Genomic DNA, 60948 nt, shown 5'->3' with positions numbered 1-60948 from the left:
CACCTGTGCTGGCACCATTGGCTTGCACATGGTTACACCGGCCGGGAATCTAGCCCAAAGCCACCTGCTTGCCCCACTCCTGGAAGTGCACAGTACCAAACCGTTGGTCCTGCTCCCTTCCTGCCAGATAGAGCAGCCTCTGGGCTCCTTACCCAGGATTACATTAACCACAATTTAAGGCAATTCAGGCCTTGGAACAAGAAGAGTCCTGGATTTATTTAAACAGGAAATGACCGCGGACCCTGGAGTTTTCCTCCAAGCACAAGCCCAAAACAATGGCCTGGGGCAGAGGGTAAGGAGCCCCTCGTCCCCGCAGCATCACTGCTGCACAGAGCACTCGGGAAGCATTTGAAACTTGCATGATTTATTATCCACTTTGTGATGTGCCCCAAACACCTGACCGCCGAGGGGAGAGCTGGTTCTGAGCGCCCTTCTGCAGCCGGGGCCAGGAGCCTGTCTCTTCTGGGGGAATTCCCACGCAGGAGCAGCTGGGTGTTGTGTACAGCAGGTTGGACTCTGCCCAAATCCGCCTGCCCAATAGTAGTGCAGTAAGGCAAGCGTTTGTCGTTTTCTTACAAAAAGCCATTTGAACTGCCTGACAAGACAGAAAAAGTAGGAGAAAGGGCACCACGTCCAGCAGAGTGACTCCGTAAAAGGGTCTGGGCAAGGGTGTGCATGACCGCATCTCAATCATTCTCTGCTTAACGTGCTCGGTGTAAAAGCAAAATGATGAAAAGGAGTTTCGAATTAGCAGCCCTTCACACCCCCTTGGGATCTGAGAGTTGAGCTGGGTTTTCTCTGGCTTGTGTTGCTGGCACCAGTGCCAAGGACCCTGGCTAGGATCCTGCTTGGTTTCTTGGAGCTGTGTCAGGTCTGAAGAGTTAATAGCAGCAGCAACACTTATCTTGGTCCGTAAAGTGGATGGCTCTGGCACACAGGGACCAGAGCTGGGGAGTAAGATGCCATTTTTGCATAGTCACTTTTCTGAGCGTAGCCCCATTTTAATGCTGCTCTAGGTGCGCAGGAATAACACTTTGGTTAAATGTCTCTCCTTGCTAAGTGGCTGTGGCCCATTTGAGCCCAGGCACCCCAAAGTACTGAGAGGCTCCTTCTGGTTTGGATTTGTATTTCTAGAGAGAGGAATTCTCCCTCCTGGCCTGTATCCCAAAATCCCAGAGTGGGACAGCTCAAGAATCTAAACACAAGCCCCAAATAATAAAAGAGGGGGTAGGGTGAGTTGGAGGGCCTTTCCTAGGAAGCACTGGGCTGACACTCTGTATTCCACATGCAGCCACGCTCTGCATGGATTCAATAAGTGATGTTATTTCTATTATTTTGTCCCTTCCCCTGAAACGTCCCAATGCTGCTGTCCAGCTTCCGAAGGGATGGTCTCTCTTTTCCCTTAAAGGGAAACCCCCAGACTATTCCCAATCCTCCCTCTCCCTGCACTCATTTCCCTTCCCCCTCTTCCTGGTGGTTTGTGTTTCAGTTTGGTGATTTTACTGTACATCCCTCCCAGATGGTTCATGCTGTCGCTTGCCCTTGCTATGGAAAGCCAATAGGTTGTCCCCTGGATCATCTATTCACTGCAGGAGCTGTCCAGTGTTTAAGAGACAAGATTTCCATATGCAACAGCAGAATGAAGAAACAAGTGTCTAAGTCAGTCAAAGCCAAGTCCCCAGAGCTTGCTGCATGCCAAGCAGGAGCAATACTGAGGAAAGCAATGAAGGAGGAGGAACAAAAGCAGTCTACGAAGAGATTTCCAGGGGCATTCAGTTCCAGAAAGAGAAACATACATCTCCAGTGGTTTTCCCCACAAGTGATGATAATAAATTAAAGGGTTTAGGGCCTTAACTCTCTGGGCCTGAGATGCAGCCCTGACGTCTGTCCAGCCACCCGTTGGGACTGCCCAGGACTGATGGTTGGTGTTGTAGCAGAAAGCACAGCTGAAGGAGGAAGTGAGGTGCTTCGACAGAGGCCACGTGGCCCTAGCAGCTGTAGTTTTTGGCCAGTTCTTATGGTCTTGGCTCTGAACTCAATGTCACTGCCAAAGAGGATAATCCCATCCAAACCTCAGCCCTTTCTTCCTCCGCAGTAGGTAACATCCCACCAGTCAGACCAGTCTCAGGGAACCCTTCCCACCCACCCCAAGCTTTGCGTGTTTCGTATAGAAGTCCATTCCCCAAGTCATGCAGGGCAGAGTGATTATTTTAGAACCAGCATGGCCTCTGTCCCGTCTTTCCTTGTCAAGTACAGTCCGTGAGTGAGGTAGTACTCTCGCCGGAGGAAGGCGTAGAAATAATCAGAGATGAGCAGGATCTGCAGAAGTGAAATGTACAGGGTGTAAGTGACACTTCAGACCAAAGACTACCTAGTTTTACAGACCACTGATGCAAAGCTCTCTTTCCCATATCATTCCCAACCTCGTCTCTCATTCAGGAGAGCAGTGACAACCCAATCCGACCTCTCCCAACTCAGAACCCCATGCTGATTACTTCTAATGGTCTTCAGTTTAAAGTCTGATCACTTCTGTTTTATTCAGAGAGGACAAGAGCCTAGGAAGGACTAGAAGAAAATCCACAAACGCTCGGGGTCTAATACCAAAGGAAATGAGATAGAGGCTTTTGGAACTTCAATGTTACCAATACACACTGTACTGACAGGTAAATCACAGGAAGACTTAAGCCCAGCTTTTAAAAGGTATTTAGGTGTTGCATACTGAGTGGAGCAATGCCTATACACCTTTCAAAATTTGGGCCTAAGTGACTTGCCCAGGTTAGTATAGCAAGTCAGTGGCAGAATGGGAAAGAGACCACAGGAGTCCTGGGCACTAACCACTATGCTACCCTCCCTCTCAAATGAATCTATATTTTGCAGTGAGGCCCCATTGTGCTGTGTCCTGTACAAGTGTACTGTACAAGGCACCGTTGTTTGTGAAAACTCAAAAGCTGATTCAATGAACAGTTCCATGGGGAAGGCCGGAACTCCAACATTTAGGAAGGGCTTGTTTTTTGTAACTGCCAACCCAGGCAGCTCCCACAACAGGGACTGGTTTTCGGTGAGTGCCAAAGTTTGATCATTCTTAAAACACTATTTGTTATTTACCCACTTGCCATTCATCTACTGATACCATTGTCCCCATATCTGCCCATCAGCACTTGGATTCAGTCCGCCTAGGAACAAAGCAGTCACATTCACCAGTGACCCTGACCCATTCTGGAGCTGGAGGCCTTTATAGCACTGTACAGGGGTAGCAATCACTATAACAACCAAACAACAGTGTGTCACAGCTGCAAAGCACTTCCCGAGCATTCATTATGCTACTCAGTGGATTCATTCAAGATGGAATCTCACCTGACAGCCCTTCTGGGTGCTGACTGGATCAAGGGAATGGGGTGATGGGCCGGGTGTGAGAGGTACGAAAGGGCTGCACTGTCAGCAGGAGGCACCTTGGTGGTGGGGCAGTCATGCGGCTGCAGATGGGAGGGCAGGGGTAGGTCTGATGGAGTGGGAAGTGCAGGGGATTGTGGAAGTTTGGGTGGTCAGTGAGACTGGCGGAGACAGAAGGGGAAAGCACAAGACAGCAGAGAGCTGGGGCAAGGCTGGGAGAGAAGGAGCTGGGAGGCAATGCCTGAAGTGGGGTGTGGAAGAAGGATAGAGAAGGCTGGCTGTGCCCAAGGAGAAAAGAAAGCAGCAGCCAGGTGCAGCTGCTGACAGTAGCTGTGCTCCTGTTGGCACTGCAGCCCCTTTGATCCGAGGCCCTCAGCAGCATATCTCTGCAAAGACATGTTGCAATCATGGACTTAACATTCCCCACACACCTATGGGAGGTGCATACTTCACAGATGGCTGTATTTGAGGCATAGATGGCTTGTGCGTCTTGCCTATAGCCACAGACAGAAGCTGTGTCAGAGCTGTGTCCAGGAGTCTGTCAACACCATACACCCATCGCCATGGTATTTGAGCACAAGTTCCTGGCTTCCAGTCACAGGCTCCGATCTCCCGCAGTGCTCACTTCACAAAGATGAGTCAACACTTCCACGGAAGGCTGTAAAAGCCTTTTGATCTGGAAAACAATTCTGCTTCCAGATCCTACATCTTCTGCATCCCCTTCCCCACCCTGACTCTCTATTACTGAAGAAATCTGCACTTAAGGAGCTCATCTCTAAAACCCTGCAGCAACACAACTGCTTGCTCTGAAAAGGATGATGCTGTTCCCAGTCGAGGCCGATTGCTTCAAGCAGAGGCTATGGCACATCTTGTTTGGACGTGCCGCTCTCACTAATGGCACAGCAACACAGGAGGTGTCAATAGCCTCAAGCAAAAGAGGTTCTAAGTCCCATGCAAGGCAGTGGCAAAGACACCTGTAGTTAGTGTTCTCTGCTTCCAGGGGAAATCAGTGTTACCTTGCATGAAAGATGCTGGCAACAGGTGATCCCCCATGGCTGCAAGGAAGGTAATCTACTCATTAGCTGCACCAGCACTACGCTTCCACTAATCTTCCCTTGGACTGACAGCCTTGCTTATGCATGGACATGCTGAGACACAAGCCTGGACCTTATGTGTAGTAAATATACACCCTCTTTCCAGGGGGTTTCTTTCTGGAATATTTATTTTCTCTAGCACAGATGGGGAAATAATTCCCATCCATTCTCACCACAAACATCTCCAGCTGTATGGAACTTTTAGGAGTCCCATGTAGCTAAGGCCTGACATGAGTAATTAACTCGTGGAAGGAGGCCTCATTTCTTGGAGGACAGAATTAAGGAGGTAAACAGATCATTAGGTTGAAACACACACTATGTCTGAGCCAGCTAAGATAAGAGGGAGAATACCCAGGGAACCATTTAATAACAATGGACAAGATTAGTTATGGATGTAAAGATGAGGTAAGGAGTAGGTCGAATGTGGACATGCATGGACAGACCATGCTGCACAGGGACTGGTTCCTGCAAAGTAGCCACGCCAGTCCAAAAATGTGTGATGCAATATATAGTAAATTCAATGAGATGTGTAAATGTATATGAAGGGAAAGGATTTCTGTGTAACTCTGGATGTGTGGTACACCCTATACCCATTGATGGATACGTCCATCAATGGCTATTAGCCAGGATGGGCAGGGATGGTGTCCCTAGCCCCTGTTGCCAGAAGCTGGGAATGGATGACCGGGGATGGATTGCTTAATGATGACCTGTTCTGTTCATTCCCTCTGAAGCACCTGGCATTGGCCACTGTCAGAAGACAGGATACTGGGCTAGATGGACAATTGGTCTAACGTAGCATGGCCATTCTTATGTACTCCCTATGCTTGAGTCTGATCAACTCAGAGCAGTTTTGCTGTATGCCAAATAAAGACACCCGAGTGATGAAATCTGGAGTCAAACTGAATTTTTTTGGATCCCAGAGAACTGGATGAAGTTTTCTCCTGGAACCGGACAAGGTGTCTGAATAAGCTGAAAAAGATCTCAGAGGGAATCCCAACACCCCAGACTCGCTGCACTGGAAGAAGCTAATGCTCTGTCTCATGTGGCATCCCATCTCTAATATTAGCCAAAGCTGGATGCTTCAGAAGGAAGTGTAAAACCCAAAATAATACCCTTCGCTCTGCAATGTCTTATGGGGGGGGGGGAGTTTCTGTCAAACTCCACTTGTTTAAGCCTTGAGAGCTGGCGATTTTCAATTGGTTAAAGTCCTGAGCAGGGAAGCCACACGTGTTTATATTTAGGCCATTTCCCTCTCCTAGCATCTTGCTAAGAAATACCTGGGCAGAGGAAGGAAGAAAAGTGACTCAGGAAGGGTTTGCAGTCGTATTGGTCACAAGGGTGACCTATCAGACATTGCAATATTCTAGTAAGAGAGAGATGCACAGGACAACTTGTCCCACTCTCTCCAGAGCTGCCAGTAACAGCCACCTCAGGTTTTCCTCACAGGGTAATTTCAGTGATGACAGGAATGCCTAGCACTAACATGATAGTCTTCTTTTGCAGGGTGCTGTACAGACATTAATGAAGCCTCAGAACAGTCCCTTTTCACAGTTGGGGAAACAGAAGTTAAGTGACTTTCTCCAGACCCCACACCAAGCCAGTGGCAGTGCCAGGACTAGAACTCAGAACCTAGGCAAGACACAGCCCCTTCGTTCCCCAGATTCTCCATATGAGGTTAATCACCTCAGCCATGTGATTGTGAGGCTCAACTCATTAACATCTGGAAAATGCTTCAACAGCCTCATACAGAGGCACCACAGAAATGTAAAATATTGTCTATAAATCTGCCTTGTCCTGAACCACCAGGTTAGTCCACAAATCATTCACAATCACTCATTTGCTGCAAGACTTGTTTTGGCCCATGACTGAAATATTCACATCTTCCAACTGTTAAAAGCACGAGCACTCCTGTGAACACACAGCTCTGCTGCAGCCAAACAACTCTGAGAGCGGCATCATATATGCAATGAGAAAACATCTCCGTGCTAGAGAGCTGAGAGTCCCTGGATGGCATTTCTACCTCTCAGCTATCCTTGGAAGTGTAACATGGCGCTCTATCGGGGAATACACCTCTCTGCCTGCAGCATCCACTTGCTATTAATGACAGGGCAGACCGACTGTAAGGGCCAATCTACACACTGCGAAACAGAACGGAGACAATTGTGTTGTAACTGGTTTCCACCACAGGTTGTATGTGTAGTTTTGCTGGCGCCCTAAGGAGCCCCAGAGGTGCGGCAGAATTGTTGGTGAGGGAGGCAGTGTTGCCTAGAGGCCAGAACTCTGGACTGGGACTTGGGAGGCCTAGGAGGATCTATTCCTGCCTCTGCCAAAGGGCAGTTCGGTGACCTTGGGCAAGTCATTTCACTGCTCCGTGCCTCAGTTTCCCCATCTGCAAAATAGGAATAACGAAACTGACCTCATTTGTAAAATGCTTTGTGATCTACTAACGAAAAGCGATACATCAGAGCTAGGTACTATTACTAGTGACAGTGCCTTTTAATGTGCACCAACCAGGCTGTCTGCTGAAATAAATACACAAAAATGAGTTGGTGCTCTGATGAGCACACATTAAGTTCAAGGTCAGATTGTTCTGGGGCTGAATCTCCCATGTGTGACAGCACAGCAAAAAAGCTGCCAGCCCCAAGGAGGGACTGGCACTGCGAAGCTCAGATGGAGAGGTGGGGGGAGGGGGGCACATGGCCACAGGGTGGGTAATCTTTCACTCTAATAGCACAGTCCCCTATCACACAGGCACTTCTCACCTGCTTCCCTTCAGATTCCCACTCCCCCCATGGAACATGCCGTGATACTTCCCACAGGAACAGGAACAGCACAGCTATATTAAAAGCCCTAGAGTCACCACTATTTAGAATATAAATTTTATACAGTGGCCATCTTAGAAAGTCGATAATCAGTTACCACACAGCAGTATACTTAGAACAGGAGGCAAGCGATCTTGTATCTTAGGCACCATGGTATGGGATCTCTTGGGAAGTGCTGATTTTAATGGAATCATTTTAATGCACAGAAGGGGTCTGAGTTATGACTGCTGCAGGGAACATAACTTTGATGTCTTGATTTCTGTGCCTTTATAATTTAAGCCACAGTGTTGTATTACTACAGCTTTTTGCATGCAACAATAGAGCCAATCTGGTGTTGATTAGCATGTGTGTAACGGTTAAAACCACAATATTGCTGCCCTGACAGAAAGACAGAACAGATAGAGACCCAGGGTGGGCCAGCTCCCTGCAGCCCTCAACCCCAAGAAGGGGGGAGGGCTTCTCCCTGGAAAAGGCAGGCCCAAGAGGAGACTGAAGTTCACAAAATGATGGTAAAAGTAATCCAAGACCAGTTGCTCAGTAACAGACCCATGGCCCTGTCCATGGCCAAGGCGCTGTCGGAATATCAGCCCTCACCATTCTCCAGTGAGGTGGGTGAGTGTTGTTATCCAGCGTCTACAGATGAAGACTCTAAGGCACAAAGAGATGAAGTGATTTGGCTACAGTAACTCCTCAGTACACTATGACTGTACAGTGCCCTCACTGGAGCCGTTACATGTTGCTCTCACATAAATTCTTAAAAACGCCCGTGACAGAGCCAAGGCTAGATCTTGGGGCTTTTGCTCCTTTGCCATTCGCCTTTCTGAGAAGCGAGGCCAGTCACTTCAGATAACCAGCTCTGGCCAAGTCAAGCTGCAGATGCCCTGGCTTCCCTGCCAGCGTGAATGACGACATCACAAATGCCAAAAACAAAGGCACAAGAAACAACCCTTTGGGAATCTCTATTTTCATTCCTTTCCTTTACAGTCCTCAGTGACATGTCACTCTCACAGACAGTAACCAAAGCGCTAGTCACAGCTCCTTTTTGGGAAGGCTCCCAAAGAAGTCAGCCTGTGACATTACAGCAACAGGTTCCTTGTTAAACAGCCAAGAGTTATGGGATCTTACAAAGAGGTGGTTTATTTCCCACACCCTTTAAACTTTGTGCTGATACAGTGCAGCTTGTGAAAAACTGCTGCACCCACCTTACGCTAAAAGTCCACGGGTTAAAAGAGGACAGCAACTTCTAATGTATCTTGAGCAGGACAGCAAAAGCTTTAAACTGCTTCCAATGTTTTGTTTGAATTTTGCCTTAGGGTTTTTGCTTAGAGATTACTGGATTGTATTCATTTTCTAAAGGAAGAACAAGAGCAGAGGTTTTAGGAGCCCATATGATTCCGAGACACACAGCAAGCAACCATTGTTCCTTCAGCTAGACAGAGTGTGAGAGGCTGCTACTTGTGGGGAAGGTTCCAATCTCTTCCCCTCCCCTCAACTTTAGCCTAAAACTTGCTCCAGATATAAATTAAAACAAAAAAATCCGTCATCTTTTCTGGCTTCTCCTCAAAACTGAAATCTCCCAGCAATCTGCAGAGTTTGGATTAAAGTGGTCTAACCCTTACTGTATTTCACTTTAAGGCATAAAATGCATTCAACTGATTGAAGAACAGTTAAAGAAATACAAACATAACAAAACAAAAGTTGTGCAACTCTTGTCTTTACACAATCTTGCCGCTGTTGACACAAGAGCCTTCTCCTGTGCAGCCCCTGGAGTCCTGTACCTCAACGTCTCATCTACTTATACTCTAACATAACTCACAACTCCTCCACTTCCATAACCTACCTGAAAATGGATCTTTTCTCCTTGCTTAATATATCTGATTTATCTCTGTCTTTACTTGTTATTTACACTCTGAAAAGCATTTTAAGACACAGAGGAAAAAATCTTCACAAAACAAAGATTTACTTTGTATTCTATTTTGTGTTAAAATGCATTTGATCAATGGGTTTAATGCAATATAAACTGAAGATCCTCCTTTGTTAAGGAACTAACTTTGTAAGATAGATGATTCTCATATGACGAACACATACTTCCTGGGTGATGAGATGACTAAGGAAAACATTTTCAAAAGTGCCCAAGTCCTGTTGATTTTCTCTGAGACTCTGGTTCTTAAGTAACTTAGGTGCTTTTGAAATTGTACTTAAGTCTCATAAGGCCTGTACAAAAGTCTCATAATGGCCCTTTTGCCATTGACCTCAATGGATGTAGATATGTAGTATTTATAACTTTATGACCACCCTAGTATTATTCTTTATGTAACTGCTATTATTCTTGGTAATGCATCTTGCTGAGGAGGGGGAAGTTTCCAAACTGGCCGGCTGCATTTGTAAGTCTATATGAAAACAACTCAAGATAACTATTAAATGACAGAAAACCACTGCTCCTTCCAGACCATATCAGTGGGCAAATAATTAGTTGCCTTCAGTTCAAGGTTTGCTGGCTTGCTGTATCACTGGCTAGGAAATCTGTGCACGAGGATCTCAAGAAAGGTTTACACAGCAACACTCTGGAGGGGTAAAAGGGTTTTTGGCAGTTCAGCAAACAAAGGTCACACACAGACAATTCATGCTCTTGCATTACTATCACAGTACTTTTCATCCTGTTGGCTCCTCAGGCATGCTGCAAACGGAAATGGAGATGGAGACTATATACAAGGGATAACTCCATCCACTAGTGAAGTGGTGGTAAGATGCAGGGTGAAACAAGGAAGCTGTTTAACAACATGCAGCAAAGCTATATAACCGGTTAGCAAGTGAAGAAGAATTCTTTGTCTTGCTGAAACTGCAAGGGAATTAAAGAGTGCAAAACATAATTACCCATGCTGGAATATGGCCAAGTCGCTTTTACGACCGTTCCCTCTCCAAAGATTTCCATGCAAACTTTAATGATCACAAGTGGCCAGGACCGCAACAAACTAGTACCATGCTGATGTATTGGTTATGCACTCACTCAGAAAGAAGCAGTGTCGCCATGGCCCACATCTCTAGCATCACTACCTGCAGCACCTAGGCATCCCATGGAAGTCTCGTATTCAAGCACTGACCTGGCCTGACCTTCTAACAACATCACAGCACAAAGTGGTATCGTCTGCTGCATGACCCTACACAGTCACTTAAACTGAAGGTGCCAGACAGAAAAACAGATTCCGATTTGTTTTCTAGAATTATTTTGCTATTACATTCAAGATACCTTGCAGACACAGCACCCTCCCCAAAAATAAATAAAAGGATAGATTTCCAAGGAACTGCTCATTTCAGGACAGCAATTATTTCTGTTTAAAGCTTTAATGGGTATTGTGTGTTTGTGTTTTGGAACTTTAAGATGATGTTGGCCAGAATGCAGCTTAGTCAGTCATTAACAGCCCTCTAATGACTGCAACATACTATCTGCAGGACAGCACTGAAGGCCAGAAATTTATTAAAGCCCAGGTATGGGCCAGTTTTGAAACTGCAACTGGGAGAACCTGAAAGTCAAGACAGGAAGGGAGTCCTTGCAAAGCCAACAGGAATGCTGAGGTCACAGACAAGACTGCTTTGGTGCTACTCTTCCTGCCTTTTAAAGCAGACCTGACAAGAAAAGCTGTGAGAGTATCTAATTTTTCAATTCACTGTCAATTCTAGGGTTGAACTCAAACCAAACTTTTTCAGAATTTTCAGTGAATTGAAAAAGTCAGAAAAATTCCATTTTGGATCCGACAAAAACGTTTTGGGTATTTTAAACTTTGTTTTTATAAAGGGAAAGGAAATGAAGGCCTAGATGGTGGTGGCATCCCCTTATGCCCAATAGCCCAGTAGGATTGGGATGGGAGAGGGGTCTCTCTCTAGGGGAGTACTCTAACCACCAGGATATGGGGTCACTCTCTCCCACTGTCTGGCACATTAGCCATCCAAGAATTTTATACAAAGTGGAACAGCTTCAACAGGATAGCCAGAGAGAACCCCACCCCAGGATACCCTATAGTCTAGGGCTTAGGGCACTAACCTGGGAGAAGCCTGGGTTCAAGTCCCTACAACTCCAGTGCAGATTTCAAACGTGGGTCTCCCACATCCCCAGTGAGAGCAGGGCTATTGGTAGGGGGGAAGTGATGGCAGCTCCTCCATTTTGTGAATGGCACCTTATTCCTCTTGTGAATCTAGCCCCACAAAATGTAATGTTTTGTTTTGATACAATTTGTTCTGACATTTCTGGAATTTTTCCTTTTTTCATATCAGCTGAAATGAGCTGCCAATCTGACCTGAAACCACATTCTTTGGGGGAAAAACAAGTTTTGTCTGAAGCGTTTCACTCAGCTCTACTGAAAAGTGACAAGACTGAGGATGAGCACTGCAGAGGGTCTTCTGCTGACTGAGTCTCCCACCAGACTCTGCCTACAGGGAAAGAATCACATAAAGGGGTGATAGTCATGGGAAGGGATACAACATTCAGGGATCTGTGTGGGAGAAGGACTGTGTGTCAATATGTGGCATGTGTGGGCTGTGCTCGCTAACAGCAGGGAAGCTGGTCTCTGTAGCTCTTATGCTATCTGCAACAGAAAATCCCCACTCATGATTTCAAGTCATAAAAGCAGCCAAGACTGTGGACGCCTCTCTAACAACAGGTTAGGGATGCTATACCATCACATCACATTCTGCTGAACAGAATGCCAAGTGAAGAGTCAAGGTACCCGATTGGTGAATGTTGTTGACTTGTAGGCAAGGCTCTCCCAGAGGCTTTATAGCATGTTTGTAAGCAAGAGTCCTATGATGCTTTGTAGTAATGTTAAGAGTGGAAAAGTACTGGCTTATGACAACCTTTGTCATATTTCCTAAGAGCTAATAAGTATTTTTAAACATACTAACCACTGCAACAGAGGTATGAGTTAGCCAAATGTGAAGGACAAATCACAGATGTTCAGTCATGTAGTTAGACATTTACAAATGTAATGAGTTAGGAAATATACTAAAATAAAATGTTTGCAGGCTGGGCGGAAAAACTCTACAGTAATGAAACAAACAAGTTGAGTAGAATAGACAAAACCCAGAGTATTTTAAAAAAACTGTCATCGGGTTGCAAGGCATGGTTCTACAAACTTGGTAATATATACTTCTCTTTTGCATTAAGCATTGCTTAATAAATCAAATCAAGCTAAGTTACTTAAGGTCCCCTTAATTAAATTGATTAACAATGTATAGGGCATTTATTATCTAGTAATACTCTATACATTCCAACTGAACCAACATCATCAGTAAAGAGATCCCTGCTTTCAGCTTGCAATAGCAATACTCATGCTATTGCATGGCAATTCCTGGAGATTAATGACCTGAGGAGAGCAGTTCACATGACTATTAACCTCAGAAAAACCCTGAAGTTACTGCCAAGTCAGCATATTCCTGTCCCAAAAAGGGAGACATTGCAGCATTTCTTAAAGATTTCTAGGATGAACGGTTCACACTGGCAGAAAGCTCAGCAAGCCGCACTGTATGTACCTTCCAGCTGCATGAGTAATGCAGTGTAAAGAACCGAACGTTTAGAACCAAGAATAAAATGGAAAAGTCACTGAGAGAATGAGAGTGAACAGAAAAGGGAAGCGAGCGTGGCTTTGCTTATAAATAAGGCGACAGAGACAGGAAGGTACAAACTCCCACTACGGCAACTCCTACCCTATCACGAGTGCTTAGGGCCTGGGTGCAATGGAACTGATGTGGCTCTGTCTGCATGGAGGATCAGGGAGTTTACGTACAGGGTTCCACACATTCTACCTTCCACTAAGCATAGTAGCCCAGAGGGTCCATGCATCCCAGTGCATGGGAGATTGCGGGGTAAGGTAGGCCAAGACAAATGGGGAGACTACAGGGATCCAGTGGACATAAACATCTGTGGGAGGGGAAAAAAGGGAGGCACATAGTAGGAGTGCCTACAGCACTCCTTCTGCAGCTCTGAGGGCTTAGTGACAGCTGGAGAACCACTCTATCATCTGTTTGTGACCTGAAGGGCAAAGGGAACATCTTGCTTTTAGTGAGTCATGACTTTTAATAATGAGCTAACTTGCTACGTCAAGTATTGGGAATTGTTGAGGCAATCCAACTCCCTGACTCCAGCAGAGATACGAGTCTTTCCACAAACTAAACCCATCCCTTCCAGCAATAGGGACGATTTCCCTCATGGTGCTGTGTTAAAAACAAGCAGAATCTCACTGGATGCGAGAAGATTGCTGCCTACCATTGTTTCATTGGAGGTCCCACTGGACCTGTAAGCTACACTTCAGCAGTAGGAATGGTGGGCAAGTTAGGAATGGTGGGCAAGTTAATGTGCGCAGCTGGAGTCTGCCACTCAACAGACAGATGCGCTTCCTGCAGTGATCGTCAACTGTTAATTTTCAGTCCCAGTTGGGACCGTTAAAACATCAGCATGATTAAATCACCATCCTTAGCATCACTAAGTGCTATCCACACCTAACAGCAGCAGGTGGACATTGGTACTGACTCAGGCCACACTCCTGTGTTTGGGCATGTTTTTGGACAGAAGCACTAGTGGGAGCGTAAGAAGGAGGCCTGCCAACCCTTCTGTTTTGTCTCCCCAGCTCACCAGAAAGAAAGATAAATTTGTCAATGGGGGCCACTGATTCCTATCTTAAACCTGAACCTTTCAGCTAGCAGGCAAATACTCCTGCTCTGTATGTCCACAACAACTTTTATCCAGGATCACAAAGTGCTTTCCAACTATTAATTTAAGTCAGTCCCCGCAACACCTCTGTGAGACAGGCAAGTATTATTCCCATTTTACAGAGGGGAAAATGGAGGCAGAAAGAATGAAAATGACTTGTCTAAAGTTACAGACAGAGGAAGAATTGGGAACAAAATTCAGGAATTCATGACTTTCAACCCTGTGGTCCTCTCTCCAGACCAATCATCTCTGCCGATTTGGACAGCCTTTCCTTGCACACTTACTCCTCTGCACATGAGGTGAAACTGCTTACTGCACTAGGGGTTGGTTGTTTCTGACAGGTGTTCAGAAAGGTGTTTGGGAGAACAGACAGCCAAAACTTTTGAGCATAGAAATTGCACAAGAAACTATGGAAGTCTGAAGTGATCCAGTAAGACTGAGAACACAACCCTCTGTGCATTTTCTTTCCATTTACAAAGCTACATGAAATTGCAGTTTTACTGCTCCCCTCATATATTAGCAAGGTGCATATTTAGAGAGCTAAAGAACTGCCATCTGTCCCTGATTTCTCCTATGACCCACTGATTATGCTATTTTGATCAGTATCTTTATAGCCATTATCCCCACTCTTACCACTGTTTGCTTTCGCATTTTAGAACTTTTGGCCTTTATAAATCTACTGTGTTTTAACTGCACAAATGGCTCATTTCTGGCCTCTCAGTAAGCTTGCCTGTCTAGTACAAAGTGACACACACACAACCAGAGTGCCAAAATGTTAGAGGTGGTCTAATTTTTAACATGAAAAGAACATTCAGTTTCTTCAAAGGGGAACAAAGTCTAATTGTTCTGCAGGTGAAATTGACGCAAGGCTCGGTGAAGATCAGCAATATGGAATGGCTTAGTTATTCCTTTAAGTTTTCTGCACACAAGCTGTAAATGGGAGAAGTGTGGATGAAGTTTGGGGGATCTGTCTATTGCCGGTAAACACTAGCTTACAAAGAGGAAAAAGAAATTAGTAGGTTGCCGAAATTGTGGACAAGGGTCTCAATACCACGAGGTGCTGAGCATGTTCAATCTCAGTGAAGTCAATGGGAGCTGGGGATGACCAGCACATTGCAGGACTTGAGCTCAAGAGGAAGAAAGAAGATTATCTGGGTATTAACTTTCCTTTGTAGGACGTTAACTTAAATAGAAGCTTTTACTGCTGTTTTACAAATCTGCCAGCTTCCAAATCAGGCACCTGGGATCCTTCCCCTGTTTCCAAGCTACAGGCTGTTTATTTTGCAGCATAAACTGGACACAACATTAAGACACAGTTCAAGTAAGCAGACAGAATAGTTCTGATTCTTATTAGTGTATTAGAGCCTTGTGACTAAGCTCTTGGCAGTGAGGATCTCCGCTTGACAAGAAAGTCAGGATGCTTGCTACAATCAGTGCAGGATGCACAAAATGGACTATATTCTGTAACACAGGGGTTCTCAACCTTTTTCTTTCTGAGTCCCCCCCACCCCCCCACACGCTATAAAAGCCTCCACGGCCCACCTCTGCTACAACTGTTTTTATGCATATCCAGTAGATTAAAAGCCAGGGCTGGCACTATAGGGTAGTAAGCAGAGCAACTACCTGTGGCCCCGTACCACAGGACGCCCTGCAAAGCGGAGTTGCTCGGGCTTTGGCTTCAGCCCCCCACAGCTTGGGCTTCGGCTTTCTGCTCTGAGCCCCAGTGAGTCTAATGCTGGCCCTGTTTCCGGTTTATTTTGGAGGACGCCCTGAAACCTGCTCATGTCCCCCAGGGGGCCCCAGACCCCTAGTTGAGAACTGCTGCTGTAGCAGAGCCAGATATCGCTTATTTGACAGTCACATAACCAGGCACCCAGCTGTGCTGCACAAGTGTTGCCAATTGCCTCATTTTACTAACCTGCCCTACATTGAACGTCAATGTGATGGCATAATAAAAATTGGAATTGGCGCTTCCTGCGTAAATCCAGAGATGCCAGAGCACTGGGAACAGCAGGGAGCAGACAATGAGCATGCAGGAGAGGATAAAGATGTTCCGAAGGACTGTAAGAAAAAACAAAGATATTATAACAGTGTAGTTGAGATACTAACAAGCAGCTGACCTCATGTCACCTGAGGATGGTGCTTAGCATGTCTACAGCGCCACCCAGCAACTTGGAGGCACTAATTAGAGGGTGTTTCTCTCCACCAGCACAACCTTTCGTAATGATAAATATTTGCTCTAATAATCTTGCTATTGTGGATAATAAAACTGGGATTTTTCTTTAAAAGAAAATAATTTTGCCTGTTTAATTTTAGACTGAATCCCCCCTTTTGCGGCTCTTGCTTCTACTTCCTAGTTTCCAGAAGTGCTGCTCTGATGACAGCAAAAGCGAGAGACCTCACAACAGCAGCAGGGGGCAGTGTCTCTGGGTTATTCAAGAGCCATTAAAGCTCATTCTCTGAGAGGGATATTACACCTCACCCCGGCATCCAATCAGGTTGCTGTGCTTGCCTACAGGAGAGCCGGAGTGATCAATTATTGAAGGTACCCAAGTCACTTTGGATTAGCCTGGAACCCAGGGGAGCTTTCCAACTGGCTGCCAATGTTGTCATAAAGGATGCAGACCATTCTCCCTTTAATATATTAATTCCCTATTTCATAACTATAATAGGACATTGCAGGATAATAGAATCATAGAAGTGTAGGACTGGAAAGGACCTCAATAGGCCAAATAATCCACCCTTCTGTACTTAAGGCAGGACTACGTAATAACTAGACCATTCCTGACCAGTGTTTGTCTAATCTGTTCTTAAAAGCCTCCAATGAGGTACTGAACCATGACTGTCCTTCTCGGGTAACCATGGTCCCTTGACTGTATGTGCCTGGAGCTCCCAGCTCACCCACGCTGAATCAAGATGTTTTGGAAACATGTTGCCTTGGTCTATCAGGCCTGGCTGCCTAAGGGATCAAGTCTAACTGATGGAGTTACTGGGCTATATTATCAAGGCTGTTTTATCCTCTGCTATAGAAATTTCAAGACTAGAGGAGCAGCAGTCCTCAAAGGAGGTAAAAAGTCCCACCTACTAGTAGCTAGTGCTGCTACAGAGAACCAGCCCTGGGTCACTATAATGAAGCCCCGACTACATAACCTTTCAATCCTCTTCATTCTTCTTCTTGTTCCTTTTTGAGGTTTTAGGATTTGCTTGGATTTTCAAACAACATAACTTGTAATGATTTCAAAATCTTCATAGAAATAACTGGAGCAGAGAGGCGAGGGTGTGAGTCTTGTGAACCAAACCCCCTAGTTTTGGATTACAAAAGCCAAAGGGAAACAAAGATGGGAGGTTTCACATTTCCAGGCCTAACTAGGCCCCTTTGTCTTAAGGCTGAAATTGCTTATTAAGGAAATTGAGGTCATGTTTGGGTTTGCAATGGATTGACACAATCCGAAGAACTGCCAGGCAGGGTTGGCTGGTATTGTCTGCCGTAGCCACCCCAAACCAGTCACTCCAGGAAGCAACACAAATTTTCCTGGAATGTTACACTGTCAGGCTCATTAGCTGCTGAAACATTATCTCAGCAGACATTGAAAGTAATCCTGAGGTGGTACGTCATGGAATATGAGCCTGTGAAAATGAGCTGCAAGCTACCTGACAGTTACACCAAATCCAATGCTCAGGGGCTAGAAAGGGTCTTTGTGGTCTAAGAAAGGCTAAGCAATGGCTTGGCTAAATGGGGTGATCCAGTCAGCACACATTTTGAGTGTGATATCTCACACACAACAAACTGACAACTGTGAATCATCATTTGTATTACTGTAGCACCTAGGAGCCCTCATCCTGGACCAGGATACCAATGTTCCAGGCACTGTATAAAACACAGAACTAAGTGTTAGAATGGAGAGTTATAGTGACTGGATTAACTGTAGGACTGGTGCTCAGATTACCAGAGCCATAAACTGAGATTAGAGACACTCCCAACCCAATTCAAAGGGTGCCTGTACTTTATATCAATGATATGATGATAAATACTTTGCACTCATGAGGCATCCTTCATGCAAGGATCTCAAAGAGCTTTACAGACAAGCAATTAATCCTCAGAACAACCTGGGCAAGGAAGGAGGGAAAGTTGCTCACAAAAGTCAAACTCTCCCCACACAATTCATGGTTTGTATTGATCAGACTTGTTTCCTTCCAAGCAATGGACAGTCCAAGAGGGACAGTGCCCCCTGTGGCATGCAGTTGTACTGCACAGCCCCAGGCCTCTTCTGGTTTTCCTAGCTTCATCAGCAATGAAGAGTTTTGGGGCAGGTTTACTCTTAAAACACTGCACTGGCGCAGTTGCACCGCTTAAGTGAAGACGCTTCTACTCTGATGGGAGAGCTTCTCCCGTCGGCGTAGTTAATTCACCTCCGTGAGAGGCAGTAGTTATGTCAATGGGAGAAGCTCTCCTGCCAACATAGCACTGTCAACCCTTGGGGTTAGGCCGGTATAACCACATTGCTCAGGAGCGTGGATTTTGCATACTGCCGAGCGATGCTGTTATACCGATGTTAGTCTGTAGTGTAGAGCTGACCTAAGCCCCTCACCTCCGCCATGTCAACAAACCAAGTTTGGATTGAGAGTGCCGCAGGGACTGTGGGGGTGGAGGGAGGGAAGAACCAAACACAAAGAACTTACATCGGTAGAGGTGGCTCCAGAGTGGAAGGAAGGCCATGTACAGTGCTACATCTCCCACAGTTGGGTAGGACTTGAAGATAGAAATGATGGCAAGCTGAACGAACAAGAAGAAGATGGGGTGCTCCCTAGAGAAAGGGAAAAGGCAGTGACTGGACATAACAGGGGCTGGAGGAGCAGCAGCATTTGTCTCTGGAAGCTGGTGCCCAGGATTGGCAGGGACACATGAACATACTGTGGCCAGACTCCTACAAGCTTCCACGCTCTCGCTCCATCCCCCAGCAAGTCTCCCAGTGCGCTGGGCTGCAAGCATTGAGTAACCTTGCAGAGCAGTATTCCCAGGGCATTTGTGTACCTACATATGGATACTTTGGGCACATACACAGTGCACATTTACACCATCATCCTGTTGTGTCCAGGCCTTTCCGGTGCTGCCTTCTGTTGCAGTAGGAAGAGCAACCACTGCTACTTCACTCTGAGATGCTTTTGCCCCACAAGGATGGTTTTGAGAAGCTCACTGCCCAGCAGATTCACCCTATGGCATATCAGAACAGCAGCTGAATACATTCCAAGTCACCATAACAGTCCCATCTGAAATGCAGACAGTTACTGGGGTGCTCTCAAACAGGATGGCACAGTTCTCATCACAACCCTTTAGTAACTTTCCTGAACGTTTTACTTTACTTTTTGCAATGAAGGACTTTACAGAACTGGCTTTGAGTGTCCTGCTGTCCAATCCACAGCATGATCCATCTCAACTGCCAGCTACGATCAAGCATCCCCTCCAGCTGCCCTCCCACTCCCAAGTCCATGTTTTTGACTATTGTATGACATAACCCTACCTATGGGTCAATATGTATTAGGGTAAGAATTCAGCATCCCCTCAATCAGAAATATTCAGCCAGTTTCCTGCAAGACTACTCCAACACAAGCATATGCATGGGTATTTTACAAGTCACATTCCACAAGTAGACCTCTTCCTCCATGAATGAAAGTATGTGTCACAGTCAAAGGCTGTAGGTGAAAATAATGACCTATATATTGAACTTATGACAGTGCAAGCATTTGGTACATGTGTAAGACATATTTACAAGCATCTCCACAGTGCAGCTTTCTTCCTGTTTTACAAGCATGAGTAGTTGTAGCCGTGTCGGACCTGAAGAAGAGCACTGCGTGGTTCAAAAGCTTCTCTCTCTCTCTCATCAACAGAACTTGTTCCAATAAAAGATATTACCTCTCTCACCTTGTCTCCCTTACAAGCACGAGACAGAGGGCTAGAGTATGTAGAAAGCATCAGGCTCTAAAGCAGAGTTTGTTTTTAATTAGGACTGTTGATTAACTGCAGTTAACTCACACGATTAAAAATTAATCACGATTAATCGCTGTTTTAATCGCACTGTTAAAATAATAGAATACCAATTGAAGTTATTTAAATATTTTGCATATTATTCTACATTTTCATATATATTCTATTCTGTGTTGTAATTGAAATCAGTGTATATTATTTTTGAATACAAATATTTGCACTGTAAAAACGATAAACAAAAGAAACAGTATTTTTCAATTCACCTCATACAAGTTCTGTAGTGCAATCTCTTTGTTGTGAAAGTGGAACTTAAAAATGCAAATAACTGACTCAAAAACAAAACAATGTAAAACTTCAGAGCCTACAAGTCCACTCAGTCCTATTTCTTGTTCAGCCAATCACTCAGACAAAAGGTTGTTTACATTTACAGGCGATAATGTTGCCCTCGTTTTATTTACGTCACCACAAAGTGAGGACATATGGCATGGCACGTTTGTAGCCAGCATTGCAAGGTATTTAGGTGCCAGACATGCTAAACATTCATATGCCCCTTCATGCTTCAGCCATCATTCCAGAGGCCATGCTTCCATGCTGATGATGCTCATTAGAAAAAAAATAACGTGTTAATGAAATTTGTGACTGAACTCCTTGGGGGAGAATTGTATGTCCCCTGTTCTGTTTTACCTGCATTCTGTCATACAGTTCATGTTACATGATGACGACCCAGCACATGTTCGTTTTAAGAACACTTTCACAGCAGATTTTACAAAACGCAAAGAAGGTACCAATGTGAGATTTCGAAGGATAGTTACAGCACTCGACCCAAGGTTTAAGAATCTGAAGTGCCTTCGAAAATCTGAAAGGGACAAGGTGTGGAGCATGCTTTCAGAAGTCTTAAAAGAGCAACACTCCGATGTGGAAACTACAGAACCCGAACCACCAAAAAAGAAAATCAACCTTCTACTGGTAGCATCTGACTCAGATAATGAAAATGAACACGCGTTGGTCCGCACTGCTTTGGATTGTTATCAAGCAAAACCCGTCATCAGCATGGATACATGTCCCCTGGAATCTTTAGTGAATCTGTATGAATCTTTAGTGCATCTGGCAAGTAAATATCTTACAATGCCAGCTACAACAGTGCCATGAGAACCCCTGTTCTCACTTTCAGGTGACATTGTAAACAAGACGTGGGCAGCATTATCTCCTGCAAATGTAAACAATCTTGTTTGTCTGAGCGATTGGCTGAACAAGAAATAGGACTGAGTGGGCTTGCAGGCTCTAAAATTTTACATAGTTTTATTTTATTTTTGAATGCAGTTTTTTTTTTTTAAACACACAATTCTACATTTGTAAGTTCATCTTTCATGATAAAGAGATTGCCCTACAGTACTTGTATTGGTGAATTGAAAAAAATACTATTTCTTTTGTTCTTTTAAAGTGCAAATACTTATAAGAAAGAATAAATATAAAATGAGCACTGTACACTCTGTATTCTGTGTTGTAATTGAAATCAATATATTTGAAAATGTACAAAACATCCAAAAATATTTAAATAAATGGTATTCTCTTATTGTTTAACAATGTGATTAATTGCACGATTAATTTTTAATCGTGCGGTTAATCACAATTATTTTTTTTATCTCATGACAGCCCTATTTTTAATTCAAATGAACTGACTTTGCAGCACTGAAAAAAAATTAAAATAAAGAAGAGAGACACTGAATGTACCAGAATGACCTTCATATTTGACTTTCAGACTATGGCACTGGAACTTTGCATGCTTCAGGCACAATGAGAGCTCTTTTTTTTGGTCTTTAGAGCAACAACATTTAAAAAGCGAAGCTGAAACTGGACTGACATGTTCTTAAAGAGAGAGGACTCCTGAAGCACAGACAGCAGCCAGTTCCCAGACAGCTGTAAGAACGGGCCCACCACAGCTATTCTTGGTACTGATGAAGAAGGGGAGAGGATGCTGTGAAATATCCTGGAGAGGTCTGGTTCACCGCAGCAGCCTCTTGGGCAGGGGTGGGCAAACTTTTTGGCCTGAGGGCCGCATCAGAAAGTTGTATGGAGGCCGGTTAGGGGAGGCTGTGCCTTTCCAAACAGCCAGGCATGACCTGGCCCCTGCTCCCTATCCCCTGCTTCTCACCCCCTGATGCCCACCCCCGCTGGGACTCCTGCCCCATCCAACACCCCACATTCCCTGATGGCCCCCCCGGGACCCCTGCCCCGTCCACCCCCCGACTCCTGCCCCATCCAACGCCCCGCATTCCCTGATGGCCCCCCCCGGGACCCCTGCCCCGTCCACCCCCCGACCCCTGCCCCATCCAATGCCCCGCATTCCCTGATGGCCCCCCCCGGGACCCCTGCCCCGTCCACCCCCCGACCCCTGCCCCATCCCCCCATTCCCTGATGCCCCCCCTCAGACCCCTGCCCCGTCCACCCCCCGACCCCTGCCCCATCCCCCCATTCCCTGATGCCCCCCCTCAGACCCCTGCCCCATCCACACCCCCCGGCTCCCTGTCCTCTGACTGCCCCCAGAACCCCTGCCCGACTGCTCCCTGCCACCCCATCCAACCCCTCCTCTCATTCCTGACTGCCCACCGGGACCCCTGCCCCATCCAACCATCCCTTCTCCCTGTCCCTTGACTGCTCCCAGAACCTCTGCCCCTGACTGCCCCCATTCAACCCTCCTGTTCCCCGCCTTCTGACCGCCCCGACCCCATCCACACCCACGCCCCCTGATCACCCCACCCCACTCCCTGCTCCCTTACAGCGCTGCCTGGAGCACCAGTGGCTGGGGTGCGTCTGCACCAGGACAGGCAGCCGCGCTGCCCGGAGCCAGCCATGCACCATGCAGCACAGAGCACCAGGTCACACTGGGCTATGCAGCTGTGCTGCCCCCAGGAGCTGGTAGCCCCACCGCCCAGAGCACTGTGCCAGCAGCGCAGTAAGCTGAGGCTGCGGGGGGGAGTGAGGGGGACAGCAGGGGAGGGGTTGGGGGCTAGCTTCCTGGGCCAGGAGCTCAGGGGTCGGGCAGGAGGTTCCTGCTGGCCAGATGTGGCCTGTGGGCCATAGTTTGCCCACCTCTGCTCTTGGGAAACGCTGGTCCTGGGAAGCCCCGCATAGGGATGCTGGCAGTACTGCAAAAAGGGGGGGAGGGGCGCGCACCTGGAGTTGTGACTCTTATGCACCAGGTCACAATGCCACTCACTCTAATTTGGCCCAGCTGCCCTCTGTCATGCCAGCAGGGAAGGGACTTTGCCATTATGCCACCCAGCTCTGATCCAGAGCCAAGTGGAGGGCCTGGGCCCTCAGGGTCCCCATTCGTGCCCCTGCCAAGCTTAAGTTCTCGAAAGTGGAGGGGCACTGGCACTCCCCACTCCTCCCCCCGGTTCCAGCACCTATGGCCCCACAGTAATGCTAATGTCTTACAGCCAAGAGATGGAGATGTTTCCTTACACTGAATTTGCAGAGCACGGTTGTGTTTGCCTGTCACCATCCATGATCACACACTATTCTTAGCCTTCCAGACTGACAGACAGGGCGGGAATGGCATGGCTCCAACAGAGGCAGGGAACACACATCAGCTATTACCTCAGAAAACTGCCTGCACTTCTAGGGCAATCTGCAATGGAACAATCTTCATAGCTCCATAAAAGAAGAGGACAGGGCATGCTAGGAGGGGAGAAGTGTGGGAGCCAGGAACAGAATCCATGAAGTCCTGGCAACCAGTCCCTTGCTCTAACCATTCTGCAGTATTACCTCCCTGGAATGTTTGAGGTATCCTAGTATCTTGTACATCCCGTGTTACATGAAGCAACGTGCTTCTCTATAGAAAAAGCTGCATCCCACTATTCTAGGGAACAAGTAAAAAATGCAGGATTCTTAAAGGATATGAGGTACATTTTTAGTACACCAAAGACTTAACACCCTTCCCTCCTTGAGAGAAGAGCACCGTCACTTTAGGAAGTGAGAAGGAAAGAGCTGATATAAAACCTAATTCTGCTCTTTTTCATTTCACAGCTCCAGATGTCTGACACTGACCTACATGGGTCTTTACTAGACAGTAATATAACAGTGGGCTTTGTGGGCTGAAATCATTTTTGGTGTAGGAAGTATATCAAGAAGAGAAAGCCTCTATCATTCCCACTCCTGCCAACAGAGACAGAATAGTAGCGACTCCTTAGGTTGGCAGATCACAGAGACAAAAGGGATAGCAAATAAATACACTTACTTTAGCTTTACTGCTAAAGGAATGGTGTAGAAGAAGACATTGATCTGAAATACACACACGAAGAACAGACTGAAGTGTTCAAACATCTCTGCAAAGAAATACCAGAAGAGGCCAATGTTGGGAGTCAGATCTGGAACGGAAAGGCTGAAATTTAAAGAGAAAAATCAAAGTAACATTTTAAAGCAGTTGGTATTTGACTTACTTGCTTCTATGAAATTATTGAATCATTGTGTGCTACTGGAAGGAGAGGTGGTGGTGGGGTGCTATTTCTTACAATGCATTGTGAGGAAACCAAAAGGGAGAAAACTCAGGGAGGGAAATCATCCTCCATAGTTGGTGTCAATGCTTCTAGCTGTCAGCACTAGTTACATCTTTAACTAGTCTGAGAAAGTTCATCGCAGCAGTACAAAACTGAAGGTGACGCATGAAATTGAGGCAGAGTGTACAAGAAAAAGGCTATATCCACTTATTGAATATCTATGATCCCCAAGATATTTAAACATCATCTAACTTTTTCCTTAATGTCTCTAAGGCCATTTTATACAGTTAAACACACTTGCAGCTTTACTCCTGTGGAGTCCACCAACAGTGACACCTACTGGTCAATTTGGCTAATCCAAAGCACATGCCAAGAAACTTCTAGTTAATTAAAGGGAGACTGAAGAAACTCCAGTACCTTCTCCCCACCTAGTTCGTCTTCTCTAGTTCAGTGGCTCTCAACCTTTCCAGACGACTGTACCCCTTGCAGGAGTCTGATTTGTCTTGTGTATCCCAAGTTTCACTTCACATACAAACTACTTGCTTACAAAAATCAGACATCAAAAGACAGTGTTACAGCACACTGTTACTGAAAAATTGTTTACTCTCATTTTTACCATATAATGATAAAATAAATCAACTGGAATATAAATATTGTACTTATATTTCAGTGTATAGTACATAGAGCAGTATAAACAATTGTCTGTATGAAATTTTAGTTTGTACTGACTTTGTTAGTGCTTTTTATGTAGCCTGTTGTAAAATTAGGCAAATATCTAGATGAGTTGATGTCCCCCTGGAAGACTGCTGTACACTCAGGGGTACACGTACCCCTGGTTAAGTACCACTGCTTTAGTTCTTGCTGTGATGGTTTAATGGAACTTGGGTTATATATTTTTGTTATTAGTGTGCGTTTGTTTGTTTCCCCTGCATTGCTGGTACATTTTTCCTGAGACTGAAAGCTCTTTGGGACAGGGAATGGGTCTCTGGTATGCATGGATAATGCCCATCACAGTATGGGCATTCCCAGAAAACAAATTACAACAACTTACATGAAACCATACACAGATGGGATAAAGTCCCAAGAGTTGAGGAGGAAGAACGAGAGGCAGACAATCACCACCAAGCTACAGAGATACAGCGCTGCATATTGCGTGGTGTACAACCAGAAGCCTTTGCTTTTCAGTTTCACTGGTATGAACTGACTCTGGAAACAAAACACAAACAAGGAAAATAAGACGACATCCTGTGGCTTTCTATTAACAAGACCTGCCCTGCTGACAGAAAGCAGCAAATACTGGCCCTGCTACAATGGGAGTAGCAGCATTCAGCACACTCTGCTCCAGTGTGCTCTGCCTTGGCCAATTAAATCACACACTCTGCCCAATACTTTCAGAAATGTGCCTGAAAAGTCAGCTAATTTCACATTCAAGTAACCATAAGGGGCCATGTGGTGCGTGTGATTCCCTGATGTATGTGCAGAATTTTGGTAACTGCAGCCAAGCGGGCACGCCAAGTTTGGAAATCTGGGCTACCTCCGACAGAAGCTCTACCAGAATTCAGCAGCTCTAAATCAGTGAAGCTGCTTTGCCATTTGGCACCCACATTTGTACTGTACATGCCTCGCCAAGGTCCTGAGAGGCTATTCTGACTCATGGCTGTAAAGGGCTCTGATGGAAGGGTGCTCTGTCCCTCTGAACCACAGCAGATTTAACATCAGAAAACTTTCTGGAACATCTCAAGCCAATTTACACAGACTTGATGGCAGGATAGACAGGAAATGCAGGAGAGCACTCATTTAATTCTGTACAAACCTCACAAGGGAGGCAGTGAAGTTCAACAACAAATCATGATAAACAGAACATCTTTTGGCAGCTCTGAATGCTTTTGAAAGTCCCCTTATAAATCCAAAGTCATTAGATGTTCGTGTATCATCCCAGGTCACCGTCTCTGGAAACCCTACGCTTATGCTCTGCCACTGCCATGCAGATGTTTTGCTTAAAATAAAGAGAAGTGCATAACTGGGACCATATGCAGGGAACTCACTGCTCCCCAAAGTACAGCAGGATCTCTTTTCAGATTTAACAAAATAGTTTTGACTTTGTAGATGCTTCATTACAGCAAAGATTTACAACAACAATGAAATTTTCTGGATGTTTTGGAGAAAAATGAAAGACATTTACACAGGGGAAGGAGGAAGAGTCTGTAAGTGACTCTTCTCCATTTTCTTTCAAGGTTAAAGAAATTGAAAATGGGCTTCAGGGAAATCTGTAATGAACATCCACTGTAAAATCACAGAGGGAGTCATGTCAGTAGAAATATGACTGACAGTCATCTGGGACCTGGCAAGTTTTTTTTCCAGACACTGCTGATTAATCTCCGTACGGATGCTGGGAAAGAGTCCTTTCACTAGCATCCACAGCCTTTCCTTGGAGCATCCCCTTGCTTTCCCAGCTAGATGAAACTAGCAACTGATCAGTTTCCATAAGGCCCTTTATGATTTAGGCTCTTAGTCAAGTCACCTCTCACAACATCAGCAGAAGACTTAAGACAGGTATCAAGCCACCTGAAACCCCAGACAAAGGGAAAGGAAAGGGAGATACTGAATACCATGGTGATGGGTACGGTAGGAGTACCTAGAGCAGGGGTAGGCAAACTATGGCCTGCAGGACCCTCCTGCCCGGCCCCTGAGCTCCTGGCCCGGGAGACTAGCCCCCCTCCCCCACGCAGCCTCAGCTCATTGCGCCGCCGGTGCAATGCTCTGGGTGGCAGGGCTGTGAGCTCCTGGGGCAGCGCAGCTGCAGAGCCATGGCCTGACCCGGTGGTCTGTGCTGCGCAGTGTGTGGCTGGCTTCAGCCAGGCGGCGCTGCTGCCTGTCCTGGTGCAGCTGTGCCGCCAGCCACCGGTGCTCCAGGCAGCACGGTAAGGGCCAGGGAGCAGGGGGGGGTTGGATAGAGGGCAGGGGAGTTTGGGGTGGTGGTCAGGGGGCGTGGGTGTGGATGGGGCGGTCAGAGGGCAGAGAACAGGGGGCTTGAATGGGGGCAGTCAGGAATGAGAGGAAGGGTTGGTTGGATGAGGCAGGGGTCCCAGGAGGGCAGTCAGAAATGAGAGGAGGGGTTTGATGGGGAGGCATGGGGCAGTCAAGGACAGGGTGTGTGTGTGTGTGTGTGTGTGTGTGTGTGTGTGTGTGTGTGTGTGTGTGTGTGTGTGTGTGTGTGTGTGTGTGTGTGTCAGGAGTCCCGGGGGGGAGGGAGGGGAGAAGAGAGGCCACGCCTGGCTGTTTGGGGACCAGCCCTCCATACAATTTCCAAAATCTGATGCGGCCATAAGGCCAAAAAATTTCCCTGCCCCTGACCTAGAGAAACAGATTAGATTAGTAGGGAGACACCCATTTCCAGTAAATTATTTCTTCCAGTGAACATGAATAGTCTCTTTACATCATCCTCTCTATTCCACAGCTTTGTGCTCTCAGCAGTAGCTATCAGCATGCATTTGTCTTTTACATCATTAGCAAAGAGTTGCCTCCGCTTTAATACCCTTTTCCAGTCTTGGGAAGGTGGCTCTTAGCCTATTGATGAATTAATCTGCTTTGCGGCTCAGCGTTCGTCTTGCAGGGCTTTGGGCATCCATGAATAATTAAGGATACCGACTTCTTCAGAATCCCTGGTGCAATCTGATCAACGTTCTGTTAATGGAGGAGGAATGAGGCTGGGGAAAGCAGATGTTTGCAAGTACCGCAAGTGTATGCCTGGCACTGTGGGGCAAGTTAGACATTATCACTGCCTTTTGCAGTGCATTGTTGGGCCTGGATGATTCAAGCAAAAGGACTGTCACCGTACCTCATGGCACTGAGGCTGAGTCACTATAGAAGAAACTCTGCTGCTCCAAAATTCTCTTTGGTGGTCATGTAACACAGCTTTGTGTTTCAGTAAGAACTGCCTGCAAATTTGCAGGCAGGGAGTAAATAAGTTTCTGCTTTCCTCCTCCTATCCATGTGACTCCTGCAAGATGTTAAACCTCCACTGGCCTGGGGAAGGATGAGATTTTTTTTTTTTCCTTCCAGATCTTAAGAACTGGCCACTGAATCTCACAGCAACCATCTCCTCCCTCCACCTAGACACAGGATAACCATTTCTGGCTGATAGGAATTGGCCCTGCATAGGATGTCAGAGGTTACAGCCAATACAGTTACTCTTAAGAGAATATTTACCTGTAGAAGATACAGCAACGCTGGTGCAAACAAGGTGAGAGGATACAATGACTGGTATGTTGCTAAGGCCAGGAATATAGCACTGAGGAGGTTACTACCTGCAGGGAAGAAACAAACCTCGAGTTAACAAATCATGATCAAAAAGAGAGTGTCATATTCAAAGAGTCCTTTAAATATTGAGTCATTGCTCAAATTAGGGGAAGTACTGCATCGGAACTCCACAAGCAATTAGAAGGGGTAAAATTAACTATTTCAGCGTGTTCTGGAGCTTGTCCCTCTCTGTATTACAGGGACATTGAGACAAGAAGAAGGGTTCTGACAAACAGCCAATAGCATGAAACAGTAATTGATGCAAGTGGTTTATATCCCTATAATCTACCTAGAGAGATTCATATAACCCAAGTCTCATACATAGATGTCAGTCACTGTTTATGTGGGAGAATGTGTAGTCTGGAGTCATTTCTGCATGAAGCAGCTGTTCTATTAATACTGTGCACTTGAGAGCCTGTTTTCACTGGAATGTCTCAGAGTGCTCTGCAAACATTACTTGAGCCTCACAAGTCAGGGCAGGGAAGTAGCATTGGCCCTATTTTACAGATGTGGAAATTTAGGCACAGAGCTTAATTAAAAATGGTAAAAGTGACCTCTAATTTTGAATGCCTATATTTTTGGTTGCCAATTTCAGACATCTCCGGGCTGAGCTAACTGCTGAGTACCTGCACCGCTCATCAACTTCAACTGAAATTGTGGGTGCTCAGATCAGGCCCAAGGCATCTCCAAGTTGGACACCAATAAAAGAAAGCACCCCTGACCAGGAGATGCTTCTGAACATTTTGGCCTAATTAATTTGTTCAAAGTTAGTGGCAAAGAAAGGACTGGAAAGCAGGAGTCGTGGATCAGTCCAAATGGCTAACCAGTCGATCACACTAGTTCACTCTGCATCACAAACACAAATAAGATGCAGAGTAGCAGCCGTTTTAATCTGTATTCGCAAAAAGAAAAGGAGTACTTGTGGCACCTTAGAGACTAACAAATTTATTTGAGCATAAGCTTTCATGAGCTACAGCTCACTTCACCGGATGCATTCAGTGGAAAAAACAGAGGAGAGATTTATATACACAGAGAACATGAAACAATGGGTTTTATCATACACACTGTAAGGAGAGTGATCACTTAAGGTGAGCTATTACCAGTGGGGGGCGGGAGGGGGAAGAGAGGAAGAAAACCTTTTGTACCGATAATCAAGGTGGGCCATTTCCAGCAGTTGCCAAGAACATCGGAGGAACATTGGGGGGGGGGGGGGGGGAGAACAACATGGGGAAATAGTTCTATTTTGTGTAATGACCCATCCACTCCCTGTCTCTATTCAAGGCTAAATTAATTGTATCCAGTTTGCAAATTAATTCCAATTCAGCAGTCTCTCCTTGCAGTCTGTTTTTGAAGTTGTTTTTGTTGAAGGATAGCCACTCTTAGGTCTGTAATCGAGTGACCAGAGAGATTGAAGTGTTCTCCGACTGGTTTTTGAACGTTATAATTCTTGACCTCTGATTTGTGTCCATTCATTCTTTTACGTAGAGACTGTCCAGTTTGACCAATGTACATGGCAGAGGGGCATTGCTGGCACATGATGGCATATATCACATTGGTAGATGCGCAGGTGAACGAGCCTCTGATAGTGTGGCTGATGTGATTAGGCCCTATGATGGTATCCCCTGAATAGATATGTGGACAGAGTTGGCAACGGGCTTTGTTGCAAGGATAGGTTCCTGGGTTAGTGGTTCTGTTGTGTGCTGTGTGGTTGCTGGGGAGTATTTGCTTCAGATTGGGGGGCTGTCTGTAAGCAAGGACTGGCCTGTCTCCCAAGATCTGTGAGAGTGATGCGTCGTCCTTCAGGATAGGTTGTAGATCCTTGAGGATGTGTTGGAGAGGTTTTAGTTGGGGGCTGAAGGTGATGGCTAGTGGCATTCTGTTATTTTCTTTCTTGGGCCTGTCCTGTAGTAGGTGGTGACTTCTGGGTACTCTTCTGGCTCTGTCAATCTGTTTCTTCACTTCAGCAGGTGGGTATTATAGTTGTAGGAATGCATGATAGATATCTTGTAGGTGTTTGTCTCTGTCTGAGGGGTTGGAGCAAATGTGGTTATATCGTAGAGCTTGGCTGTAGACAATGGATCGAGTGGTATGATCTGGATGAAAGCTAGAGGCATGTAGGTAGGAATAGCGGTCAGTAGGTTTCCGATATAGGGTGGTGTTTATGTGACCATCGCTTATTAGCACCGTAGTGTCCAGGAAGGGGATCTCTTGTGTGGACTGGTCCAGGCTGAGGTTGATGGTGGGATGGAAATTGTTGAAATCATGGTGGAATTCCTCAAGAGCTTCTTTTCCATGGGTCCAGATGATGAAGATGTCATCAATGTAGTGCAGTAGAGTAGGGGCATTAGGGGATGAGAGCTGAGGAAGCGTTGTTCTAAGTCAGCCATAAAAATGTTGGCATACTGTGGGGCCATGCGGGTACCCATCGCAGTGCCGCTGATTTGAAGGTATACATTGTCCCCAAATGTGAAATAGTTATGGGTGAGGACAAAGTCACAAAGTTCAGCCACCAGGTTAGCCGTGACAGTATCGGGGATACTGTTCCTGACGGCTTGTAGTCCATCTTTGTGTGGAATGTTGGTGTAGAGGGCTTCTACATCCATAGTGGCTAGGATGGTGTTTTTAGGAAGATCACCGATGGACTGTAGTTTCCTCAGGAAGTCAGTGGCGTCTCGAAGATAGCTGGGAGTGCTGGTAGCGTAGGGCCTGAGGAGGGAGTCTACATAGCCAGACAATCCTGCTGTCAGGATGCCAATGCCTGAGATGATGGGGCGTCCAGGATTTCCAGGTTTATGGATCTTGGGTAGTGAAGAAAGATTGACAGAGTCAGAAGAGTACCCAGAAGTCACCACCTACTACAGGACAGGCCCAAGAAAGAAAATAACAGAACGCCACTAGCCATCACCTTCAGCCCCCAACAAAAACCTCTCCAACGCATCCTCAAGGATCTACAACCTATCCTGAAGGACGACGCATCACACTCTCAGATCTTGGGAGACAGGCCAGTCCTTGCTTACAGACAGCCCCCCCAATCTGAAGCAAATACTCACCAGCAACCACACAGCACATAACAGAACCACTAACCCAGGAACCTATCCTTGCAACAAAGCTTGTTGCCAACTCTGTCCACATATCTATTCAGGGGATACCATTATAGGGCCTAATCACATCAGCCACATTATCAGAGGCTCGTTCACCTGCGCATCTACCAATGTGATATACGCCATCATGTGCCAGCAATGCCCCTCTGCCATGTACATTGGCCAAACTGGACAGTCTCTACGTAAAAGAATGAATGGACACAAATCAGAGGTCAAGAATTATAACATTCAAAAACCAGTGGGAGAACACTTCAATCTCTCTGGTCACTCGATCACAGACCTAAGAGTGGCTATCCTTCAACAAAAAAGCTTCAAAAACAGACTCCAATGAGAGACTGCTGAATTGGAATTAATTTGCAAACTGGATACAATTAACTTAGGCTTGAATAGAGACTGGGAGTGGATGAGTCATTACACAAAGTAAAACTATTTCCCCATGGTATTTCTCCCCCCCACCCCAGCCCCCACTGTTCCTCTGATATTCTTGTTAACTGCTGGAATTAGCCTACCTTGCTTGTCACCATGAAAGGTTTTCCTCCTTCCCCCCCCTCCCCCCCGCTGCTGGTGATGGCTTATCTTAAGTGATCACTCTCCTTACAGTGTGTATGATAAACCCATTGTTTCATGTTCTCTGTGTGTATATAAATCTCTCCTCTGTTTTTTCCTCCAAATGCATCCGATGAAGTGAGCTGTAGCTCACGAAAGCTTATGCTCTAATAAACTTGTTAGTCTCTAAAGTGCCACAAGTACTCCTTTTCTTTTTGCGAATACAGACTAACACGGCTGCTACTCAAACGAGTCAGACTGTGTGTCTCTGTGTGGATGGAAGGATGGCTTCTGCTCAAACGCGAGTCCGAGCCTGAGCTTAGCGTCTAGTGTAGACACACCTCACAAGACCAGAGACTTTTACACATATTGGGATGACAGACCTTGTACTTAACTATGCATTTGCCTTTTGCTTCAGTATTCAAAGCAGACCTTTGACATTGCCTTGACCCAGTCTGTGATGTGTCTAGTATTAACTGCATTTCCAATAGCTCACAGTTCAAATATTTATAGATTTGATCCGGGGCAAGATTGTCCCAGTCCATTACCTTTTATTGTAGCCAAAATGAAGAATGCAATGACAGTATTGTTGATGGCACAGGTGGATTTTGCAACACAAGACATCACTGTGTACGGATTTAAGAGGTAACTGAAAAAGAATAAAAACTCAATTACACTCATGCCATTAAAAAAAATACCAAAGCAAAGGGAGAAATATCAAAGGAAAATGGAAATGATTTGCTATTTCTTTTTGATTATTTAAATGTTTACATTCTATGGTTTCCTCTCAACCTCAAAGGGATGCAGCTGAATTGATGCCTTTCAAATGGTGCAAAATCAGATGCTGCACTTGTATGTAAACAGGACTTCATGTCATGGCGAAGGATGGGGTGATTGTGGGAGAGCAGAGTGGGAAGCAGGAGATGGCAGAAGGAAAAGAGCCCATTTAAAATGCAATTCTGTTCTGAAACGTGATCAAATAAAAATGGCCCTTGTTACTCAGCTGGTCTGCTCCCCCTTTGTATTCGAAGTCACATATGCTGACTTAGTGATCAAAATAAGTTCCTGCTGCATTTTTTACTCCTCTTAGCCCTGAGGAGCCAACATGGCTAAACAGACAGCAAGTTGTATTTTATTCCTTCTTGTGCATACGCAGAACTGTTTCCTATGCCCAAGTCAGTTACACCTGTGCAACCCCACTGAAGGCAATGTGACTGCATAGGTGCAGACATAATTTGATCTGACAAACCTTTTCTGCAGGTCGGATGTGCGAGAAGCAGAGAACCCAGGCTGAAGCTCAGATCCCAGGGTGACTCTGCAGGGCTAGCAGTTTAAAATTTTTACTTGTAAACTGAGCACATCTGAGCTGTAATCACCGAGAGATAGCAAACACAGAACCCCACAATGCTCTTTGAGAGTCACTCTTCAGAATGACAGGTTTCAGAGTAGCAGCTGTGTTAGTCTGTATTCACAAAAAGAAAAGGAGTACTCGTGGCACCTTAGAGACTAACAAATTTATTAGAGCATAAGCTTTCGTGAGCTACAGCTCACTTCATCGGATGCATCCGATGAAGTGAGCTGTAGCTCACGAAAGCTTATGCTCTAATAAATTTGTTAGTCTCTAAGGTGCCACGAGTACTCCTTTTCTTTTTACTCTTCAGAATGCAACCATATTTCAAAGATACCAGCTCCTCTCTGAAAATTTGAAATGAATGATGCAGTGGTCTAATTTAACTGGGCTCCAAGGAGCAAAGAAATGCTCTGATAGTTTATTAATTCAATAAGCAAGACAGCAGATCAACCAACCTCCATTGTAACAAGTCAGTCCTTGGAGACAGGAGACGGAATATTATTTGCCAGCTGTTCTCTCCTATGAATATTTATCATACTACTGGGTTCTCACAGTCTGAGGTTGGCCTTTTCATAGGCCTGAAGTTAATGACTACTTCAAATACCAGAGAGATATTACATGCAGCAGGTTATGCTAAGATGCAATTCCAATATTCCTTTGCGATATTGTGCACCAAGTGTAATAAAAAGGAGAAATAGTCTACCTTGTTAAGAAAAAAAAAAAAAAAAAAACAAAAGGAAAGTTTCAGCTTTTTCACCCTGGGGGTGTTGGTGGTTTACAATTCATATCAGGACAGGAAAGAATCATTAATGTTTCTTTTATGAAAAATCTTCTTCTGATCAAAGGACATCAATGGTGAGGAAAAGCCAAGAGGCAGATCCCTTTTGATTAATTCCAGACTTCAGGTTTATCCTATTTATTCAGATCAAGAAAGACAGATTTGTTTCTTTTGATTTTAAGTACCTGCATCCTATACTGTGTTTTAATTAGAGCTTTACTTACGTCAAAAACTTAGAGCATGTGGTCTGAATAATGGGTTTTTTTATAATGTCTCAGAGGAATGTTATTAAAGACGACTAGATGAAAACTGAGTACCCCAGACCCTTAAAAATAATTTCTGGGTTTTCAAACAGTCATGCCCTGGGAATACCTTGCCCAATTACCCCTAAACTTTCAAAAAAAGTTCTCTTCTGGAAGGGGAACACAACAGACATTTTGGATGCACTGGTTTAGTTTTGAAGAACTTAGAAGATGGGAAAAATTGGGCTTTTAACAGAAACCTAAACATCAGAGACACTACACTCTCTCCATATTAGAGACTGTACATTGTCAAACCCAATAGAAAGGGGTTGAAAAATTTATTTTACTATGTGAAACAAATTTGGAGAAGCATTAGCTTTCTGTTGCTTGACTATGGAGATACAGTGCTTGGCACATTTTTTCTGTGTACCTGGAAAGAGAAAGCAACTAAAGAGAATACTTAACTAAAATGCTGAAACCCCTAAACAGAAAAATTAAAACATGGGAGGATTTGGAATCCAAGTTTCTTGCATCTTCTTGCAAGAAGCAATACTTACAACAGTGCTACCTTGAGGGGAATGTAGTGCATTTCCATCGGGGTCCGGATGAGTTCAGCCACATCTGATGCATACCGATCCAGTTCTATTAGGAGTTTCTGCTTTTTAAACTGAACAAGAGAGATTGGCCGAAAGCTGTCAGACATGGAAATACACTGTATCTATCTAGGGTCTTCAACCATGTCCATCACCATGATGTCTATGTAGAGATGCTAGTCACCTTATACTTAGGACAAAGGTATGCTTAACAAGCCCAATTTTGACCCCCCTCCCTAGTGACTTTGCCTGACCCAAACCATTCTGCTTGAAGTTGCAGAGACATGACTGAATGCCAGACTTGGATTTTTCTGTCAAGTCAGGGAAATCAGAAGAGGCACTGGGGAGATAAAGGAGCTCAAATAAAAACGAAGTGTTCGCACTTCCTAGACAATTTCCTAATGCTTTTTCAGCTCATAGTTCCAAAATAGCTTCTAGTTTAGTTTATTTTGTTGCCCTAAGTAACAGCAATAGTGATGTTTGCTCAATTTGTGTGTGCAATGAGGGAGTTATTGAATTAGTTATTAAGAGTCATTTCAATGTACATTTTGAATGCCCAGTGTGTTTTCAAATGCAACACGGCAGCTTTTGTGCACTCTCTAAAGCCTGCATTGTCACCAAAGAACGGTGAAATTTACAAAACCCCCAATGTAACATCTAAGTTCTACACAAACAAAGCCATTCACTACGCTATACTCAGGATAGTGCATCTCTGTGTATGCCCGTTGCTTCAGAGCATCAGTCAGAGATCTCCTCTGGGCACCCAAAATATGTTTCATATATCCCCCACAAAAATATATGTTCTCCAGAGAAGTGAAGAAGGTGATCTGTAAATCTACTGAAACGTCCCACAGAGAGTCTGAAGAACTGCTGTACAGATGAGGATTTTTAGACACCAGAAGCCATATCACCTTGTGCTATTATTTCCTCAGCTCTCCCAAGCTAATCAAGGTTAAGCCAGGTCCCTGCTTAGATGGGAGACCTCCAATGAACACATAGGTGCTGCAGAAAATGGTAGTACCCTTCCTTTAAATTGGTAATGAATCAATGTCCCAGCATGATACCAGGGAACACTGTGCTGCAGTTACAGACACAGAATCTCCTATTTGCAAAGATTGCCTCAATTAAGTTATTTATGAAAGAAAGCACACGTTCCTCAGGGAGAGCCACTAGCCTCAAATTCCATTTATTAATATTTTGAAGGGAATGATAGGGATTAAATCACTCCGGTGTCAGATTTCTTGCCCAGTGCAGCAGAATTATCGGTCCTCCACCATTCTGGATTATGTGAACTCAAACTACAACCTTCTTTACAGCTAATAAACCTTATAGTTACTGTTAGGTACTTTTTGGTCTGTAAATTAACCATGCTGCGTGTGGACACAAAGCCAACCATGTGAGTAACTGGTTAAAAGCTGTAGTGGGAACAGGCCTAAGACTGAGAGCTCCACTGTCCTGCCAAATCCCTACAGCAGTAATTAGTTCTGCACACCTAAAATTCCCACTACAACTGAAAAGGAGTCCTCAATTCCTGTCTTAAACTGTTGCATCCCATCACTATGTATTGTTAACCAGCTGCCATGTTTCACCTCAGAAGTGGCTGCATTTCACTTATGGTTGACCTGATCCCAATGTATACTTTCAATATCAGTTTCTCAAATACTTGAAGATCCTTTCAGATGAAAGGAGGTATGCATGTGAGAGATAATCATTAAAACTATGATGTGCACAGCCATTACGTTAACTTGAGTAACACCACAATACCTACATCATGCTTAGAAGCCACCTCTGTGAAACACATGCAACAGCAGAAGTTAACAGGGTCCACGGTGACTCATCCACACTCTGCATCCATGTTTGCTGACCTTTTTGCTGATTTCGTAGCTATTGCTAATCAGTAGATATTGATAAGCGCATTGTCTGAGTAGACCTGGACTTGCGTCACATTTTCATTTAATGAAATACACTTGCACTGGTCGAGAGAACAAGGACCGGCAGATTCTGCAAGTCTGCTTACCACAACTTTGTTGAAGTCCTGGATGGCCAAGTAGAGGGCAACAGCAGTTAGCACATCAGTTATCTAAAGAAAGGAAAGCAGGCAAAGACTGACTGGTCACTCAAACAAGGAAAACAGTAGCAAATGCAACCACCACATGCCATATTGCACCAATACTCTGAATTGAACATTCACCATAATTACTATTGGTAATAGTTCAGGGTGTGAGGTGGAAACATCTTTGCAGATTCTAGCCCTGCGGGTCTTAAGCTATGGCCAATGGAGTAGCAGTGTTTCTTTAAGCCCTTCCTGGTAGGTACAGAGAAGTGAATATTTTGAGAAGCAAGAAGTGGGGGACTGGAAGAGGAGAAATTGTTCACAAAATAGGAGGTCTCTCATCAAGTGGCCCAAAAGATAAGAGAGTTACAGAACCACTGATCTAGCCACAGCAGAGACAGCATGTTAGACCCGGCACATGCGGCTAAGAACACGTTCACCAATGAACCCGAAGAGCAGCCTCCTGAACTGACCCACTGCTCACCAGATAACAGTATCAATTGTCTAGGGCTCATAGCAAATAATTTGAAATGGTTGCCATACATGTGTTATAATCAATTTTTAGCCCTTGTGAGAGGTGCTAGATTGCCTTTGTCATCAGAGCTGCAGAGAATAGATGCAATTAGCCGGGTGATTTTTGTTTATTTGTATTATGGAATAGACAAAATAATTTACTGTCACACGAGTGTTTTTAACTTTAATGTGCTCAGACAAAACCTGCTCCTACTCCCACTGAACTTCCCAGAGCGTTGCCATTGACTTCTATAAGAAGCCCACAATTTGAAAGTATAATCTCTACATACTTCACTAAAAGTCACTTGCAGTGGAAAACCAGAGAGTTTGTACCCTATTTATTTAGGACAGTGGTTTTCAACCTAGGAGTCTACAGACCATATCTAAAGTTTCCAAAGGGGTCCAAACCTCCATTTGAAATTTTTTAGGGATCTGCAAATGAAAAAATGTTGAAAACCACTGCTATAGGGCACAAAACTCCCCGGCCCCTACCTTTTCAGGTCAGCGTCAGGGGTTTGTGTCAAGTCCCTGTTTTTCCCCTTGATGACATTTACGCAGGCCGGAAGTTCTAATGAAGATTAGTATATGGAGGGAGAGGGAGGTGCAAACTGAGCATGCTTATATACAGACATGTCTTTCTTTCTAAATAGCTCTTGGGCTCATTAGGGGCCTAATCTACAAAGCTGCTGATTGCCCTTAATTCTCACTGACGTGAATGGAAGCACTCTCAACACTTCACTGATCTCAATGATCCCTCAGCTGGGCTTAGAATTTGGTGGATAAAAATCAATAATTAAAAAAAATTAAATACATTTTTGCTTTTAAAAAGAAGGGCATTCCTGTCACAGGTTATTTTGTTTTTTAAAAAGATTGAAGCAACACTTACCATGAACACCAATTCAGAATATTCAATCAGGAAATGAAACAAGTATATTATTAACGGGGTCTAAGAGAGAGTGAAAGAGAAAGAGTCAAATTTTATCAATCCCCTACAAATTCAGGCCCCAATCCTGCAAAATCTTAGTACCATGAGAAGTATGAATTACTTCACTGAGACTATTCACAACATTAAGAGCTATACTCGGTAGCATTCACAAAATCAGGCCATTAAAAAGGAAAGAAAATGTTTGCCCCAAGAAGGCAATGAATTAATCAGTTTATAGAGTGTCATTACATTGATGCTGGCACCACAGGTTTATTTCTGAACCCTTCTCCTCGAGCTGACCATAGGCTTGATCTTGCAAGCATTTACACTTTTATGCATATGAGCTTTGCTGGTGTATCTAAACTGCAGCTGGGATGTGTGATTCCCAGCATGGGTAGACAGAATTGCGCTAGCTCACCTTGAGCTAGCATGCTAAAAATAGCAGCGTGGATGTTGTTGCATAGGTGGCAGCTCAGACTAGCCGCCTGCATCCAAGCCCACCCAATCCATTGGTCCAAGTTCAAGCAGCTAGCTCAAGCCACTGCCCATGCCACAACATCCAGAATGCTATTTTTAGCATGTTAGCTCGAGCTGAGCTAGCGTGAGTCTGTCTGCCCATGCTAGGAATCATACTTCCTAGCTGCAATGTCCACATACATCTACTCATGTGCACAAATATTCTCAGATGCGTAAGTGCTTGGAGGATAAAGGCCCTGCTCCGTGGAGGAGCAGGAAGAGAACCAGGATGTCAAAGCTGGCATTGATATTACTGCAAAACGTAGGGACATGCAGGAGTACACCACCCAATAACTAGTGCTAGCCTGGATAACACACAGCACATGCATGATCACGGATAACCCAACACCGATATATTGATGACACCTGTGAATTGAGTCATAACCTGATGTTTGTTTCTTATCTTGATACACTAGTGCATTAAGTTTAGAAAATGAAAATAATTCTGTCCAGAACAATTTTGTTCAGACTGCCAATAACACCAATATCTGCATTTCTATGATCTCTTTTCTACTAGGAAAATTTGCATGTGAACAGAATATTTACAGCTAATGAAGTCCCCTGATCTTAATTTTGCATATGCAGTAATAATCACCAGTTACAATGTCAATCAATTTTGCAGCAGCCAGCTGTGCTATCATGAACGGTACTTTGCAGCAGGGCTACTCAATGCATATATTTGTTACACAGACAACTACATGATTCTGAAGTTTAGAAATCAGGTTATTTATTTTTTAACATTCACACAGTAGTACACACACACATAGCCGGACATTTAAAGGCACTGTGTAAGTATACAAGATAAAATAATATGAATTATCATCCTAGAAAAATGAAACACGTTCACTTACTTCATGGAAGACATCTCCAGAATAGGGTGAGACACCCAAATCCAGCAAAGCTAGCCCTTCAACAACTGAAACACACAAGATATCCACATTAGGGTTCTGCGGACTAGAGACATAGCAAATCTCACAATGGCAGACTTACAGCTTTTAAAATATCTGTGATCATAAGAATTTCAAAATGAATCTGTCTGATCACACAAAACTATACAAAACTGACAGAGCAACTAGAATTACGTGTTTTCTTCTTTATTTCTACCATGCAAATTTGTCAAAACTGACACCACCTGCTATGATGTAATGATCTGTTAAAAATATTACAGTTAGGATGTTTTTCAATTAACTGTACACAGAATTCTCATGTGTCTGATTGATAAGGCATGCTACTGTCTCTGATTTTCTCACATTACATTTCTTCTGAAATAACAGCCACACCCAGAAAACTAATACCTAGTCCATGCTGATAAAAGCTTCCATTCCCTAAGCAGGCATCAAGCCATTAGTAAGTTGCACATCTTGAAGGGAAACTACATTTTGAATGGAACTACTGTGTTTGGCTAGAGAGACATGGGACAGCTCTGAATGTCACTTTTCAGTCCTGAACCAGATGCACACAATACAAAAAAATTATATTAATAATTATTATAGGTGGGGCTGGTGGCACTGCCTATTTTTAAGGCTGCCCACCACTTCCAATTATAAGACCCTGTTTCCAATTGCTTACAACTCAGCCAAACTTCAAGCATTCAGGCTGAAATTTTCCTTGATGGGTGCATACCTCAGGCTGAATGTTTTAAGGAAATTTCAGCTAAAATGGTTCAGCTGTTTCCAAGAGTGGGGCTTCTGAAAAAATATGTAGTTTTGTCCACATTAAAAAATTCTGGTGACCTTTTCTTTGAGAAACTCTGTGTTCTTATCAATGGCTATTAGCAAAGATAATCAAGGATGAAATCCCATTTTCCGGGTGTCCATAAACCTCCAACTTTCAGAAGCTGGGACTGGATGACAGGGGACAGAATCACTCAAAATGGCCCTATTCTGTTCATTCCCTCTAAAGCGTCTGGCACTGGCCACTGTTAGAAGACAGGATACTGGGCTAGATGGATCACTGGTCTGACTCAGTGTGGCTGTTCTTATCCCCATGCTTTAGTGCACCGTCTTGAAATATGGCAGCAGAGCCTTAGTGTCAGGGATGTGTCTTTTGTTGAACCAGTGAAAATTTGGCCAAGTTATAAGCCTTTGAAAGATCATAGATCACACATGTTCAGTAAGGACTTGCTAGAGCTTCACAGTTAAATTTCCCAAAGATTCTATCTGCACTGAACATGCTCCAGCATGGAGCTGAGCACAACCTTCCTTGTAATTGCAGCTCAGGGATGCTGCAGTGTGGGCACTGGAATTGAGACGGTCTCTCCTATGCCGTCAATGACCTCCATGCTGGGCCCAGGACATGGTGGATGAAAAAAAAATTAGTAATTAAAAAAAATCTGGATTTTTTTTATATAAAAGTAACTATATTTTTGCTCTTAAAATAAAGCAATTTAAAATTAAATATGAAGTTAAGACAACTTGTTAAGGCCTAAACTTACTGTACTCTTAAAATTAAAGTAAAATAATATTAAGTTGTACATGATTGCTGCTGATGCTTTAAAGAAAGTCGAACCACTGAACTGGTGGAAGTCACTGGCCAAGCACCTGGAACCAGTTTGGTGAAGTGCTAAATCAGCTTTGGACAGCACTGATCTCTTCCACAGGTACAGAGACTATTTCTTCATTTCAGTTCATTCAACTAGTTTAGTTCAAGAGTTATTTAATTCAATGTTAAAAAGCCAACTAGAAAAGCTTGTTTTACTCTTCCAATATATGAATAAAAAAAATAGGTGTGAGAGGATGAAATCTACTAGTTGTAAAATCTTGAAGAATATGGGCTCAGATCCACAAAAGGACTTAAGCGTTGCAATTCTGAGAGTTGTGGCGCCTAACTTTTAGGCACCTAGAAAACCACTGGAACAACAGTGGGATCCACAAAGCCTGAGTTAGGCACCTAGGCTCTGAATGGGAAGAGACAGGCACCTGTAGAATGCAATCCCTAAAAGCCAGCAAGCTTTATGGTTTCCCACCTTGGCTAGCCAATGGAAGAAGACAAGAAGAGGGGCATACACTAAAACTCTCCTCTCTCAGCCAGAGTTAGCTACCTGTTTAGGCTAGTGATCCACAACTAGGAACCTCTCTCCTGGAGTCAGGCAGTTTAGGTGTCTAAGCTGTTTCTTCCGAGAACAAGCTCTGGCCTACACTGTAGAGTTAGGTCAACAACTCTAAGTGTCTACACTACAATGTTGCTCCCACTGGTGTAAGTCGCCCACTACACCAAACTAATAACTCCATCTCCGCAAGAGGCATAGTACTTAGGTCAATGTAGTGAGGTCGATGCAGCGTCAGTGTAGACACTGTGTTGTTTACGTCACCCCAGGCTCCGGCTGTCAGCCCAGGGCGACCATATGTCTATGTAACTGAAATCAACTTAATTTTGTAATATATGCTTTCCCTGAGTTAGGCACCTATCATGCACCACACAAAATAGCCGGAGGTGGTGATGCTGCCCATCTTATCACTTTAAGCTTAGTGGGATGTAGGAGAGCCAGGTTCAATTTGCCTCCCCTCCCTGTAGCCAAAGAGGGAGAAAAGACTTGAACAGGGTCTCCCACCTCCAGGAGAGCTCTCTAAACACTGGCCTATTCTGGGGTGTGGCTCACAAACTATTCCAGACCAGCAGAGAAGAGACAGCATCAAGCCTCTTTTGGCCACTGAATCGGGTTTTATAAGAAGAACCAGAAACAAGGAAATTACTCTGAGATTTCTTGTCTGCCCCCCATCCCCGCGACTGCCAGCTCCAGTCCAAGGGCTTCTGCCAAGAGCCTCAGCCTCCTGCCTACAGGGGGTACTTTGATCCCGTCTCTACTCCCACGCCAAGGGGTCGCACCCAGCTCCAAACACACGCGCCGGTTTCCAGCTCGAGGGAGCCGCATCTTGCAGGGCTCTAGCCCGTCGCAGCTTAGCCCCAACGCCCCCGGCCCAGAAAGTCGAGCTGGCAGGGGCCTGTCACGCGGCTTGTCTGCAAAGCGCTGCAAGCTCGGGACCGTGTGTTATCCGGTCAGGGAGCCTCACGGCCCTGCAGGGGTCGCCTCTGGCCGGGGCAGCCTCTCGCAGCCCGTTCATCCAGCCCGGGGCGGGGGAAGGCTGTGCCGGGGCGCCGGGGGGGGCTGCGCTCGGCCGGGGCCGGGGCCGGGGCGCCGAGGGGGGCTGCGCTCGGCCGGGGCCGGGGCCGGGGCGCCGAGGGGGGCTGCGCTCGGCCGGGGCCGGGGCCGGGGCCGGGGCGCGGGGGGGAGGGGGGCTGCGCTCGGCCGGGGCCGGGGCGCCGAGGGGGGAGGGGGGCTGCGCTCGGCCGGGGCGCCGAGGGGGGAGGGGGGAGGGGCTGCTACCCCGCAGGTCTCACCTCGCTTCCAGGCGTTTAAAGGAGACGCCACCTCGACCCGCTCGGAGATGAAGCCGGCCAGGCTGGAGCGATACAGCACGGCCCGGACCGTGACGGCCACCAGAATCCCCAGCACCAAGGGAGCTGCCATCTTAGCGGGGGAACAACGACCTCGCGCGGGCTGTAGTTCCCAGCTTGGGCTAAGGAGCGAGGCGCCTATGGGTCAGTCTCGTACAAAAGACTACAACTCCCAAGATCCTCTACTACTCCGTCGCCTTCCGCTTCCTAAAACATCGCGCATTCTACGGGCACTCCAATGGGACAAGCCTAGGAGAGATGCGAATTAGTGGGTGGGTCCCCAGACCAGCTGCTCTTAATCCCTGCTGAGTGCGGTTGCAACGCTTAAGACAAGAGAGGAGCCTTTCAGCTTCGAGGGGCTTATGGGGACAGTGCTCATGGTTAGAGTCCTGCAAACCTATCTGTGGACTGTGCTTGCAGATCGGATGCAGATACACATTTTCTATACATGCAGGGGGTCTGTCTGTGGTTCTGCTCTATTCCAGCCCTCTTCCTGGCTTCTCATTGCAGCAGCCTGGTGGGTGGTTCTCTCCTCTGCCATGGCCACAACCGCTACTCCTGCTCTCTGGATGGAGTACTCTCAGTAGGGTTGCCAACTTTCTGATTGCAGAAAACCAAACACCATTGCCCCAACCCCTGCCCTGAGCCCCCATCCTGTCTCCAAGGTCCCACCCTGTGCTTACTCCATCCCTCTGTCACTCACTTTCCCCCAAAAAAGAAAAGGAGTACTTGTGGCACCTTAGAGACTAACAAATTTATTTGAGCATAAGCTTTCGTGAGCTACAGCTCACTTCATCGGATACATTTGGTGGAAAACACAGTGGGCAGATTTATATACACAGAGAACATGAAGCAATGGGTTTTATCATACACACTGTAAGGAGAGTGATCACTTAAGATGAGCCATCACCAGCAGGAAGGAAGGGGGGGAAGGAGGAAAACCTTTTGTGGTGACAAGCAAGGTGGGCCATTTCCAGCAGTTAACAAGAACCTCTGAGGAACAGTGGGGGGTGGGGTGGGGGGAGAAATAACATGGGGAAATAGTTTTACTTTATGTAATGACCCATCCACTCCCAGTCTCTATTCAAGCCTGAGTTAATTGTATCCAGTTTGCAAATTAATTCCAATTCAGCAGTCTCTTGTTGGAGTCTGTTTTTGAAGCTTTTTTGTTGAAGGATAGCCACTCTCAGGTCTGTAATCAAGTGACCAGAGAGATTGAAGTGTTCTCCGACTGGTTTTTGAATGTTATAATTCTTGACGTCTGATTTGTGTCCATTTATTCTTTTACGTAGAGACTGTCCAGTTTGACCAATGTACATGGCAGAGGGGCATTGCTGGCACAAGATGGCATATATCACATTGGTAGATGCGCAGGTGAATGAGCCTCTGATAGTGTGGCTGATGTGATTAGGCCCTATGATGGTGTCCCCTGAATAGATATGTGGACAGAGTTGGCAACAAGCTTTGTTGCAAGGATAGGTTCCTGGGTTAGTGGTCTGTTGTGTGGTGTGTGGTTGCTGGTGAGTATTTGCTTCAGATTGGGGGGCTGTCTATAAGCAAGGACTGGCCTGTCTCCCAAGATCTGTGAGAGTGATGGGTCGTCCTTCAGGATAGGTTGTAGATCCTTGATGATGCGTTGGAGAGGTTTTAGTTGGGGACTGAAGGTGATGGCTAGTGGTGTTCTGTTATTTTCTTTGTTGGGCCAGGCCTGTCCTGTAGTAGGTAACTTCTGGGTACTCTTCTGGCTCTGTCCATCTGTTTCTTCACTTCAGCAGGTGGGTATTGTAGTTGTAACAACGTTTGATAGAGATCTTGTAGGTGTTTGTCTCTGTCTGAGGGGTTGGAGCAAATGCGGTTGTATCGTAGAGCTTGCCTGTAGACAATGGATCATGTTGTGTGGTCTGGATGAAAGCTGGAGGCATGTAGGTAGGCATAGCGGTCAGTAGGTTTCCTGTATAGGGTGGTGTTTATGTGACCATCGCTTATTAGCACCGTAGTGTCCAGGAAGTGGATCTCTTGTGTGGACAGGCTGAGGTTGATAGTGGGATGGAAATTGTTGAAATCATGGTGGAATTTCTCAAGGGCTTTTTTTCCATGGGTCCAGATGATGAAGATGTCGTAATCAATGTAGGGCAAGTAGAGTAGGGGCATTAGGGGATGAGAGCTGAGGAAGTGTTGTTCTAAGTCAGCCATAAAAATGTTGGCATACTGCTATGGGCCATGCGGGTACCCATAGCAGTGTCACTGACTTGAAGGTATACATTGTCCCCAAATGTGAAATAGTTATGGGTGAGGACAAAGTTCAGCCACCAGGTTTGCCATGACATTATCGGGGATACTGTTCCTGACGGCTTGTAGTCCATCTTTGTGTGGAATGTTGGTGTAGAGGCTTCTACATCCATAGTGGCTAGGATGGTGTTTTCAGGAAGATCACCGATGGATTGTAGTTTCCTCAGGAAGTCAGTGGCGTCTCGAAGATAGCTGGGAGTGCTGGTAGCGTAGGGCCTGAGGAGGGAATCTACATAGCCAGACAATCCTGCTGTCAGGGTGCCAATGCCTGAGATGATGACTTTCCCCCACCCTCACTCGTTCATTTTCACCGGGCTGTGGCAGAGGAATGGGAGGAGACGAGGGCTCCGGCTGGGGGTGCAGGCTCTGGGGTAGGACCAGAAACGAGAGGATCAGGGTGTAGGAGGGGGCTCTGGGCTGGAGCAGGAGATTGGGATGTGTGTGTGTGTGGGGGTGAGAGCTCCAGCTGGGGGTGCGGGCTCTGTGGTGGGGTTGGGGATGAGACATTTAGGGTGAAGGAGGGGGCTCAGGGCTGGGGCAGGGGTGTGGGCTCTGGTGTGGGGCCAGAGATGAGGGGTTCAAAGTGAGGCAGGTGTTGGGGTGCATGAGGGGTTGCAGGAGGGGGTGTGGGCTCTGGGAGGGAGTTTGGGTGTGGGAGGGGGCTCAGGTACGCAGGAGAAGGTCAGGGTGCAGGCTCCAGGAGGGAGTTGGAGTGCGAGAGGGGGTTTGTGGTGCGGAGTGGGCTCCAGGTGAGACTTACCTGAGGTGGCTCCCGGAAGTGGCGACATATCCTCTGGCTCCTAGGCCCAGGGGCTGTCAGGGAGGCTCTGCACCCTGCCCTTGCCCACAGGCGCCACCCCCGCAGCTCCCATTGGCTGTGGTTCCTGATCAATGGGAGCTGGCAAGCTGTGGAGCTGGCTCTCAGGGCAGGGGCAGCGCCAGGAACCCCCTGGCCGCTCCTACATCTAGAGACATGTCACCACTTGTGGGTACTGCGCGGAGCCAAGGAGCCTGCCTTAGCCCCTCTGTGCTGCTGACCAGACTTTGAATGTGCTGGTTAGTGGCCACCAGGGTCCCTTTTCGACCAGGTGTTCTGATCAAAAACCTGACACCTGGCAACCCTAAGAGCTGGTCTACACTATGAGTCTAGGTCGAATTTAGCAGCTTTATCTCGATTTAACCCTGCACCTGTCCACATGACTAAAAGGGCTCTTAAAATCAATTTCTTTACTCCACCCCAATGAGGGGATTAGCGCTGAAATCGGCCTTGCCCGGTCGAATTTGGGGTACTTAGGACGCAATTCTACGGTATTGGCCTCTGGGAGCTATCCCAGAGTGCTCAGTTGTGACTGCTCTGGACAGCGCTCCCAACTCAGATGCACTAGCCAGGTAGACAGGAAAAGGCCCGCAAACTTTTGAATCTCATTTCCTGTTTGGCCATAGTGGCGAGCTCACTGCACAGGTCACCATGCAGAGCCCATCAGCACAGGTGACCATGCAGTCCCAGAATCGCCGAAGAGCTCCAGCATGGCCTGAATGGGAGGTACGGGATCTGATCACTGTATGGGGAGACGAATCTGTGCTGGCAGAACGCCATTCGAAAAGACGAAATGCCCAAAATATTTGAAAAAATCTCCAGTGGCATGAAGGATAGAGGCTATAACAGGGACCCGCAGCAGTGCTGCGTGAAAATTAAGGAGCTCAGGCAAGCCTTCCAAAAAAACAAAGAGGCAAACAGCCGCTCCAATTCAGAGCCCCAGACATGCCACTTCTATGATGAGCTGCATTCCATTCTAGGGGGTGCAGCCACCACTACCCCAACCCTGTGCTTTGTCTCTGTCCAAGGCAACACGGAAGCGGGTTTTGAGGGCGAGGAACATGATAGCTTACAGCAAGGAAGTGGAGAAACCAGTTTCCCCAACAGCCAGGATCTGTTTATCACCCTGGACCTGGAGCCTCTACCCCCCCAAACCCATCCAAGGAGGGCTCCCGGACCCTGAAGGCAGAGAAGGGACCTCTGGTGAGTGTACCTTTGTAAATATTATACATGGTTTAAAAGCAATGTTTAATGATTAATTTGCCCTGGCATTTGCAGCCAGTAAAGCTACTGGAAAAGTCTGCTAACGTGTATGGGGATGAAATGGAAATCCTCCAAAGTCATCTCCATAAAGCTCTCCTGGATGTACTCCCAAAGCCTTTGCAAAAGGTTTCTGGGGAGGGCAGCCTTATTCCGTCCTCCTTGGTAGGACACTTTACCACGCCAGGCCAGTAGCACGTAGTCGGGAATAATTGCGGAACAAAACATTGCAGCGTATGGTCCTGGTGTTTGCTGGCATTCAAACAACATCCGTTCTTTATCTCTCTGTGTTACCCTCACAAGAGTGATATCATTCATGGTCACCTGGTTGACATAGGGTGGTTTTAGTAAGTGGACATTCAGAGGTGCCAGTCCCTGCTGGGCTGTTTGCCTGTGGCTGAACAGAAATCTTCCCCACTGTTAGCCACGTGGTGCGGGGAGGGGTGAAGCCATCATCCTAGAGAATTGGGTGTGTGTGTGGGGGGGGTTAGTTGGGTTTCTGCTGCACGCAGCCCCTCCTTTTAAATTGCCAACCCATTTTAAGTGGCCAACCCAACGGCTACTTCGTATGGGAAATGAGGACGCTGCTGTTTGAAGCCATTCCCACATGTTATGAAGGTTAAAGAAGCCAAAAGACTGTGGCTTACCATGGCTGCCTGCAAGCCGAATTCTGTTGCCCGGCCCTGCGGGAGTGATCTCTCACACCAAACTGGCATATTCTCAATAAGAGGCAAATGCAACCTTGTAATGAAAGCACATGTGCTATGTAATGTTAACAGTAAGGTTTACTGTGAAAGAGTGTACCCATTGTTCTATAAAATGTGTCTTTTTAACTACCCCCTCCCTTTTTTTTCCCTCCACCAGCTGCATATGTTTCTCCTTCCCAGAGGCTAGCGAAGATTAGAAGGCAAAAAAAACGCACTCGCGATGAAATGTTCTCTGACCTCATGCTGTCCTCCCACACTGACAGAGCACAGCAAAATACATGGAGGCAGACAATCTCAGAATGCAGGAAAACACAATATGACTGTGAGGAGAGATGATAGGCTAAAGATGGTAGGTGGCATCAGCTTGCTGAAAGAAGGCAGGAGTCAATGCTCAGGCTGCTGGAGGATCAAACTCATATGCTCCAGCATATGGTTGAGCTGCAGGAAAGGCAGCAGGACCACAGATCGCCGCTACAGCCCCTGTGTAACCAACCGCCCTCCTCCCCAAGTTCCATAGCCTCCTCACGCAGATGCCCAAGAACACAGTGGGCGGGGGGGGGGGGGGGTGGCCTCTGGCCACCCAGCCACTCCACCCCAGAGGATTGCCCAAGCAACAGAAGGCTGGCATTCAATAAGTTTTAAAGTGCTGTGTGGCCTTGTCCTTCCCTCCTCCACCACCTCTCCCGGGCTACCTTGGCAGTTATCCCCCTATTTGTGTGATGAATAAATAAAGAATGCATGAATGTGAAGCAACAATGACTTTATTGCCTCTGCAAGTGGTGATCGAAGTGGGGAGGGGAGGGTGCTTAGCTTATAGAAAAGTAGAGTGAACCTGGGTGGGGGGGTTTCCATCAAGGAGAAACAAACAGAACTTTCACACTGTAGCATGGCCATTCCTGAAACTAGTTTTCAAAGCTTCTCTGATGTGCACTGCACCTTTCTGTACTCTTCTAACCGCCTCGGTGTCAGGCTGTGCATAATCAGCGGCCAGGCAATTTGTCTCAACCTCCCACCTGCCATAAACGTCTCCCCTTTACTGTCACAGATATTGTGGAGTGCACAGCAAGCAGTAATAACAATGGGAATATTGGTTTTGCTGAGGTCTAAACGAGTCAGTAAACTGCGCTAGCACGCTTTTAAATGCCCAAATGCACATTCTACCACCATTCTGCACTTGCTCAGCCTATAGTTGAACAGCTCCTGACTACTGTCCAGGCTGTCTGTGTATGGCTTTATGAGCCATGGCATTAAGGGGTAGGCTGGGTCCCCAAGGATAACTATAGGCATTTCAACATCCCCAACGGTTATTTTCTGGTCTGGAAAGTAAGTCCCTTGCTGCAGCTATTGAAACAGACCAGAATTCCTGAAGATGTGAGCATCATGTACCTTTCCCGGCCATCCCACATTGATATTGGTGAAATGTCCCTTGTGATCCACCAGTGCTTGCAGCACCATTGAAAAGTACCCCTTTCAGTTTATGTACTCACTGCCTTGGTGCTCCGGTGCCAAGATAGGGATATGGGTTCCATCTATCGCCCCACCACAGTTAGGGAATCCCATTGTAGCAAAGCCGTCCACTATGACCTGCACATTTCCCAGAGTCACTACCTGTGATATCAGCAGCTCAGTGATTGCATTGGCTACTTGCATCACAGCAGCCCCCCAGTAGATTTTCCCACTCCAAATTGATTCCTGACTGACCGGTAGCTGTCTGGCGTTGCAAGCTTCCACAGGGCTATCGCCACTCGCACCTCAACTGTGAGGGCTGCTCTCATCTTGGTATTCTTGTGTTTCAGGGCAGGGGAAAGCAAGTCACAAAGTTCCATGAAAGTGCCCTTATGCATGCAAAAGTTTCGCAGCCACTGGGAATCATCCCAGACCTGCAACACTATGCGGTCCCACTAGTCTGTGCTTGTTTCCCGGACCCAGAATCGGCATTCCACCACATGAACTTGCCCCTTTAGCACCATGATGGGCACACTGCAGGGGCCCGTACTTTGTGAGAAGTCTGTGTCCATGTCCTCATCACTCTTGTCACCACGCTGCAGTTGCCTCCTCCTCGCCTGGTTTTGCTTTTCTTACAGGTTATGGTTCTGCATATCCTGCTGGATAAAGCGTGTGGTGTTTATAGTGCTCATAATTGCTATGGTGATCTGAGCGGGCTCCATGTTCCCAGTGCTATGGCGTCTGCGCTGAAAAAAGACGCAAAACGATTGTCTGCCATTGCTCTGATGGAGGGAGGGGCGACTGACAACATGGCTTAAAGGGTTGGCTTACAGGGAATTAAAATCAACAAAGGGGGTGGCTTTGCATCAAGGAGAAACAGAATGGCCCCCTCAAGGATAGAACTTAAAACCCTGGGTTTAGCAGGCCATTGATTTCACAGAGGGAGGGAGGAGAAAATGAGTACAAATAAATACAAAACAAATCTGGTCTATTTCTTGTTTTGATCCACTTCATCTATCTTTACACATTTTGCTGGCAGCAGACGGTGCAGTATGACTGCTGGCCATCGTCATCTCCTGGGTGCTCGGTAGAAGACGATGCAGTACGACTGCCAGCAGGACTGAATCTCCATGAGACGAAACTTAAAAGGGAAATGACCTGGCTGAGTCACTCCCACGTCTGCCCAGGCACCCCTGACCGACCTCACCGAGATCGGCTAAAAGAGCATCCTGGAGTACGGCAACTATGGCTACCAATCATACTGCACTGTCTGCTGCTAAAAGGCAATGAGCTGCTGCTGTGTAGCAATGCAGTACCACATCTGCCAACACCCAGGAGACATACAGTGACAGTGAGCTGAGCCGGCTCCATGCTTGCCGTGGTATGGCGTCTGCATGGGTAACCCAGGAAAAAAGGTGAGAAACGATTGTCTGCCATTGCTTTCATGGAGGGAGGGAACGGGGAGCCTGATGATATGTACCCAGAACCACCCACGACAATGTTTTTGCCTCATCAGGCATTGGGTTTCTACCCAGAATTCAAATGAGCAGCAGAGACTGTGGGAATTGTGGGATAGCTACCCACAGTGCAACGCTCTGGAAGTCGACAGTTGCCTCAGTACTGTGGATGAACTCTGCCGACTAAATGCACTTAGAGCATTTGTGTGGGGACACACACAATTGACTGTATAAAAACGCTTTCTACAAAACTGACTTTGATAAATGCGACCTAATTTTGGAATGTAGACATACCCTCCCTGTTCTTAATGTTCAACAAGATTCTCAGAGGAATCAGCTTCCAGCTGCCATTTGTCTGCCTCCTGACCCCATTGCACCCAACAAGACTCTGGGGTATATACCTCAGGTGGGGTAAGAGCACTGAACTGCTCTCTGCACAGGTTGAGAGACAATTGCAGACTATGTGCTCTTCAGAAGTCCCAGAAAGGAGGAAAAGTATTGAGGTCAATGAGAGATGAATGGCTGGTCACACAGACAAACAAAACCTGTTTGGCTGAGTTTCCCTTTCCACCCTGGGCATGAAAGCTCATTCTAGTAAGGACATAGCTTCCCTCAGCTCAGGACAAGGCCATCTCAGGGTTCAGCTCTGCCAGGCAGCAACCTGGATCTCCATCCAGCCCTTCATTCACCAGTATGTGAGTTTTCAGAGTAGCAGCCGTGTTAGTCTGTATTCGCAAAAAGAAAAGGAGTACTCGTGGCACCTTAGAGACTAACAAATTTATTAGTTAGTGAGTATGTGAGTGCATCTGGAACTGTGGCCTTTGGGCTTAGAGTCTTGGGAACCATTGTCCAAGAGGTTCCATGGTCTGCTCTCCTGGTGCTGGTATGGGTACTGCTAGGCATAGCTCATTGTGTTTCTCTCTCACATACAGAAGCATTTTGGTCTTACTTGTAAATACAGTTCCTGAGTGGGATACCCCCCCAGTCTGTAAACCCATCTGAGTCTCCATCCAAGTAGTGTTGGGTTAGATTGATAAAAGCAGTGCAAATTCTTTCCAGAGGCACCAAAATCTCAACAAGGAAGTGGGGAAAAAAACAGTTCATTCCAAAATTGGTGGAGGGGCCTCATGCAGAAAATGAATCTATAAGGTAAAAACCCTAACCCACCTTTTCTAGTTTATCATTCAGATGTTGATAAACAACCTGCCTGTAGGATAAACCTGGGCTTGAAGAGCTTTGTGTATTGCTGCTGCTTTGATGACAGATGGCATCATGTCCTTATTCTGCAGACCTTCCATAGATGAGATCTCTAAGCCACAGCCAGTCAGCCAGCCACTGTAATCCATTTAATTCCTGTCATCTCTATGTTGCAGAGACAGTATGGGGTTTGGAAATTATGTCCTTTATTTCTTTGCTGAATCAAGGTACTTAAGCTTTTTCATGTTTAAAGAAAATGATTCTAAAGAACACAATTTTTATTCAGATCTCCTCAAAACCCAAGCACTGTTACATCCTTCCACAGACCACTGGTGATTTAGGATTAGATTTCAGTGTTTTGTGAAGCAACATATAAAGGTGGGTAGTTTGCCCTTTATTAATAAGTAAGATATATTTTCTTAATTTAGAGGCTTATAACTAGCAAATGGAAAACTCTGATGTTATATGTTCCTGGATATTTGTTAAGAAAGCTCTTTGGATTACATTTTCTGGTACTTTTGCCAAAACTAGGAGACCAATCATTTAGTCCGGAAACAAGAATAAGAAGGGACTTAAGTAATCTATTAAAAAAACATGAAAGACAGGGTAAAAACCTCAGCTGCTCTGTTTTACTCAGACGTTAGAAAACAGAGACATACTTCACATGGTGGTAAATACTGAATCAGTCAAAGAAAATACTTATTTTCATAGCATCCAGTCATCCTGTGGAATTCTCGGTCAAATAATGTGGCCACATTTATAAATGTATTCCTGACCACTGTACTGTAGCTATACAATCTTAGATCTAGATTGTAGAATTGTGGCCACTTGTGGAGATGGAGAGGGAGAAATGCACCATTTCTGCACCTCGGCAGCTGCTGAGAAAGGCAGAATGCTTCTGGGACAAAGCTCAGCTTTGTCAGCCTGATCAGCACAGGCAAGATCCTTTAAAAGGGTACTGCATGCATTCTCCCCACCATCAGCCTACAAGGGTTAATGGATGTAGAAGGTAGATTGTTAGCTCTTTGGGGCAGGGGCCATCTCTTTGTTCTGTGTTTGTACACCTAGAACAGAGAGGCCCTCATTCATTATCAGAGCCCCTAGGTGCTACCACAATACAAATAGTAATAATAATATGGTAGGCAGGGACCTGCAAACCTCCAGCCACTCCCCATTTGGGGCATGGAGTACTTCTAACGGAGCTAGCCCATCTGCCCCATAGTTCATCTGCTTCTTGCATGGGTGTACAAAGAGCAGATGGCTCCCTGAATCCTGCTTACATTCCCCCTTTTGTGCCTGGACAATGGCAGATACAATCTGGTCAGAAAATAATAAGGATTATTCATTCTCATGCTTCAGGGGAACACAGTTCACTCAGTTAGGCAGGAAACGTTCCTCCCAAGGACCAGATGGCTTGGTGCATCATGATGGCGGTGGAAGCAATTTGTAGAGTCTGCCTCCTATTAGCACTGGGTATTGCATGGGCACTGCTGGAAGCAGCATACTGGACTAGATGGCCCCAAGGATGGATCAGGACTGACATATCCTATGAGTCAGATTTGATTTATTCTGTAAAGAGCAAGTAGAAAATGCTGACTGTTTTGTTTGCAGCACAGCACCTTGCTCACATTTGTGAACCATGTTCCCCTGAGATTTCTGATCAGATTCACATTTGTCCTTTCTAGAACTGATTGCTACCCAAATAACACAATTCTGAACCAGCTTCATGGATAGCAATCGCCGAAGAACCCTACTTTGCTGGATAGCCAGAATACAGCGTCGTGATTAAACCCACCACATTGATGCTGATTTTGACAGCCTCAGCTATACGTGTGCTGCAGCAGAAGCACAGACTGACTCGCCCCTGAGAGATGAGAGGGAATAGAAATAACCCAGAGATGAGCCCGTGAGTCAGATGGAAAATCATGCCTCTAGCCGTTTTTCCTTAATTGGCACACAAAAGCCAACTAGAGATAAAGGTCAAAATAGTAATTCATGACAAATGCAGCCATTATTTCTGGAGCATAGGTTTGCTCAGATACTCCTCCAGTAGGAGATCCCAGGGCTAACCAACACCTTGGTCCCTTGCAGTTATTAAAGACCCATGATTCTTTTCTCAAGACTTTGGGAATTGCCCCAGTTTCCTGCCACAGGTGTACGGGAAAGATCATCTTCTTCCTCCTTGAAACTCCCTCATTTGGGGACGTTATTTTCTGCTTCATCTCCTGAAGAATCTGTTGTGTACCTTGTGATGCAGAAAGTTTGCTACCTACGAATGTCACAGTATTATTAAAAATGGACATTAAAATGGCGCCTTTCATCCCAAGGTCCCAAAGCATTTGAGCAGTTTTACAGACTGGCTAGGTATGTACTGAGCTTTTTGTTAAAATCATTTTACTACATCAGTGGCTGGAATACTGGAAGTGCTTGCAGGCCCAGACAAAATGCCAGTGGCTGGTCTACATTTGGGCTCCCCCTAACTCTACCACCAATGGAAGATCTCAGTTTAAAGCTCTTGTAGGCAAGGCTATTCACTATAGCCTCATTAAGAATTAGTTAGTTAATCCAATAGCCTTGTGTAAACGAGAGTACTCTGGTATCGCCAGCACTGGTGAACACTGCTGAGCATGCCTGTAACGCACCACACAACCACACACAAGAGTGCCCACAGTGGTGCACAGGGCTTCACATCACCATTGTGAATGCACTTGGGCTGTGTTTATGCTGAACTTTTTAGCATAGGCGCCAACTCTGTGGGTGCTCCGGGGCTGGAGCAACCACAGGGAAAAAATGGTGGGTGCTGAGCACCCATTGGCAGCCCCCCATCAGCTCCCTCCCATCCCCCTCAGCGCTTCATGCCTGCTGGGGGGCCCCTGCAGATTAGCACCTCCCCATCCCAGCCTGCACCTCCCACCTGCCGCGATCAGTTGTTTTGCCGCGTGCAGGAGGTTGGGAGGGAGGGGGAGAAGTGAGGACCCGTCGCGCTCCGGGGAAGGGGGTGGAGCAGGGGTGAGAAGAGGCAGGGTGGGGGTGGAGCCTTGGGGGAAGGGGTGGAGTGGGGGCAGGGCCTGGAGCAGAGCCAGAAGGTCGAGCACCCCCCAGCATATTGCAAAGTTGGTGGCCTGTACTTTTTAGCCTTGTGGGTTGTAATCTGCTGTCTGCCTTGGGTAGTCCCTCCATTGTTTGTAGCTGTCTCATCTACATAAAGGGGCTTGATTGCTCCTTCTGTGTGGTATGTGAACACTTTGGGCTGGAGGGTGATTTCCAGCTAAAGGAGACATACTGGCTGTGACCCTGAGGGCACCCCAATGCCAGAAGGCAAGGAGTTCCCTGGAAAGTAGCAGTGAGTCTCAGCCCATCTCAGTGCACCTCACACACTGTGGTCATGATATTTATCCAAAACGCAACGTGTAATATAGCATTGGAAAACCAATAACTCACTGATCATTCATATTCTTGCATGGTGTATGTACAGTTAACCTACAAAGATTAAATACAGATGTGCTGGAAATATGTGACTAAAATGTGTTTAAACTAGGCAAAGGAAAAGGGCCGACACCCCAAGTGAAATGTGGCCAAGAACAGCGGGCTATTCATTTGTATTGGAGATTGCAGGAAGGTCATCTGCGTTGATGACCAATCTCCCCAATCACAAGTGGAGGAGAAGCCAGCATGGTGTCTACACCCAGCAGAAGAAAGGAACCTTCATCTGAAGTGTATCCCGGATAACACATTTCTAAGGTTTACCGGACTATACAGAGAGGGGGAGAGAACCTCAAAGTTATCCATCACCTAAGGAGACAAAAAAAACAAGAACTGTGAACTCTGCCTTTGGATCCTGGCTAAGGACTACCCAGCCATGCTGGAAGATTGACTATGGTGAGGAAACGTCTGTGAACAAAAGACACTAGTTTGTTTGGTTGAGTTTCAGCTTTAGTCGCATATTTTCACTTTTGTTTGTTTGTAACCATCTCTATCCTTATTCCTTCTACTCAGTACCAGTTAAACCTATGTCCTTTTGTTAACAAACATCTTTGACTTTTACGGTAAGCCAGCTCAGTGCTATGATTGAAGGGGCAGGTGTTTTAACCCCCAGTTAAGCTAAAAGGCTGCTGCGTACCGTCTCTTTAAAGGAGCCGTGAACTGGATAAGGCTTTGGGAGCGCTACAGTGAGAGAGGCCATGCATCGCAGAAGGACATGTTGTGGGAACAACTCGGGGATGGAAGAGTTGTTGAGGTCCCCCCGCAAAGAGCACCTGGGCAGTGGAAGCGTCGCTGAGAGCTCCATGTGTGTCAGATAGCAATAGGTGTCAGGGCGGTGAGCCACAGCAGTGTAGCACTCTAGACACCCAGAGTTGCAAGGCCACTGTTGATTGAACCCCTTAATGGCCCAGGTGAATCTCAAATGTCACACCAGAGTTAGCTCTAATGCACTAAAAATAGAGCATAGCATGGGCGGTGGTGGCTGCCCGGAGTACATCTTCATCTGAGACACCAGGCAAGCGTTTGGGACCCGCCGCTTCTCGCCGCTTACAGTGCACTGTTTTTAGCATGCTAGCTCCATCAGAGCTAGCGCAGGCCTGTCTCTTCGAACTGGAAATTACACCCCCCATCTCAAAGAGTGGATGTACCCTTACGGTTTGTAAGAGCCTGGGGCACATTCACTGAGTATGTCTGTGAGTGTCTCTGGATCAAAGACTGATCTGAGGACAGCTATTGGCACCTTTCCATGTAATGAAGTCACACACACACACACACACACACACACGTGCCAGTTGAGGCAGTAATACTGTACTGACCCTACCAGTTCCACAAGTGAAGGGTAAACGAGAGCAAGAGCTGTAAGACACAATCAGCTTAGGGTAAGGCTGCAAGTTACAGCACACACTCATGATCTGGAATCTCAATGGTAATCAGATTGGAACAGGATGACTTTTCATTTCTATTACATTCTTGCTCCAGGTTTTTGAAAAAACATTTTGCAAGATGGTCGTGGTGTGATCCCAGGGCACGACTCAGTGTTTGAAAAGTCAGATCTGAATTTTTCTGAAAAGTTCATGGTTACGTTTCGTTACTCTTCTGTTCCAAATGAAAATACACTGCTACTGTGCAGTCCTTGTATGCAGTATGGGCAGTTATAGTGTTCTGCTATCAAAGTAGTGCATTCCCTGCATTGTGTGTGTGTGCAGTGTGGCAGAGCTCTGACCTTGTCCCCGTGGCTCCTGCGCTTCCAGGCGATTTATGCTAGCCTCAGAAGCTCACTGTGACCCTCCACGTAGCCCTTCTCTCTCTAGGGCCAGGGTACAGTCTACTGAGCCCTTTTCATCATAAGCCAGCAAGGAGGTTGGTGAGAGAACTCTCACAGTCTCTGTTGTCCCTACGAGCTATATTCAAGAATAGTTTAGCTTCCTGTCCTGACAGGGGCCTGTCTTCCCCTCCCAGAAGGTGTTTCTGTAGTGGCAGGTTGGGGGGAACCTGGGCCTGCCCTCTACTCTGGGTTCTGGACCAGGGACCCTACTGGTAGCAGCTGTTGGCAGCCGACATTTCACTGCCAGAGTTGTTACATTTTCCTGGGCCACTTCCACACAGCTTCCCCACTTCTCTCTCTTAACACCTAGATAGCCTGCAAACACAAATACACCTTTTCAATATGCTATTCATCTCTCTCTCTCTCTTCTTAACCACACCACCCAGTGCATGAATAATTCTCTTTCAGGTCAGTATTGTGCAATCCATTTATATAATAGGCAGTTTATTCAAAGTGTAACTTTTTATTTTAACAAAAGCATAAAAAACTGGGTTAGTGCTTTTGTTGTGTTGTGTGTAGTTGCTGGTGAGTATTTGCTTCAGGTTGGAGGGGCTGCCTGTAAGCGAGGACTGGCCTGTCTCCCACAGTCTGTGAGAGTAAGGGATCATCCTTCAGGATAGGTTGTAGATCCTTGATGATGCGCTGCAGAGGTTTTAATTGGGGGCTGTAGGTGATGGCTAGTGGCGTTCCGTTATTTTTTTTGTTGGGCCTGTCCTGTAGTAGGTGACTTCTTGGTACCCTTCTGGGGTACCTCTCCAGCAACTACACACCACACAACAAAAACACTAACCCAGGAACCAATCCCTGCAACAAACCCTGTTGCCAACTGTGTCCACATATCTATTCAAGGGACACCATCATAGTACCTGACCACATCAGCCACATTATCAGGGGCTCATTCACCTGCACATCTACCAATGTGATATATGACATCAAGTGCCAGCAATACCCCTCTGCCATGTACGTTGGCCAAACCGGACAAAAGAATAAATGGACACAAATCAGACATCAAGAATTGTAACATTCAAAAACCAGCAGGAGAGCACTTCAATCTCCCTGGACATTCAATAACAAACTTAAACACGGCAATTATTCAACAACAAAAAAAAATCAAAAACAGACTTCAACAAGAAACTGCAGAGCTGGAATTAATTTGCAAACTGGACACCATCAAATTAGGCCTGAATAAAGACGGAGTGGATGGATCACTACAAAAAGTAATTTTCCCTCTGCTGATACTCACACCTTCTTGTCAACTGTTGGAAATGAGCGATGTTCACCTTGATTGCATTAGCCTCCTTAGCACTACAAAATTAATTTTCCTTCTCTTGATATTCACCCCTTCTTGTCAACCATTGAGAATAGGCTACTTTCACTGTAATTGAATTGGCGTTGTTAGCACTGACCCCCCCACACTTGGTAAGGCAACTTCCATCTTTTCGTGTGCTGTATATATATACTGCTTGCTGTATTTTTCACTCCATGCATCTGATGAAATGGGTTTTAGCCCATGAAAACTTATGCCCAAATAAATTTGTTAGTCTCTAAGGTGCCACAAGGACTCCTTGTTATTTATAGGACTGTCATCCCAGTGTTGTAACAATACTTTATCTTCCCATAGCATCTTTCATCCAGAAGGTTCCCAGAACTGTTAGTCTGTCTGTCTATCTGATCTCCCAGCAGCACGGTACCTGACTGCAGATTACCATGCATGGCAACTACTATGCTCGCCACTGATATACAGCCTCCAGGTTATAGAAACCTTTATTCAGGTGGAGGGTCATCCACTGCACAGCACTGGATGTAGGGAGCAGAAATGGAAGGGAAGGTTAAGATGTATGTCTGGGATGTGTGTGCCACTCCATCATAAATGAAGGTTTTAAGCTACATAGGATCTTTTTCTTCTACAGAAGGAATTCAGCGTTGGCCACAGTGGGGTTCTTATTTGATGCCAAGGGAAGTTGACTGATGGAAGAGAAGCAGGCACTGCATCTGTTAAAACTAAAAGTTCCTTTTCCTTAGTGTTCACAAGCCAGGATGGGAACACATGTCTGAGACAGATAGTGCTGTATCTCCCATAGGAAGGAAAAGAAATGCAGAGGGAAATCAGAACGCCTCTGGAACCATATACCCAGTTGGAGGCTAACAAAACTTCAAGCTGCCTCAATGCCACACAGGCTCATCCTCAGTCCACCCACACATCTTGTCTGTGTTCTCGGTGTTCTGCTCTGACAAGCGCTCACATCACAATACCAGCCTCTCTGCTATCTTTCAAATTCTCACCTAGTCACTTAATTAGCACCCTGCTAATTCTCCATCTGCAGTGCATCCCCAGTGCTCCCATAACGGCACCGTGGTGTTTAATGAACCCTTGGTTGTGGTAAATTCTTATTCACAGCCTAGTGGTAAGTATGCCCTGCTTGTGCTACAGTTTCCCCTACTGCTCCCACAGGTGGGCTGCAATGCTGAATTTTGGGTCCAGTGTTTGTCAGCATAGACAAGGCATCCACCTGGTGAAAGCTGAAACTTGATCCTTCATGCAGCGTGCTTGGGCGTTATTGTGATCTCCATCCAGCCTGGAGGAAGCTGTTACCTGCTATGAAAAGGAACCATATTTTTGAAAATTGGCTGGTTCCAATGGGGAAAAAAGGCTTTCTGGCAGCAGTA

General features: G+C 46.0%; 1 protein-coding gene across 3 annotated transcripts; it reads right to left on the bottom strand.

Moving 5' to 3' along the window:
* Positions 1–347: 347 nt before the first annotated feature.
* On the bottom strand, positions 348–44089 carry PIGU (phosphatidylinositol glycan anchor biosynthesis class U). Of its 3 annotated transcripts, none has more exons than XM_038370070.2 (12): positions 43744–44089; positions 40257–40321; positions 38851–38910; positions 37416–37478; positions 35363–35472; positions 32983–33083; positions 28698–28795; positions 25540–25694; positions 24230–24373; positions 18687–18811; positions 15925–16067; positions 348–2319 (listed from the first exon to the last, which is right to left on the bottom strand). In XM_038370070.2, exons 1-12 carry the CDS (start codon positions 43871–43873, stop codon positions 2206–2208), a joined length of 1308 nt encoding a protein of 435 aa, XP_038225998.1. In that variant the 5' UTR covers positions 43874–44089; the 3' UTR covers positions 348–2205. The 3 variants fall into 3 exon arrangements, with proteins under 3 accessions (XP_038225998.1, XP_043351566.1, XP_043351565.1); XM_043495631.1 differs by lacking the exon at positions 43744–44089 and adding an exon at positions 41946–41969; XM_043495630.1 differs by lacking the exon at positions 15925–16067 and having other exon boundaries at positions 43744–44010.
* Positions 44090–60948: the final 16859 nt, after the last annotated feature.

The sequence above is a fragment of the Dermochelys coriacea genome, chromosome 13 (assembly GCF_009764565.3).
Source record: "Dermochelys coriacea isolate rDerCor1 chromosome 13, rDerCor1.pri.v4, whole genome shotgun sequence".
NCBI classification, from domain to species: Eukaryota; Metazoa; Chordata; order Testudines; family Dermochelyidae; genus Dermochelys; species Dermochelys coriacea.
The sequence above is the reverse complement of the archived record's forward strand: the minus strand, read 5'-3'. Positions and strand labels throughout refer to the sequence as shown.

What these genes read in the sequence shown, in the direction of transcription:
- PIGU (XM_038370070.2), bottom strand. Translation starts at nt 43,873, where the DNA reads ATGGCAGCTCCCTTGGTGCTGGGGATTCTGGTGGCCGTCACGGTCCGG. An exon ending in ATTCTGAATTGGTGTTCATG is followed by an intron (nt 37,479 to 38,850) that starts GTAAGTGTTGCT and finishes TCCTTTCTTTAG; the next exon opens with ATAACTGATGTGCTAACTGC. An exon ending in CCATCTGTGTATGGTTTCAT is followed by an intron (nt 24,374 to 25,539) that starts GTAAGTTGTTGT and finishes TTTAAATTTCAG; the next exon opens with CCTTTCCGTTCCAGATCTGA.